This window comes from Peromyscus californicus, unplaced genomic scaffold (genome assembly GCF_007827085.1).
Source record: "Peromyscus californicus insignis strain IS unplaced genomic scaffold, ASM782708v3 Scaffold_15__1_contigs__length_86483966, whole genome shotgun sequence".
In the NCBI taxonomy this organism is placed as follows: Eukaryota; Metazoa; Chordata; class Mammalia; order Rodentia; family Cricetidae; genus Peromyscus; species Peromyscus californicus.
This window is the reverse complement of record NW_026294447.1, coordinates 53326465-53398553: the sequence shown is the minus strand read 5'-3', so window position 1 is coordinate 53398553 and position 72089 is coordinate 53326465. Positions and strand designations below refer to the sequence as shown.

At 48.1% G+C, this 72089-nt stretch overlaps 1 pseudogene; it reads right to left on the bottom strand.

The window, feature by feature from the left end:
• Positions 1-46718: 46718 nt before the first annotated feature.
• Positions 46719-46841, bottom strand: LOC128111388 (uncharacterized; annotated as a pseudogene).
• Between the last annotated feature and the right edge of the window lie 25248 nt (positions 46842-72089).

Sequence of the window (72089 nt, the reverse complement as noted above, 5' to 3'; positions counted from 1 at the left end):
CAGGGTCTGAATACAGAGGCAGGGACCATGACCCAAGAGGTGTGGGCAGCTGCTGAAAGCTGGAGAAAGCAAGGACACACACTCTGCTCTTGAGCTTCTGGAAGGAACCAACCTTGTGGACACAGGTTTTAGTCCTGTAACCCCATTTCGGACCTCGACTTCCAGAGCTTTGCACAGTGCTGAGCTTGAGTGCAGACCCAAGCTCCAGCAGCTGCAAGAAACATTTGCAGTTCAGGCAGAGGTAAGAGCACAGGCAAAAGACAGTGGCTGTGCTAGGCTGGGCACTTTGGAGGGAGTGGAAAATGGTGGGATTCTGGGCAGATGGGAATGGAGCCAACGAGAAGGGGCATGCTAATGAACTGGGTGTGGGTAGGGCAGGGGAGACACGGAGGTCTCCAAGGTTTGTGGCTAAGAGAATGGATTCTGTCTCTCCTGAGACGGTGACACCCACTGTAAAGGGAGGCTTGCAGGAAAGGGAGTGGTCTGGGGGCTAGGTTGGGGTGCCCCTGGGTTGGTGGAGCCAACAATGTTTGTTCTGAGGTGCAAGGGATTGGACTGGGTCAGAGTGAACCATTTCCTGGATGTCACTGGAGGGAACAAGGACAGAGGTATCAACTTTGAGGGCAAATGAAAGGACATCACCTGTGGTCTCCTTGGCTGATCAGGACAGGAAGAGCATTGTCCCCAGGGATGCTAAAGCTAATGGCAACATTCTCCCTGCCATGCAAATACAGCCATGGGAAGAATGCCCATGCCACAGGCCAACTGTGATGCTGAGAAGTCCACACAGTTCTGAAACTTCCTGTGCCCAGAGTGCTAGGCTGCCACAGTGAAGGACCACAGGTTGGGTGGCATTCTAATAGACTAGATGTCCAGGATCAAGGCACAGCAAGGTTGATTTCTTCTCTTATTGGCCACCTTCTCGCTGTGTTGTCATGTGATCTTCTCTGGTGCCTCTGTGTCTAGCCTCCTCACTTCCTTGTGTGTTTGGTTTGTGTGTATGGTGGTGGTTGTGGGGTATATGTACATGTTTGCCTGGTTGTGTGTGTACCAGAGGTCAGCGCCGAGTATCTTCCTGGATTGTTTCCCACTTTATTCTTTGAGACAGGGTCTCTCACTGAATCTGGAGCTAAGCTAACCTGGCCAGCAAGCCCTAAGGATCTGCCTGTCTCTGTACCCCTAGTGTTGGGGTTACAGACATGCGGCCACCATGCTCACCTTTAGTATAGGGTTGTGGGGACCTGAACTCAAGTCCTCAGGCTTAAGTAGCATGTACATCACCGAGTGAACAATCTTCCCGGGCCCTTATTTATTTTTCTCTATGAAACAAGGCTATACAGCCTTGAACTCATGATCCCCCCTCCTCAGCTTCCTGCATGTCGAGATTGCGTGCTGCAGGTGAGTACCTCCAGGTTCGATAGTCTCTTCATACAAAGGACACCCATCTTATTCTATTAAGACTACCCTAACCACTTTACTTTGACAACCTCTTTGAATGCAGTTGTGGTATGACCTCAACATTACAAACAGCAGGGGGGACGCAATCATGCCCAGTAAGACATAAGGCGTGTTCTCCATACCCTAATTGGGAACTGACTTTCAGTTGGAGAGTGAATGTTCAGTCATCACCCCGTGGATGGCTGGGTCACATCCCATTCATTTGAGGCCACAGTTCTTCTTGCTATCACCCCACCAGCTTGGAAACCAGAACACCTCCTGGTGCCCATTTCAACCCCTACAGGCACACTTCAATGGCCACAGGGGCCTGCTCCCAACCTTGCACCAGCCATGTCATATGTCACCCTGTTGGTGGTGGCCTCCTGTAATCAAACACCTCTCTGAGTCAGACATCGCAGAATTAACAACCCTCCCCACGGCATAAACAGAGTCTAACTCGAGTGCCAGCAAAAGGATATTGCCTTTTAAATAGCTCTTGACAGCTGTGGAAAATATTATGCCCAAATAGAACCCTTACATATGACAGACATTAATTCTTAAAGAACCCCTAAACGGGTCCTCGGGATCGTTTGTAAGATTTTATTTTATTACGGGTTGAATGTATTGAAGTAAGACTATAATCGTATTGTGTTCTGACCTCTGTTTTTACAGCCCTGTGTGAGCAGCAGTTAGCGTATTAGATGGAGAGATGTTTACCGATGGAGAAATAAAAACACGCCGATTTACTGTGCTGGAGAAACCCGAAACCAGCCCTAGGCAGGGCCTGGGTTTTGTACGTCAGAAGCCCTGTCCTGATGGGAGCAGACAGCTTGGAAGGTGGGGGACAGGGGGAGGGCAGGGCCTTGGGCTTCTGTTGGCAGGGTTAAACCTTGCCTGTAGCCCTGGAGCGTCAGGCCCTGCTGCCTAGGTCCTTCCAGTGCTCCTAATATTCTGACTTTAGGGATCCCCGAGTGGGCTTGGGAGAGGTGTCACAACCCCCAGATTGTTTGGGTCTCTGACTGTACTTTTGTTGTCTCTAGATATGAGCTTTGGGACAGGTCAGACCCTGTTGACCCTGGTTATACATCTAAACCGTTCTGGGACTTGAACTTGGGCTTTTGCAAACCTTCTGTGGTGGAGGACGAAATCCTATGAAGCAGTCTCTTCTGAGGAGTAGAGGAAATATCCGAGAGGTGTGTCAGCCTTCCCCAAGTGTTTCTCCACCCCCTCTCTTTTTAAACTTTGTATTGTGTTTTCCCATGGTAGGCTACAGAGTTCTTGCCCTCCTGTGGTAGCATGGGCCCATCTAGGGAGCCCCTTTAGGGATATCCTGGCTTTTGTTTCTAGATAACTAACCCAGTGCCGTGCCGAAGAGCAACAGTTGGAGCAGAGGGATGGGTGTTAGTGTCTTGGTGGCCACGGAGCGCTCAGTGAGCAAGTGAACAGTTGAACAAAAAGTCAAAGCAATTGGGGGAACAACCATGTCCACATGGAAAGGGGGGGTCTAGGCACAGGGGACAGGAGAGGCAAAGGCTGGGAGGAAGCACAGGCAGAGGTCTTTGGAGGTAAGAGTTGGCGGGGGTGGGGGGGGGGGTGGGGGAGCCGCAGCTCAAAGGGATGAGGTCAGGGACGTGATGGGGTCAGAACAAGCTCATGCAGCCAAGGGCCAGACACCAGGGGCCTAATGACTCCAAGGAACTTAGTGCTGGAAGAGCCTGGGGACCCCGATGTCAAACTGTGGACCAAAGAGGGGTCCCATTTAGTTTGGGACCACTATGGCAGAGGATCACCCAACCACTGTGAGATGGGCTTGCTGAGAAAAAAAAAACAACACTGTTAATGAAATCATCTAGTTTATGACATGCACATATATTGGAATATATTCAATAGACTTCAAGTTGGCATTCATGTATTGGTTAATATATTCAGTTACATCTCCATAAGAGTTGATAAACACGCTTGTGGATCAGGCCGGGGATGGTTCCGTGAGTAAAGCATTTGCCACGTAAGCCTGGTGACCTGAGTTCATTTCTCTGGAACCCACGAAAAGCCGCATGCAGTGGCTCAGATGTTTGTGATCTCAGTGTCCCCGTGGGAAATGAGAGGTGGAGACAGGAGAGCCTCCAGAAGCATGAGGGCCAGGAAGCCTGGCAAACACAGTCAGTGGTGAAGAGACCCTGCCTTAAACGAGGTGGAAAGGTGAGAGCCAACACATGAGGTTCTTCTCTGACCTCCACATGCCTTAACTCTCACACGAATTCACACAGTCCCCACTCCCCTCTCTCTGTCTCTGTCTCTCTCTTTCTGAAAACCATGGAAGAAAGGAAAAAGGGAAGGAGGGCGGAGAGAGGAAGGAGGATGGAGAGATGAAGGCAGGAAGCATACCGAACATTGAAGATTGCACCAGAGTAAGAGCCACTGGTACAACCTCCCAGTTCATCACCGACTAGCATTCACCAAGGTTCTCTTGTGCCATAGGTCTGAAGCCCTAGCACCAAGGGGTGACATCTCTGCTGTCATCTTCTGCCCAAGTTGTCGTCCTACCAGCTCACAGGGATCTTTAAGACTTAGAGAGTGGCCTCTTGTAACCCCTGTCTCCCTTCAATCACTTCCACGAGAGGCCTTCTGCCATGCCTGTGTTCACCCCACAAACATGCACCCCTGTGTGGGAGCATCCTGGTGAGTGGGAGGGTTCACATCTGTGAACAAGGCAAAGCCCTCACATGAGACTAAAGGGGACAGAGAAGTGTGGTGGTGGGCATCATTTGGAACAATGAGTAGCACCGAGAAAAACATAAAGGGGGAGGGAGGCTGGGCCTATGTGGTCGACTCAGAGGAGGCCCTTTCCGTAGTATGGGCTCATTCTTATTTCTGGGGGATGTTCTAGACTATTGTCTTGGGGTTCCTATTGCTGTGAAGAGACACCATGGCCAGAGCAACTCTTATAAAGGAAAACATTGAATTGGGGTGACTCACAGTTCAAAGGTTCAGTCCATTATCATCATGGCGGGGAGCATGGCGGCGTGTAGGCAGACATGGTGCTGGAGAAGTAACTGGAAGCCCTACATCTTGCAGGCAACAGTGAATGGTCTGAGGGTCACACGGAGCAAAGCCTGAGCAATGGAGACCTCAAAGCCCGCCCCCACAGTGACGCACTTCCTCCAACAAGGCCACACCTACTCCAACAAGGCCACACCTCCTAAGGGTGCCACTCCCTATGAGCTTCTGGGGACCAATCACATTCAAACTACCGCAGCTGTCATCTTAAGTAGATGAGGGGATCTTATGGGGATACAGGAGCTCTGGTGGAATCAAACCACCTGTAAAGCTTTTCAGTGACATTCCATCAGGGGCCTAAGTTTACCAATTGAAGGGCCAGATGGCATAAGGGTGCGGAGCCCAAAGCCAGGTACACTCAGCAGGGAGGCTGCTGGTCTCCATCTCTCCATCCAGGACTCTGTTCTTTGCAGTTGTCAGGATGGGGCTCTGGGCAGGTATGGGGGGGGCAGGGGTGGTGCAGCACCTTCTCAGGGTTGAGTTGCCCTCCTCCTGCCTTCCCGTCCTCCTATCAGCCTTCTGTGCGATAGAAGAGGAGGAGGGTTTCAGATAATTTCAAATGAAGCAGGCTCTGGATGAATAGCTACCCTGGAGGGAAGGGCCCTACTGCGGGTGCCCACACAGAAGGCTGTCTGAACGGGGAGGGGCAGGGGCCCCCCACCCCAGGCCTGGGGCTGGCCTCTTGTTCCCCCTTGGTCGGTGTGCAGCTGAGTCCTGGATCTGGAAAACACGTGTCTAGGGATATTTTTGCTCAAGGCATTTAATAATGAGAAACCAGGTCTGCTGCTTGAAGTCCTGGGCTACACACCACAGCTGCGTCAAGATGGAGAACTCCTTGAGTGTAGCGAGCAGTGAGTGCCGTGCCTGAGAGACTCTGGGGTAGGAAAATGTTGAGGCCAGCTGAGGCATTCAGAGGTCAGGGCACTGGAAGCTGAGAACTCTGAGGCCTGAGGGGTGGGGAAGAAAAGGCCTGTAGGACAGCCCCACCGACTCCTCGCCCACTTGGGTGTTCTATATCAGACCAAGCTATTGGAATCACTGCGGTGACCGTCTGGATATGAAGTGTCCCCTCTAAAGGGCTCCTGTGTTGAAAGCTTGGTTATCAGCTTGTGGTGGTGTTTTGGGACTTATAGGAGCTTTAGGATGTGGGGCCTAGCTTGAGGGATAGGTGGCTGTGTGTGGGACCTCGAGGGTGTATTTTCTCAGCTCTTCTTGCACCCTGTTCTCTCTGCTTTTTATCTGCCATGAGGTGAGACCCTCCTCTGAACATGGTCCTCCAGCCATGACATTCTGTCCAAGTGCTGGGGGCCAAGCAACCTTGAAATGAACCCCCCAAAACCATGACTTGAAACAAATCCTTACCCTCCTCCTCCCAAATTGTTTATTCCAGAAACTCAGTCCCAGTGACGCAAGGGTTACTAACACAGCATCGGTCACATCTGCCAGCATTTGCTTGCCTAGAGAAGTGAGCCTTAGGATCTTACGAAGGGTTCAGACAGCACTGTGCCCACATGGCTGTGCCCAGTTGCTGCTTGCTGCGTGGCTGCAAGCTGAGAGTTATTTTCTTCTTTTGATTCCTCCATCTGAATCTGGACCCAACCCAAACCAGACTTGCCATCTCATCCCTGAGCCGCAAAGCCAAGCAGGCTTCCCTGAGCATCCATCCTCTGCCGGCCTACGGTGATTGCTGGCAATGCTTCTTCCCATAACTAAAACCAGGACCTTCTCTGTCAGTGGCATAGCTGATGACGGAAGTCCCAGCCACGGAGGACGAACCAGTTCAATCAAATGCCATTTTCCCCCTGGATCTTTGGGAGTGGCTCTACAGTCAAGGTAGGACTCCCAGCTGACCATTTTCTTCACTGACTCTGAGACCCAGAATTGGGGGTTCAGGTTTGGCTATGACTAATAGCCGACCAATGGGGGTTTTCTCAAAATTTCCCTCTGATTACATTGGAAATAGACCAGATCCTTCCTTGAAATTCTCTGCAAATGAAGGAGTGTGGGTGCCTAATGCCCATGTACCCGTCCAACTGTGCAGAGAGGCGTGGCTGTATGCACCAGATCCTTCTGACTATGGGAATGTGTGACACTGGCCCACGGCCCTGGTCACCTGCAAGTGTCCTGAATGAGAAGCAGGGACCTAAGGGGGCATGACAGATGGAGGTGTAGAAATCACCTAGTGGTCCAAGGACAGAGGCTGAGAAGGTTAGGGGTGGTTTCTGAGTCTGGGTGGTATGTGGATTCCCTTTTCCCTTTTTTTTCCCTTTGAAATGATTATAGACTCGTAAGAACTTGCAAAAATAGTACAAAGTGGTGCCATGGATCCATTGCTCAGCCTCCCCCCGGGGGTGACAGCTCTGTGACTGTGGCGCATCACTCAAACCAAAGCATTGTCCCTCACAATACACTATAATTAACTGGAGTGCATCCTGTCTTGGATTTCACACGTTCTCACATGTCTCCATGTGGTTTCGTTTTGGGTGTATCTTTGTGTACAGTTCTGTGACATTTTATCCCATGTATAGATTCCCATAACCACTGCCAGTGCGCAGACCCTCCCGCCATGATGAAGGGGCTCCCTTGCGCTTCCTTTCCACAGCCACGCCTGCCCGCCATGTCTAATCCCTGAGACCGCTGGTCTTTTCTCCATCCCTGTAATTTGACTGGTTTGAGAATGCTGAATCAATGGACTCACACAACATGTTAGTCCCGGGCATGGGCATTTTCCGCTTTGTAAAATTCCTTTGTGATCATCCAAGTTCTTGTACAGATCAATGGTTGGTTCTTATTTATTCATGAGTAGTAGTAGCCCATGGTATGAATCTGATAGTTTATTTAATCCAAATTCCATCAAAGTGGTCCACTTGAATCCATGGGGAGCAGTTAAGACACAGTGATAAGAAAGGACACCAGCCTTGTCCTGCTAGCAAGGGAAACCTCAGGTTGAGGACTTGGGGCTGTTTCTATTCATCAATCCACACATTTACAGTGTGGCACAGACTGTGTGAAACCTCAGCAACATGACAGTGAATAGAATATTACCTCAACCAGTTCCAGGTATCTGTGAGCTAATGACTCAGGGGAGCACTTATATATTTGACAGAGAGAAAGACATAGTTCTAATTTTTGGTGAAGGTTTTAAGAATGAAGATCTGGGGTCACTCTGGAAACTGCTGTAGCATTGAGTTTGGACAATTGTGGTGATCTTGCCTGGGGAAGTGAACAAGATGAGGAGCTGGCTGGTGGAAGAGAAGGGCATCTCTGGTGGTTTGAGTGAAAATGGCCTCCATAGGCTTATAGGGAGTGGCACCATTAGGAAGTGTAGCTTTGTTGGGGTAGGTGTAGTGTTGTTGGAGGAAGTGTGTCACTGGGAGGGTGGGGGTGGGCTTTGAGGTCTCAGATGCTCAAGCCAGGCCCAGCATGGCACTCTCTTGCTGCTATCTGCCAATGTGGATGTAGAACTCACAGCTACCTCTCCAGCACCATGTCTGCCTGCATGCCGCCATGCTTCCTGCCACACTGACAATGGACTAAACTGCTGAACTGTAAGCCAGTCCCAATTAAAAGCTTTCCTTTATAAGAGTTGCTGTGGTCACGGTGTCTCTTTACAGTAATAGAAACCCTAACTAAGACAGCATCTGAGGCCTAGGAACACTCTTATGAGTGTTCTGAGTCTGGAAAGAGGCATGGGATGGACAGAAGGCAGGAGCATTGACTTCTTGATTAACGGTCTAAGTGAGATTAGGCAGGGTGGGTGTGGATGGGTTGGTTCCTATTGGAGGAACATTTTTATTTTAAAGCCAATGGGAAGCCACTGGGGGATTTTAAACAGGGGAGGACATTTTCTGGTTTGTACTTTACAATAGCCAAACTGGCTGTAAATCATCATAACCTCCTGGGACCATGGCCATGATGGTGTGGTTTAAGATCGCTACAGGAGAAATGAAGCAATGTTGGCTGAGTGGTCAGGTGGGAGGTGGAGCAGACATGAGCAGAGGTTGTGAAGTGCCAGGCTGGACTATTTCTGGGGAGAAACTGGTGTTTCTGCTGGTGTCTGTGTGATCCATGGGTTGTAGAGAAAAGGGGGACCTGAGACAGAGAGCAAGGACAGGCTCCGTGGGGGAGGGGCTTAATTCAGACTGTCCCTGACACTTAGTGTCACCCGGCCCCTGCGTCTTTGTTGGTGGAACGAGTAGGATACAGTCACAGTCTACCAGAGCTCTGGCAAGGGCCTGCAGGACATCACACACGTAGTTTGCTCACAGAGGCTGATGTGGGGGCAGCAGGGTGTCGCAGTTATCTTCAGTTACCTTCTTCGTGTAGCTTTCTCAACACAGTAGGTAGCAGACCATGGGGCACAGAGTGGGTGCTCCACGTAGGGGTATTCCTTGAACTTCCTTTAGTGTCTCCTCCCCCAGGAACATGTGGGTAGGACCTGGTGGTGGTGGGGATGCTCTGCAAGGACATGAGACGTGGTGCCAGGGATGAGTGGTCTGCAATGGCCGAGAGGTGGGTGGCTCCTAGGACTTGTGCATCCTTACACTTTCAGAGCTTACAGTCACACTACACGTCCATCTTTGGGGCTTCAAAAAGCACATCTCCAGGTAAGGGCATAGAAACCACAGGTCTGCAGGTTGGCAGGGCAGAGACCTCCATGTTTTCTTTCTTCTAGATGGCTGGTTTTTCTCTTTTCTTCCTGTCTTTTTCTGTTTCTGAAGTCAAGACACATCCTCCATCCGTGTGTACTTGGCATCATGGCTTCCTTGTGCCCCTCCCCGTTCCAGAAACTGCCATTAAATCTTTCAGATGACATTCTTTATGCAGGGGATCCAACTCTGCTGGCTTCCTACAGACAAAACTCTTGGCTGTGATGTATTGAGTCACTATGAATGAGGCTGAGCGTGCCAGACAGAACCCATCTGAAGGTTTTTGGGTCCTCAGTGGCCTCTTTTGGCTGCCCAAGGCCTTTGCTCTGAACTAGATGGAGGCTCTTTATTATTTGTTAGCACATGACTCCTCAGCAAGGTCTTGGGGGTAATGGTGCTAAGTTCAGAGGCATCCCCATGCATCCGATCCGGCCCCTGTGACAAAGCTAGTTCTGACATGCAAAGACATGTCACTCTGCGTGCACATAGAAGACCACTCCCTCTCATTATCTCCATGTCCTGCATTGAGAGGTCAGCATTGCTGAATGTTCATGAGTAGTACTGGGTGTGAGTGGTCTAGGGGTTGTCAAAAGGCAGGTGGGTGGTGCACAGCACAGGGTGGGGGACTTGCTAGAGGGACAGCCCCTTGGGGTCCTCAGTGCTGGGGCTCAGGGCGGGATGGAGCCTCCTTCTCAGGTCTTTGTTGTCTGAATTCTTCTTGAGTCAGCTGTGCTATGTATCTCAAGTGACTGCGGCCTAACCACCTTGCAGACATTCTAAAGTGTGGACAGCTGTTTACTAGGGGGGCCCTCCTGGTCTCAGGTCTCTGGGTGGGAACACACTGAACAGGTCTCTACTTTTCCCAAGGACAGGCCTTCAGGGAGGTGGAGGATGGGTGATAGGGTAACAGTGTCTAATGGGGCCTGAATCATGTGATGTCACTCTTTGTAGTCTGTGACACATGGTGACCCCAGGGTCCATGCCATAGACTGGAGGAAACTAGATGAGATTAGATGATACCAGTCCTGAGTCTCCAGTACTATGGGGACTTCACAGGTCGGGAAATTAACTCTGGAAACAGGGGTGTGGGGTGAGGGTATCATGGGACAGCATCTGGTGCATTGCAGTGTGTCCTAGAAGCACAGGGACTCCTGTCGCCATCCAAGCAAACGGAGGACTCCTTTAGTTCTGGCTGGGTTTGCTTACTGGCCTGTGGAAGATGGAACTGCAGCCCAGGGGATTCCAGACTAGTACGTGGGGCCTGGAGAGAGGCTCAGAGTTCCAAAATGCAGAACATGGCACCTTACAGCGGCTGCAGGAATAAAAGTATTGAGTGTGTGTGTGTGTGTGTGTGTGTGTGTGTGTGTGTGTGTGTGTGTGTATTCACTGATGTTTTGTCAACATAAACCAGAGTCATTTGGGAAGGGAAAACCTCAACTGAGAAAAATGTCCTCACCAGACTGGCCTATGGGCAAGCTTGTGGGACTTTTTTTTTTTTTAATTGAGATTGATGTAGGAGAACCCAGCTCATTGTGGATAGTGCCAGCCCCAGACTGGTGGTCCTGGGTGCTAAAAGAAAGCAGGCTGAGCAAGCCATAGGGGGCAAGCCAGTAAGTGGTGTTCCTTAATGGCCTTTGTCTGCATCAGTTCCTGCCTCCAGGGTCCCGCCTGAGTCCCTGCCCTGACTTCCTCGGATGATGGACTACACTCTGTAAGATGAAACAAATCCTTTCTCCCCTAAGTTGGTTTTGATCATGGTGTTTTATCACAGCAGTAGAAACCCTAACTAACACAGCATGTCACAGGGCAGCCCTGGGTGCCCCCTCCTTCACCCAGAGAAGCCCATTCCATCTGCTTTCCATTTTATGGCTCTGGTGGACTGGAAATACTGCTTAGATCACCTGGCCTGCTCTTTTGTCCCTAAGAGCAGAGTGTCCTGTTTAGCTTGACCGCTGCCTGCCAGCCTGTCTGTATCTCTTCCCACTACATTCTGTATCATTAATTTTTTGCGTCAAGGTCTCAGGTGGGCCAGACTAACAAACTCACTGAGTAGCCAAGGATGACCTTGAACTTCTTGTCTCCCTGCCTCCACTTCTAAATGCTGCAACTGCAGACATCTGTCGCCACACCTGTGTATACCGTGCTAGAGACTGAACCCCACCCGGGCTTCCTGTGTGCTAGACAAATACTCTGTCAAATAAGCGACACCCCAAGTCCCTTAGGTGTTCTTCCCCTCTGCCCATCCTTCCCTCCCCTCCCCTCCCCTCCCCTCCCCTCCTGTCCCTTCTTCCTTCCTTCCTTCTTTCCTTCCTTCCTTCCTTCCTTCCTTCCTTTCTTTTTCTTTCTTTCTTTCTTTGACAGGGTCTTAGGTAACCCAAGTTTGCAATGTAGCTGAGGATGACCTTGAAGTAAAAAAAAAAATTGTTTCTACGTTTTCAATTATGTATATGGGTGTGTGTGTGCACATAAGTATAGACGCTCATAGAGGCCAGAGTTGGATCCCCCTGGAGCTGAAGTAACAGGCAGGAGTAAGCCATCCTGTGTGAGCAAGTACCGAGGACAGAACTTGGGTCCTCTATAGGAGCAGCATCCACTCTTAACCACTCGTAACCAGCCCTGACCTTGGACATCTTGCCTCCATCTCTCAAGTGTTAGGATTACAGGTGTGCATCACCACATCCAGTTTACGGGGTGCTGGAGAGCAGACCCAGGCTACTGTATGCTAGGCAGGCATTCTACCAACTGTATGATGCCCCCAGCCCTGTATGTGACTTTTTATGTTCCAGAGTCCTTGATGGCTCTGAGCCAGACAGGGTAAATGGATTGTCTAAGAGCTGACTGACTGTTCTCATCTGTGTCACAGTCATAGGGAAGGAACAGTCCTCGGGCTATTGGAAGCAGGTCAAAGTGGAAGTAGAATGGGGTGGTCCCTCGGTGGCCCCAGGGTCTCCCACCTCTCGGTTCTGTGCCCTTCCAATGTCCTTACCCATGCCCTCCCATGAGACATGGCCACAGATGCATACTCTTTGCTTTAAAATCACCCTGGGAGCAAGGGCTCTGGACCCCTGCCTTGTCCTGAGCCAAATTCTTTCCCAGGAATGTTTGATTTTTTTTCCCCTCTGCCTAGTAAACACTTGAGGGGCTGGAGGACACAGGCCCTCGCTGACTAGAGGGAAGTAAATGATAAATCCAGTGCTCGAGCTGGTTTGGACCAGGCTGTCTTCTGAATGAAGGTGTACCACTCCGTCTGGGCTCTTGAGAGTGGAAGCTGTTAGCCTACAGCCTGATAAGCCTGACTGCTCCCAGCCTTCCTCATTCAGAAGAGAGATGATCCATTTTCCCTCCTGAGTAACTGTCTCTGGAGGTGCAGGCATGGGAGGGGAGGTGTTTCTCTGAACAGGCCACAGCTCCATCCTTGAGCCCTTGACTCTGGGACAGTCACTCAGGCTACAGTGTGAGCTGCCTTGCCTGTTTAATGAGGGGACATCTGGATGGCATGATAGTTCATACGCTAGCTCTGCTTGCTGCCCTCTCCCCCTTTCCCTCCCCCTCCCCCTCCCCCCATGGTTTGAATGAGAGTGACCCTCATGGGCTTACACATTTTGAATGCTTTGTCACTGGTTGGTGGAACTGTTTGGGGAGGATTAGGAGGTGTGACCTTGTTAGAGGAGATATGTTATTGGAGGAGGGCTTTAAAGTTTCAAAAGCCCATGCTAGACCCGGTCTCTTCTCTCTCTCTCTCTCTCTCTCTCTCTCTCTCTCTCTCTCTCTCTCTCTCTCTCTCTCTCTTTCCTGCCTGCAGATCAGATCAGGATGTAAAGCTCTTAGCTACTGTTCCAGTGCCATGCCTATCTGATTCTCACCATGACAATTATTGATGGACTAGCCCTTTAAAATTGTGAAAAAGATCCCAATTAAATGCTTTTTTATAAGAGTTTCTTTGGTCATGTCTCTTCACAGCTAAGATACTTTCAACCTTTTAAAGGCTTTGGGGGAATGTGGGAGCCAAGCAAAGTGGGAGCTGCTATTTGAGCCTTCATCTGGCTGGCTGGATTAGAGTATGTAAAAGCCATGTTCCCTCAGTCCCAGCCTCTTTCTTTTCCTCCATAACCATATGCACATACTAGCCTCACGCCTACCATGCAGCACACCCATACATGTATAAGCACCTAAGCCCACATTCAGTGCCCTGTATTACTATGGTATTATGAATGTAATTGGCCCCCATAAGCTGGTAGGAAGTGGCATTATTAGGAAGTGTGGTTTGTTGGAGTAGGTGTGGCCTTGTTGGAGGAAGTGTATCACTGTGGGGGTGGGCTTTGAGGTCTCCTATGCTCAAGTTATGCCTAGTTCAGACCACATCCTGTTGCCTGCAGGTTAAAATGTGTGACTCTGACCTCCTTCTCCAGCACCATGTCTGCTTGTACACCACCATGTCGGAATAAACATTTGAAAATGTAAGCCAGCCCAATTAAATGTTTTCTTTTATAAGAGTTGCCCTAGTCATGGTGCCTCTTCACAGCCATAGAAACACTAACTAAGGCAATTGCCATGTTCTCATCTGCACTCCCACGAGTATACTCGCACACACCACCTCCACCCACTCTCTACTGCATTCTTTTCCTTACTCAGAAGAGGGTGAGCATCTGTGATGGCTAATGTCACGTATTTATTTGGCTGGGCTAAGGGCTACCTAGGTAGCTGGTACAACATTCCTTTTGGGTGAGTCTTTCTTTGGGAGGACGTCTTTGGAAGCTTGTCGTGTGCATGGGTAGAGAAGGAAAATCTGCCCTCATCAGTGTGGGCAGCTGCTATACAGTCCACTGAAGGTCCAGACAGAAGACCAGAGGAAAGAAGAAAGGCTATCTTTCTTGCTTTCTCCCACTTCCCCTCTCTCCTCTCTTCATCCTTCCTCCCTCCCTTCCCACTCATTGAGATGAGATGTTTACCTTCTTGTGACCTTAAGCAGTGGAGTCCCACATTCTCAGGCCTTCATCTTCTAGACCACATATTACCCACCTGGCTCTAGCTCCTAGGCCATTGGCCAGGGACCCAATGACACCACAGCTCTTCTCAGCTCACAGACCTCACATAGTGGGAGCTCTTGACGCCCACAGTTCCGTGGCTAAGTCTCCTGATAAATTCCATGCACACCTCCATGTAAGCTGCCTCCCTTTGTTGTGCTTGGATGACACTGTGCTGGTCAGATGAAGTTTTGTGGCAACTCCATGTTGAGTAAGCCTCCTGCCCCGCTTGTCTCCAAACCCTAGGCTTCTTGTTCCAAACAGCCAAACTGGCAAAGCGAGAGTTCCTGAGGTAGGTTGGGGGTGCTACTTGGGAGAGCACACACATGTTGGGAAACAAAACACTCTGAGTGCATGTGCAGGGTTTCTTAGTGACCTGCATACAAGATCAAACCATTGATAGAAAAACAGCATTCATAGAGCCAGTGATAGCACTCCCTTAGCCAACATCCAGGCCAGAGCTGAACCCCCACTCCCTTCTCTTCTGTGAATGCCCAGAGAAGGTAGTTCCAGAAGAATCTTTGAAGCCCACAGAGGTCAGCTCATGAGGAAAGCTATCTCTGTAACATGCAAGTACAGGTGACTCTGAGGTTGCTGGTCTGGAAGCTTCCAGAAGGTATCTGGAGGATGTGCCGAGACCACTGCCAAGTGGCGCGGCCAGCCAATGGATTTTCAGTGTAGATCAAACAGGCTTCTATTGGAAGGAGGTGCCAGCAAGGACTGTCATAACTGAGGGCTTGGCTTCAAAGCAAACATCAGGTCGACTTCCTCGGTAGGTGTGAATGCAGGAACTCTTCCTCTCCACACTCATACGCTTACACTAGCCTCACACCTGGCTGTGCAACACCCGCACACACTCACAGTTGGAGCCAATGCTCATTTGCCATTCTAAAATCCCAGGCCCCTTAAGAATTCTACAAAATACCTTTGGCCTGTGCTAAGAATAACAAAGCCCAGACGACAGCCCATCTGTTTACAACATGGTTTATTAAATATCTAAAGTTTGCTATTGAGACCAATTCCTTAGGGAAAATGTGGCTTGCAGAGCATTGTTGGTAACACACCTGGTGTCCTGGCAGTGATGGAGCCGCACAGCCTGATGGGTGTTTGCACGTCTGTGGGCATACCTTCCTCCCTGTAGCTCCAGGATTGAGGAGTGATTTTGACACTCACATCTTTAAGAAATCTAGTTAATAAGGGCATAGTTGCTGTGTGTAGCAATGTCTTTGGGTAAAGTCAACCAAAAGGGTTTTGGAAAGGATTCATTGCAGAGGCCGTTAAGATTTGTGGGCGGTGGGTGGGCAGGTCAGTGGTGGAGTTGCATCCTCCTTTCCATCAAGATAGAAGCATGTATGAGTCGTCATGGAGAATCCAAACATCAACTCGAGGGGGTAAGGGAATGGCTCAGTGGCTCAGGGCTTGCTGAGGAACTGTGAGGACCAACACTCACCTGTTCTGTTGGTCAAAGGAGAGGCCTGTGCACAGCCATGGCAGCCTTTTGGGGGAACCCTGGTGCCTTTGCGGTCAGGAGAGCAGGAAGCTCTTAGGACTTAGGACCTGGTAGGTCAATGAAGCCCATGGTGTTCCTTTATGCTCAGAGACATGTCCACCTCAGGCCTGGGAGGTGGCTCAATCAGTAAAGTGCCTGCTGTGCACGTGTAAAGACCTGAGTGGGGATCCCCACCACCCATGGAAAAATCCAGGATCGCCAGCATGCACCTGTAATTCTAGAATCATAAAGGTGGAGACAAGAAGATCCAAAAGACTTGCTGACCCACTACCCAAATCGGTGAACTCCAGGTTCAGGGAGAGATTCTGCCTCAAAAACTGAGGTGGGGAGTGATTGAGGAAGCTATCTGATGTCAACTTGTGGTTTCAAATGCACACACAGTGACTGACATACATAAGCACATGCATCCCCACGCCCATCCCCCCCCAAAAGGAAAGAAATGCATCCATTTGGGTGGCTTGGCTCTTCAAACCATGGCCTATGGGTTTGCCATGGCCTGAGGCTAGGGAGATACTGAGGGGCCTGGAGGGATCCAGGCAGTCCTTCTGCTGACACTTACTAATTTTTCCTTAACAAGCGATAGTGACTTTTATATAAACAAATTCATGTGCAGCAAATGACACCCCAAACAGATGTTCCCCTTCTGAGGAAGCTTCTCTAGCTGTCTTCGCTGGGCCAGGAGATCCTATCCCTCTCCCTGCTCTGCTTGCTTCTTGGCAGCAGCTACCACTCAGGGCCAGGGGTGTGGCAGCGTATGGCTGGCACAACTCTCTTGGGAATAGAGACTGTGTAGTTATTTATATCTGCCCCCTCCCCGAGTGGCACCATGGTGGACACATGGTTCACGGTAAGCAGATATTGCTGAGTGAGGGTCATGTATGTTCCCCACCTGACACCTCCTAGTCTTTTCCCTGACCCTACAGAAAATGGGGTTAATAAAAGTATTTATAATCAGGCATGGGGAGTCATGCCTGTAATCTCATTCAGGGGGCTGAGGCAAAAGAATTGCTTCGAGTTTGTGGACAGCCTGGGCTACACGGAGTTCCAGGCAAGGCTGGGCTACAGAGAAAGACTCTGTCTTTTAACAGTGTGAGTGTGTGTGTGTGTGTGTGTGTGTGTGTGTGTGTGTGTGTGTGTGTCTCAGTCAGTACAGTGCTTGCCACATAAGCATGAGGACCTGATTTTGGATCCCCAACACCCAGGTAAAAAGTCAGGGTCTAGTCTGTAACCCCAGCACTGGAGTGGCAGACCCAGAAGGATGCCTGGAACTCACTGGCTTGTCAGTCTAGCTCTAAAGATCCTTTCTCAAAAAACAAAGTAGATAACAACCAAGGAAGACACTCAATATTGACCTCTGCTCTTCACATGCACACACACACACACACACACACACACACACACACACACACACACACACACACCAAGCTGTAGCAGATCTTACCGGCATCTAGCCAGGTGTCTCTACCGCCCATGTCAGGGTCACTTGCTATTGAAGCGGATGGGGTCCAACCCAGGCATATGTCCCTGGGTGATGGCAGCTCTGCCTGTACTCATCATGGATTTGCCCCTAATGGGAGTTGCTAGGGAGTTATTGCCCCCTCTCCTCATGTGGCTGAGGCTTGTGGGGCCACTAGCAGCAAGCGAAGCAGCAGCCTCTGCAGCAAGCGAAGCAGCAGCCTCTGCAGCAAGCGAAGCAGCAGCCTCTGCAGCGAGCGAAGCAGCAGCCTCTGCAGCGAGTGAAGCAGCAGCCTCTGCAGGCCGCTGACGTCCTCCCACCTCCTCACTGCTGCTGTGAACTATTGACTAGACTGAAACAGAGCTTTGGGTCCAGAATGTTCACTGGCAGAGGGAGAGCTCCACTGGTAATCTCAGCCATCACCCTCATCTGGCACCCTGGGTGTGAGCTGCCCTGGGTGTGGCCTGCTTTCAGCAAAGTCACCAAATCAATCATGGAAGATGTGCCTGAGTCAAAATCCCAAGGGTCCTGCCCAAGGCCAGCCAGCTGCCTGCAAAAGTCAGCCGCCCCTTGGCATCGCCCTGCACCGTCCCTAGCTCTGCCTGTGACTCTCCTCAGTGCCTGTCTGTCTCTCCTGGGCCAGTCCCACTGGAAGTGCCAAGTCCAGAGCTCAGTCGCCCACTTTGGAGAAATGCAAGAGTGAAATTGTGAGAGTAAAACAAGACAGTCCCTTTAAGGGGAGCAGCACCATGCCAGACATACAGTAAGTGGCTCATTGATGTGGACCTTTGCAGCTGTCATCATCACACTTGTGACGTCCTTGTCACCGTGGTCATGGAGGCCGGACTTCTATGGAGGCCTGGGACTGCCTAGCCAGTGACACATTCCCTTCAGGTGTCTCTCTGTTTGTTCAGCTTTGAGTCTGGCAGCTGGCATGCTGCACATTCCAGATCAACTGCTCATCAGATGTCCTAGGAACTTGTCCCCAGCCCTGGCACCTGCAGGCACTCTTCTGTTATATCTTTAAATTTAAGGTAGAGGTTCAAGTGACTGCTTTGGAGCCAGGCCAGGGGGTCTGCCTCTCCCTGGGGGCCTGCGGGTGCCTCGGACGGGTCCCAGCAGGAAGATGTAGAAGGCAGTCGTTTTCTGGGCCCAGATGGCTATACCCAACCCCTCCTCCGGCAAGACGTACGTACATGGTCGGGTGATTAAAGCAGACCTACTCAAAGCAGTGAGTTGAGCAGAATCAAAGGAAAGACAAAGAATGCATAAAACCCCAGCAGTTTAAATTTCATATTGGAATATCAAAGGAATATTGAAATATAGGAATATCAAATACCGATTCGTCGTGTTTTCTTAATGTTTTGCATTTACAGACTCAATTTCAATGGGATAAACTCCACTGTCTTTAAGAGGCTCCCATAGAGTGCAAACTTGGCTGGTTTTAAAGGAAACAGATTGGAAGCCTGGAACCCAGATAGGTGGTTCGTTCCCCTTCCCTCACTGTGGGAAAGTGTTTAGCATTCTGGGAGACCCTGAGGTGCTCACTGACTTATGGCTGAGGCTCCTCTCAGGGAACATCCTGTCTCTGCAGCATTACAGGGATGTTTGAAGAGGCACAGGGAAGTAAACCAGGGCAATTTAGGGTGGTGCCTGCCTATGAGGAAGCCCCAACTCCTTCTAAAAACTGACTGGTAATCTTATTTTGAACTGACAGATTTCTCAGAACCCAAAAATCTCTGTCTAGGCTTCTAGATCTGTATCTGCAATCGGATCTCCTTATATGTGGGTTCTTCACTCAGACTAGATCATCTGTAGGCGAGAAGAATTCAGAAGCTTGCATCTGTACTGAACATGGACAGACTTTCTTCCTTGGCTTTAAACTAAAAAATATTGTGTAACAGCAATTCACATGGAGGGGGGTTGTTGGTATTGTTGTTTGAAACAGGGTCTCACTACGTAGCCCTGGCTGTCCTGGAATTCATTGTGTAGATCAGGTTGGCCCCAAACTCACAGAATGCTTCTGCCTCTGGTCTCCCTAATACTGGGATAAAGGGGCTAAAGGCATGTGCTACCAAGCCGGACACTGCATTTGCTGTCTAGAGGTGGTCTAAAGTGTGCACTCGTAAGGATAACCTGGCTCCAGGGAGACTCCCAGGAATCCACAAGGAAGACCCCAGCTAAGAATCCTAGCAATAGCAGAGATGGGGCCTGAACTGGCCATCTCCTGTAATCAGACTGGTGACTACCATAATTGTCATCAGAGAGCCTTCATCCAGTAACTGATGGAACCAGATGCAGAGATCCCCAGCCAAGCACTGGGCCAAGCTCCAGGAGTCCTGTTGATGGGAGAGAGGAGGAATTACATGAGCAAGGCGGGGCAAGTTCATGACAGGAAATCCACAGAGACAGCTGACCTAGACTGACAGCTAGGGAGCTTGTGTGGGACCGACCCAGGCCCTCTGCATGGGGGTGACAATTTTGTAGCTTGGTCTGTTTGTGGGGTCCCTAGCAGTGGGACCAGGATCTGTCCCTGGAGCATGAGCTGGCTTTTTGGAACCTATTCCCTATGGTGGGATGCCTCGCTCAGCCTTGATGCGGGGGGGAGGAGCTCGGTCCTGCCTCAACTCGATATGCCATGCTTTGTTGACTCCCAGGGGAGGGCTGCCCCTTTCTGAGGAGTGGATGGGGGATAGGTAGAAAGGAGGTGGGGGGAGGGAGCAGGAAGAGAGGAGGGAGGGGAAACTGTGGTTGGTATGTAAAATAAATTTAAAATTTAATAAAAATAGTTAAAAAAAAGAATAAACTCAACGACAAAAGACAAAAAGGAAAGGGTGTGGGTCTGGGGAAAGAGCTCACTCTTGGTGAAGTGTTTGCCTTGCAAGCATGAAGATATGAATTTACTATGATTTCCAGAACTCGTAGATAACAGCAGGGAGTGGAGGGCACAGCTTGCAGCTCCAGCCCTAGGGACAGGGAGACAAGCCGATCCCTGGGGCTCCTTCATCAGCCGTTCTAGCATACTTGACTGAGTTCCAAGTCAGTGAGAGACTCTGTCTCAAAACGTAAGAGACTGAGGTGGGCAGAGCCTCAGATTAGCCTCTGCCCCCCCCCCCCCACAGATTTAAATAAGAGAGAAATAAGAATGGTGTCGAGCATGCGGAACATTCACCTCTTATTCTCTAAGCAAATCAAAAAAGATGTCATACCTAGTAGACTAGAACCGGAAAGTGGATATTTTCAACAGCACTATTTCTAATAGCCAGAAAGTAGAAATGACCCAAGGGAGATGAACTGATGGGTAGATGAACAAAATGTTCACATGATTAAATATTACTAGGCAGCACAAAGGGATGAAGGACTGCTACCACATGGGTGACCTTAGGAAGAGTGTGATTCCATTCAGAAGACATGCCCAGGGGCTGGAGATACGGCTTCATAGTTAAAAGCACTTGCTGCTCTGGCAGAGGGCCCGTGTTAGCTACCGCTCTGTTGTTGTGATACAACACTTTGACCAGAAGCAACTTCTAGAAGGAATCGTTTATTTGGGCTTATAGTTCCAGAGGGATAAGAGCCATTATAATGGAAAGGCACAGCAGCAAGAGACAGGCATGGTGACAGGAGCAGGAAGCCGAGAGCTCATCTTCAACAGCAAGAAGCAGAGAGAGCGAGCTGCAAGTGGGGCGAGCCTATATGATCTTAAAGCCCACCCCAGTGATGTACTTCCCCCAGCAAGGCTGCACTTCCGACCCCCACCCCCAAACAGCAGCACCAACTGGGGACCTCATGTTCAAATGCCCCAGCCTATGGGGGACATTCCTTACTCAAACTACCACAAGGCCAGAGTTCAGATCCCAGCACCCACGTCACGTGGTCACACCCACCTGTAACTCTAGCTCTGACTTCTTTTCCTGGCCTCCCTGGGGAACCTGCATACAGGTGGCAGACACACATAAGAAATGCCCAGAACAGGAAAATTGTCAGAGACAGAAAACGTGTGAGTGTCTGCCCGAGTCTGGTGGGGGAGGGGGATGGGAAGTGCCTGCTCTGGTGGAGTGGGGTTCTTTCTCTGCATTGATCACATGGCGGAAATGTTGGAGACCATGGAACTGCACACTCAGAGAAAAGGAATCCGAGACAAATGAAATCGTAGGACAGTGGGGACAGGCAGAGAGAGTGACGGAGTGCGCTATTGGCCAGGAGGAATAAGTTGGGGACACAAACAACTCCAGGGCTTTGCTCTTGGATCAGATGCAGGAGGAATGGACAAAGGGCAATCAAGGTTAGTCCCAAATTAGGTTCTGGAAAAATTGTCAAGTACCAATGGGAGGGGGGATTCTTGGTGGACATATATGGGCAGTTTGGGGGACACCCAGTGGAGACACTGGTCCTGTGCACCATGGGAGCATCCCTGCAGTGTGCATCACTCTCAGCCTTCTCTAACTACACTGGAACAAGACTGTGTCCTAAAGGTCCCCTGAGCCCATTTTCTCCTCTACGCAATGGGCTAACTTTGTTAGTCCTGTAGCAGTCCCCATCTCTGCCGGGCCCAGAAGGTTCCACCTGCCTGGGCTAGATAGAACCAGGACTTCCCTGCTCCACCTGAGGGCCTTGGGTTGGGACCCATGCCCTGCCTGGGGAGCTGCCCTGGGTCTCCATCTGCCTTACCCAGAGTCTGCACCAATGCTTGCTGCCTCTTCCCCAGGGCCCTTGCCATCTCATGTAGGAGCCTGAAGGACCCCATGGCTTCTGCTTGCCTGTGTTCTTTGGATGGCCAGATGGTCCCTGGAAACTAGGAGCCTCTAAATCGTAGATTTTCACTCAGGCCTTGGTGTTCATCTCTCTCATTCTTGGTGGGGCGACCCATGTTTTGTTTATGGCCATAGTGTCTTATACAGGACAGAGCTTGGCATGAAAACCTGTTTGCCAGGTGTGTGAATGGCGGACAGCACCCTTGTCCAATCGGGTGACCTCATTAGTGCCAGAGCAGACACTTCTGCCTGCCAGCAGCAGTCAGTCTCTGTTCTGGAATCTACTGAGCGTCTGCAGGGAGGGCTGGGTAGGTCCTGGGAACCCGATTTCCTCATTGTCACTGGCTTTGGGATATTTGTGTGGACAGACTCTTAATGGAAAGCTAGGCGGGCTCTGCACAGGGCACGCCGGAAACCGGACACAAGAAGGGACCAGTTGTTTCCTCTTCTTCCCCTCTTCCTTTTCCTTCTCTTCTTTTTCTCCCCTTTCCTTCCTTTTCTTCCTTGTTTTCCTGCTACTACATTTTCATGGATGCCTGGGGTGGTGGCAGCCAATGGGGACATTCAGTAACCCACTGAGATGCCAGGTGGGAACCAGCAGGAGTCAGATCCTTTGTGTGCCACTAAACACCGGCAGGGGCACCTGTTCAGATGAGGAAACCCATGCTCTTTGCTGCTGGGGCTGTTTTGAATGGGGGTTTCTGTTCTAGAAGCTGGAAGCCCCTTGACCACACATTTCTTACCTGAAATGGGCTCCCTGGACCACTGTCCCCAGGATATTCTTTATAACTGACTTTATAGTCTTGATAATTTTTCTGTTTCTAGTACTAAAACCTAACCCTGAGTCTGGGGGGAGATGACTTTAGGGGAGGTTGGATCCAGACCCTCTTGGGTTCCATGTCTGGGCCAACTCAGGAACGGCAGCAGAAAGTGGACTTTCTCACAAATAGAGGAGGCAGAGAAGTGCCCAGGGGACTCTTCTGGGCAGGGCTTAAGCAACTCAGCCACCTTTATGAAGGGGGTGATGGGAAAAGGGGTAGACCAGTTGTTCCCCTGAAAGCAGAGTGCAGGGGTGCTGGGCAGGCAGAGCCCAACAGGTACCTAGTCCAGAAGGGCTTTGGAGTTTTCAGTTTGGAAAATACCAGTTGGTCTCTGTCCCAGAAACTTAAAAGGCACTTGTACATAATAGAAAGTTTGAGAAGTATTCCAGAAAAAAACCAAAACAACAGCAACAACAAAAACAGAACATAAAGTTTTTTCCCCCTTTGGTTTGGTTTGAAGAGCCTTGGGGGCTGGATAGGGCAGCGCTGGGTTCTGTACTGAGACTCCACAGTCATAGGCTCTCACACTGTGGGTTCTGCAAAGTTGTGAAGCAGGAAGGAAAAACCCCAGGGTCCAGGGATGTGGGGGGACGGGGGCGACACTGCTGATCTGTCCTAGATCCTCAGTTAGAACACGGTGAAGTGACTGTCTCTAGTGACACTTACCATCAGCCGTGGCCAGAAAGTAGGAGCTAAGCACCAACTCAAAGGCCTTCCTGGAAGGTGACAGGTGCCAGGAAACAGCCCCCCCCTCCATCCAGACTGTCCCCCGGGCAGGCACAACTGGGTAGATAAACTGGAAGTTGAGGCCAGCATGCTGGTTGTTGCTGAGAGTCACACACGCTCGATCCCCAGCTGGAGTCAAACTATATGAATGTGTATGGTTTAGATTTATATTAGGCAAACGGAAAAAAAAAAAAAAAAGCACATCGTGTTGGTTGTAACTTCATAAGGCTGGGAGCTCAAGCTCTGATCTGCATCTTGAGATAAAAATGGTGCAATTTCCAAGGCAGGCCATCTCCTGGAATGGCTTCAGACAAGCCGGCTGCTGTAATTGTGGACTCATGGAGCAGAGATGATCCAAGAATGTTCCAGACAGATCAGACCAACCGCCTTGATTGCATCAGCCCGCTCAGAATCTCAGGCGGGGGCTTCTTACTTCGGGGCAATGCTCCCCAAAGCACAGCTGGAATATTGGTGTTTTGCTGGGGGCCCTACCTGTGGGTGTCTGTGCTTGCTCTCGCTCTTGCTCACCCACGTCCTGGAGGAATGACCTGGAGGAGAGAAGATGCTAGAATGGCGCCATTGAGCCGAGAGGACTTGGTGCCCTTGAGATCTGAGGCCCCTTTGTCCCTCCAAGGAAGGAAGAGCTTTCCAAGGACATCCGTGGTCTGGAACCCTTCTCCGTGACAGGGTCTTAGGACAGGTTGAACAACAGACCCTTTGGCTCTTGACTTGAGAACACTGAATAAGGTGTAGTTTGAGCCATGAGGAAAGCACTTTCTTCAAACATGGAAGCATCGGGATGCTCCCAAGGTGTCAGCTGGTACTTCATGACCCTAAAGAGCCACAGAGATGGGGCCTCCCCTCCCCTCCACGCTTCATGGAAACCCCCCAAGGTTTCCCCACTGCCCTCAAGCTGGAATCTGACTCCTTATGGATCTCAACCCTTTCCCTCAGTTTACACACACACACACACACACACACACACACACACACACACACACACACACACACACACGACTTCCTCGGCTTTTTGGAGTAAGACCCTTGTTTAAGTGTTCACTTATGCAACCCTATACCCCATGATCCAGCCTGCTGGGCTTCAAGCTCTGGGGCAGACCCCTCCCTGAGTGGAGATTGGATTAGATGACTCACTTCTAACAAGTGGGATATAATAGGATGGTGGGATGTCATCTCACAAATTAATTTTTTTAATGGCTGAGATTAATTTTTTTAATACTTCTACTTATGGTAAATACTGAAATTATAAGATAATACAAGTTTATTGTTTTAAGCTATATTAGAAATATTAGAAAACTGGGGCTGGAGAGATAGCCCAGCAGTTAAGAGCACTGGCTGCTCTTTCAGGGAACCCAGGTTCAATTCCCAGCACCCACATGGCAGATCACAGCTGTCTGTAACTCCAGTTCCAGGGAATCTAACTTCCTATTCTAACCTCCTCAGGTACCAAACACATATGTGCTATACAGACATACATGCAGACAAGACATCCACACACATAAAATTAAATTAAAGTAATATACCAAAGAAAACTGTGGTTCAATACCACTTATGAACTGTAATGCCAAAATCCTAAATGTTAGTGAATTGGATTAAAAAACATGCAAAAAAGAAAACAAACCACGATTAAATGAGGTGCGTGCCAGACGTGCAAGGCAGAATCAATATTAGAAAACATTTACGGAAAACTCAAGTTATTGGCAGCTTAAGGAAGACAAGCCGCAAGGCCGTCTCAGTGAAGTAGCTCCACAGTTTCAGCTACCTGCAGTCAGATGTGGTTCAAAATAGCAAATAGAAAGTTCTAGAAAGAAAACAATTCATACATTTTAAATTGCATCTGCTTAGCTAGGGTCTCACTCTATAGTTTAGGCTGGCCCTCATCTTGCTGCGGGCCGCAGGAATATACCATAAGAACTCAGCTGGTTATGGCAAAGTCACTACCTGGAGGAATCAGGGGATTCCTCCAGAGGAAGCCAAATCCCAAGGAGTTTTTGGTGTTACTTGGCTTGTTATATATCAGCTGTCTTCTGTTATGAAAATCATGTGTGCCTTCATAGTTTTCCCAATTGACTTTTCCCTAAGAACGGCTAACAATGTGGACTGATCACTCTCTAGACATACACATTCCAGGCATTTGGAGAACAGCCTCAGGAAAGGCTTTCTCTGGAATCAGATATCTCCCCTAGCCACTTTCAAGGACTAAAGGAGACACCACCCAGGTGGTTGCCCAACTTCCGAGGACTAACAGTGATAACCACCCACAGGCAAGTCTCCTGACTTAAGGTAAATTCCACAAGGAGACACCGCCCAGGTGGTCGCCCAATTTCCGAGGACTAACAGTGATAACAGCCCACATACAAGTCTCCTGACTTAAGGTAAATTCAACAAGGAGACACCGCCTAGGTCAGGTGGACGTTAAGTAATAGCTTTACACAATTTAGTTCGGACCCTCCTTTTATATACCGGGACTTCCAGGGCAGAGGGTCAGAGAAGAGAAAAGAGAATGGAAGAACTAGACGGGTAAGAACTTGAGAGGAACAAACTGAAATGGGGAAGAACTAGATTGAAGGTTAGAAGAGAGTACTAGAGGAACGAGATGGAAGATGAGGATGAGCCAGATGGGGAACAACACGATGAGGAAGAATGAGATGAGGAGAGAGAAAGAGATGGGAGAGAAGATGATATGGGAAGGAACAAGATGGATGAGAACCTAGAAGGGGCAGAACAAGATGAAGGAATTAAGATAGAACCCAGAGGGGACCACGGACAAGTGTAGAGAGAAATCAGGCTAAAAATGACCTAAATATGAAACCAGAATATAAGCTTGTAACTGACACAGAATAATAAAGTATATGGACTAAGGAGTTTTGTGTACATAGATTCATTTCTTCTCATCAAAGATTAATTACCAGCTGGTTGTAGATTCTTCCCGGACCCTGGGAGGGGACTACCAAGGGGCTGGACCCCCTTAGTCCCCGATATCATCTCATAATCCTGCCTCAGTCTCCCAATTGCTGGCATTACAGAGATGAGTCACCAGGCCTGAAGAACATGATGGACTCTCACCTGGCCCCATTTTGCCCCACTTAGAAAGTGCAGCATCCTCTCCCCTAGCAAATCTGCACAGTGCCTATGCCTCTCCCATCACTTATCAGCTGCTGTGATGGAGGGTGTCAGACCACAGTGTGGCAATGCTTTCAGTCACGCCACCCTTGTGGTACCTAATCATGGCCCCAAAGCACGACTGTAGTGATCCAGAGTGCCTTCAGGTATACCATCCATGAACTAGGACACCTCCAATCAGATGGCCTGTGATTCAGGATACCTCCAGGCAGAGATGACTTGTGATCCAGAATCCCACCAGGCAGGTGTCCTGCTGTCAAACTGTTAGAATGCAAGAGCAGCTGTGCTGCCTCACATTGCTTCTGTCACTTAGCTCACCTTAATCATCAGAGGCACTGTATCATCTCACGAGAGTGAGTGATGGGGAAGATATTTTGAGGGGAGGAGGAGAGAGGGAGGGAGGAGGAGAAAGGAGAGCATCCATGTAACTTTTACTGCAGTACTTATTAAGAATGCTATTTCCTGCTAGTTACTGCAAACCTCTTACTGATGTGTTTGTAAATTAAACTTCCTCATGGGGGTGGGTGCAGAGGGAAAAGCAACATTTATGTGGTTTGGTACAATTCAGTTTCATACATCCACCACGGTCTCAAAATGTCTCCTCCATGGATTAGAGGGGACCACTGTCTTTGTAGGGAAGACATGGGATTAAATTCAAGCCTCAAGTCCTTAGTAACTATGAAAGTATTCCTTCGGTGATAAAGGGTGCCTGTCAGTCCCACCCCACATGCCCCACTCCATGGTGAAATTTTAAATACGTTAGAAAGGTTCTCCATGGAATCAAGAAGGCAAACATGCTTCCTGCTGTGGCTTCTGTGGACCATGTAGCTGGAGGTCCTAATCAATGCAGAAAGCTAAGGAGCAAGGAGAGAAGAAAATTAGGGGCTACATTCTGCATATGTGATATCCTCGGAAAGTGGAAAACAAAAGAATCATGGGCTCATTTACTAGAAATCACAAGGTAGTTCGGCAATTCAGTATGATGTTTGAATCAAATTGGTTCCCTTTCAAGTTCATGTGTCGAGCCCCCAACTTCCAAATGAGCATGTTCAGAGACAAGAGTTTAAAGGAGGCTATGACAGTTCAATGAGGCTATAGAGTCAGAGCCTTAACCCTTAAGCATAGGAATCATTGTAGGTAGAAGAAAGACACTGGGCTCTCTGCCTCTTTCTGTGTGGGCAACAGAGGGAAGTCCATAGGAGGATACAGCAAGAAGCAGCCGCTTGCGATGCAAGGGAGGAGGCCTTACCAGAAACCAGCTCGTAGGCAACTCCAACTTCGACTTCTGGCCTCCAGAAACATGAAAGAATAATGCCTGTTGTGTAAGCCACCCAACCTGTGGCTGTACTTGCAAATGCCACCAGAGTCTCTATACACCAACAATGGAGAACAAGAAGCCACCGGCAGCAGTGGCCAGGGTTGAGAAGCCTCAAAGTGGAGTAAATACTAGAGCTCAAGACTGACCAAGGAGAACACACTGGAAGGCGTTTGAAATCCCAAGCACATGCCAAACACACATCTGTGTGGACAGCAAGATGAAGCAGTTCACAGATGCCAGCTCCTTCCAAACTGATTGGTGGATCCAAGCCATGTCCATCAAACTCCTAGATGTTTTCTTTTTCTTTTTATCTCTAGGAGGAAATTCAACAGCTGCTTATAACGTGGGCACCAAATACTCAATGCTGTAAATATCCTCCTGAAAAAGCAGCAATAATAGGTTAAAGCTCCCTGGCCAGTGTCGAGACTATGAGATCACCATCGGGTGATGGAGATGAAGTGGAAGACAGTCAAAGACAGACACAGCCCAAAGGAACAGAAAACATATCCAGGGACGTAGGAAGACACTGTGCAGACCTCACCTGCCACAAGCTGAGTAGCACCTTGATGCGAAGGCTGAACGAACCAATGGAGGGAGTTAGAGCAACTGATGACGTAATGGGATAAAAGAACTCGATCTCTACCTCACACCAGAGAAACTGAGTCCCAGTCCCAGAAGTAAGTCGCTATGTCACCCCAGGAAAACAAATTTGACAAAACACTTGAAGGTAAAACTTTGACAGTTTCTTTTGCTCCGTTGGTTGATTGGTTGGTTAATTGAGTGCGGAGTCCTACCCTGGCATCCAGGCTGGCCTTGGATTCGTGATCTTCCTGCCTTAGTGTCCAAGTGGTGGTTCATAGCTTGTACCACTAGGTCCAGCCAAATTCTCCACAGCCAGCTCTTGATCGTATGCCATAAGCATCCACTATTTTGTCAAAACACATTTCCGTTTCCAGCGTAGTCTTCAGATGAGGCTGTTAGCACCCCAGGAGTGCTGCACATGCTTCCAAGCTCATGACGGACCTTATAGGAATGACTTACCGCACAGACTAGCTCAATGCACACAGCCTTGCCTTCCGCTGCAGCCTGTCCTCAGCATCCTGTCTCCAGGGTTGCAGCATCAGCCCCAAGTCTGGGATTATAGTCACAGCCCTTGATATGCTGCCAAGTTGTCTTCCCCCAAAGTCTCATCAATTCTTCCCTTCTTAACTGGCCCTGGGCTACAACGTAACATTACCAGGAGTTTATCTGCCATTCAAACAGTTCCTTTTCGTAAGTAAAGTGGATCTGTTAAGGATTGCATCTGGCTGTGAGTTTATATTTGGTTTCATCCAAACTATATTTCTTCTCTTCTGAAATGCTTTTTGGCTTCAAAGCTGAGAAAGCAATCACTCCTTCACAGGACTCTGACAAATGTTTGCTCCTAATTTTTGCTGGGGCTATAAGGGTGATTTAATTTTTTTTTAATGTATAGCTTTTCGTGTGTGTGTGTGTGTGTGTGTGTGTGTGTGTGTGTGTGTGTGTGTGTGTGTGTGTAATCATGTGTGAGGATGGGGGTGAGTGCCCATGAGTGCATGTGTAGAGGACATTGGTTGTCCTGCTCAATTGTTCTCTGCTCTATGCCCTAGAGAAAGGGCATAAACTCTTTCACTTAACCTGGAGCTTGCTACCTTTCTTCTCGGCCAGCTGTCCAGCAAGCCCCAGAATTTTCCTGTCTCCACCCACCTCCATTATTGGGATTACAGACACATGCAGCCATACCTGACTTTTTTACAAGATGAGTGTGCTGAGGATCTGAACTCAAGTCTCTATGTCTGCACAGCAAGCATTCTTACCCACTGAACCATTTCCCCAAACCCCAAGGCTAATATTTTTAACCTCTTTTTTCGGTATTTTTACATTTGCTTACACCCTTCACAATATGTTATTCATAAGCAGAAATAACTACACATTCTGCTTTTCCACTTACCACAAGAGCATAAGCATTTTCCATGTTGCCTCCCTGCCTTCTTAAGAGAAATTTTAATGGCTGCATAATATTTCATGGAGTGAATGAATGTACCATGTGCCTTATAACTTGATTAAGTGCCCATCTCTATTTTTGGATCCTAATGTTGCTCCCAAGTTTTTCCTTAGAACTAATTCAGCAATAAAAACATTTATGATTATAATCTTTTTTGAATATTTCTCCATAAAAGAATCCCGGAACTCCATCCCAGTTGATGACTTCCAACTTTCCCTGACAGACTCAGTTTCTCATTCAACACAATTTTCTTCTCCTTCCTTGTGAACCCAGAGTCTGTTCAGGGTTGTAGTGTCTTCAGTATAAAATTACTCTCCCTTGTGTTGGCATTGCTCTGTGGCCCAGTGAGGAGCAAATGGCAGCCTGTAACTCTAAGTCTGGGAAAATATTGCATTCTGCTCTACAAAGGAATGATTTTGAAGCCAGGAAGCTGGAAGTCATCCCGAGCTGGAAAAGTAGACAGAGAGGACCATGGCCATCGATGACATCATGGGATGGGATGGCTGCCCTAGACCTCTGGACTCCTGGAATATTTCTGATTAAGTATTCTCTTTTGTGAGACAGGGTTTCCCTATGTAGCCTGGTATGATGGCTGTTCTTGGTTGTCAACTTGACGACATCTGGAATTAACTAAAACCCAAGTGGCTGGGAATACCTGTGAGGAATATTTTTTTTCTTAAATAAATCATTTCAAGTGGGAAAGCACATTTTTAATATGGATCTTTTGAGGTAGGAAGATCTACCTTTAATCTGGGCCACACCTTCTGCTGGCAGCCTATATTAAAGACATGGAAGAAGGCAGCTTCCTCTCTTGGCTGCTTGCTCTACTTCTCACTGGCAAGTCCATTCCTTCACTGACATTGGAGCCTACTTCATTGGGATTCCAGCACATACTGAAGACCAGTTGAGAATCCAGCCTTGTAGAACAAACAACTACTGAATTCTTAGGCCTTCTGTTGGTAGACAGCCATTGTTGGACTATATATATTGGAATTTGTTGTCATATATATATATGTACATATATACATATATATGTACACACACACACACACACACACACACATTCTATCATTTCTGCTCCTGTAGAGAATCCTGATGAATACTTCTAGGTTGCTCTCAAACTTAAAATCCTTCTTTCTCAGTCACTTGAGTGCTAGAATAATGGGTGTATACCATCACACCTAGTTTAGTTAATCACTCTCAAAGCTATTTTAGAATACCATATGGTACCCCTTATATCCCAGATGGAGTGGAGGATGAGGGATGCTTAAGGTGGGGAAACATCATAACACTAAACAGCTGTCAGATGTATTCCAGGTCCCAAATGTACAATATATTCCTAAGCTGTTGCTATGGTTGAATGTGTGTGCTCTCCAAATTTGTATGTTGAAACTTAATCCTCCATGAGGTAGTATGCCACCATGCCTGGTTTTCAAGGCAGTCTCTTAACTGTCAGCACCTGTAAAATCAAAAGGCAACTTACATATTTTCAAAGCATAATGGCACAGACTAAACATTCCTACCCCAAAAGAGAAGAATGGAGTCATAGCAAGGAAACATTGAACCAAAGTAAGAGCAAAATCCAGTAGGGCAAACACCAAATCTTGAAGATCCATGTCTAGCATCTAGGACTCATGAGAAAATCACCTGGGCTCCTAAAGGATTGGGCATCCCCAATCTCCAACGCTGCTGTCTGAAACACATGCAAAGCTCTGTCTTGAATTGGTTCTCACTCTAAGTCTTCACTGTCCTTGGCAAATGTCCCACAGTGCTGGCATATCCACCATCTTGGAGTCTTTCCTGCAAGTTAAATTTCACCCTTGCAGCTTCATACTGTGGCCTATCAGGGCCTCCTTGCAAGGACTCTAGCCCTGCTACACATGGCCTGACTTCAGGTTCAGGGCACGCTTTCTGCAGCAATCTCAACTGAGGCTCTTTTCTTTCGAATTAACTTGCCTAGTTACAAGCAGGAGCCTTCCACAGGTAGGGCCTTTTCTTCAGAGGACCTTGCTGATTGTTGCAGTACAGAGAACAAGACTCATCTCTAATAGAGCTGCTCTTTCGAAATGTTACAGCTGCTGCTTCCCCATTGGGCTTTGTCTCTCGCAAGCTGTTTTCCTTGCCAAACTACAATATCCCCCGTACTTTTCTGCTCTCTTTCACTATAAATCTGAACAAGAACAGTGAACAGTAACCATGCCCCAGCCTAGGTGGAGCTTACCATGTCTTCCACTGAGTCTTTTGTTTTTGAACTTGGCCTCACTTAGGTTCTCAAGGCACGGGCAGAATGCAGCCAGATTCTCTCCCAGAATTTAACAGGAATGCTCTCCCATCCCTCTTCTCTGAAACTTCATGACCTAGGCCTCCACTCTCCACATTTCTGACTCCCACAGAATGGCCCAGTAAGCCCTGCTTAGAATAAATCTAGAGGTTCTCTAGCCCACAGCTCCAAACGAGTCAAATATCTTCCACAAACCAGGTCCAAAGACCATGAACCACATGGTCAAGTTTACTACAGTGACAATGCCACTCCTTGGTACTGATTTTCTGTATTAGTTGTTTTTGCTTGTTGCTATGAAAAAAGGGTTTATTCTGGCCCAGCGTTTGAGGATACAGCCCATCAGCCTGGGGGAGTCATTGGGACCAGAGCATGGAGCAGTTGGTCAACTACAGTTGAGATGCTGGGGTTCAGATGCTGGCCTGCCTTTGCCCCCAATTCTCTTTAGTTAAACCTCTCTGGAGATATATTCACATGCTGTGGGTGTGTTTTGTAGGTGACTCTGAATCCAGCCAAATTGATAATGAAGAAAAACCATCCCAGTCCCATTAGTCTAAAGCAGTGGTTCTCAACCTGTGGGTAGTGATCCCTACAGGGTTCACATAGCCTATATCCTGCATATCAGATATGTACATTACAGTTTGTAACAGTAGCAAAATTAGAGTTATGAAGTAGTAACAAAATAATTTTGTAGTTGGAGGTCACCACAGCATGAGGAACTGTGTTAGAGGGTCGCAGCATAGTTAGGAAGGGTGAGAACCACTGCCACAGAGGATCTGCCTGGGCTGTGCCTCTCTGAGGCTGCCCTTCAGCTTGTCTTCACAGCTCTTCCCAAGAACCCCAGGGACCTAGATTTTCTTTACTTGATTCTCTTTGTAGAACATTCCCCCCATATGGTATGCTAAAAAAATGGGATTGAAGGCTAATTATCTGAAATCTTAAAACTTGTCTTTCTTCAGTTTTTATCGAACTTGTCATAGTTTTTGTGTGTGTGTGTGTGTGTGTGTGTGTGTACTCTCACTCTTTATGTGCGTATCACTTTGTTATGAGAGCTTTCCTCCTGTCTCTGCAGGTAGCAGCAGAGCCCAGTTTATTCTTCTCTGGTAGGGGTTATCAAATGTCATTTCTCATCTCCCCTCCCATTCTTCGCCCCTCTACTTGGACAGCAAAGTGCTACCTATGCTGTTCCCCACCCCTAGCCTTCCCTCTTCACGCCTCTAAAGTCCAGTTGGTCTTAATTGTTCATGGTTCTGTGTTTATGAATTGGCCTCCTTCACAAAAATTTAAATGCAGCCACAGTGCCATGCTTATCATCACTGGGGAGTGCAGGAACATGTTAGGATCACAAAAATGAGTCACTGCCAGTCCTCCAGTTGTGGGTGGACAAGACAACACTCAACAGCACGCACATGTCCTTGCGGCAATCTGTGTAGTGTCTTTTTTGTTACTCATTTTGAGGTGATCTCAGCATCTTAGTGTGCCTCTGAGCACAGACGGCATACAGGCTAGTGTGTGGAGAGAATCTACCTTGCTCAGGCGTGAGGAGCAGTGCTGTGGCTGTGAGTTCTGTGTGCATAACCCAACAGCATCTATTCAACAAGGGCTTCGAAACAGGTCACACGGGAAAACACAACTCGGTACTGACCGGGTCATGAGCCCGTGACTGGAGGAATTCGGGAACCTAGGACCTCTGTTTCCCCTAGAAATGTTGAGGTGGTGTTTGCTGATTTGATGTTTGTGGCCACTTGATGGGATGGAACTCTCGGAGACAAGGTGAAGCCATTGAACTTATTTATCCTTCTCATTGTGTGTATATGGAAACAGAGCTTGGGTCAGTCCCAAGTTCACACTCAGGGTAGCTGGGTCTGAGCGTCCTGCTTTCGTCAGGCAACTGGGCTGCCTCTGTCTTTGCTTGAACCTTTGAAATGTGAGGTTTGTTTTCTGTCTCCCAAGGGATCCGGGAGAAATCACCCTCCCTTCTCCTTCCTTGTACTTTCATTGTCTCAGAAGGGTCCCCAGCTGGGGAACGCTAACCTCCCCCACCCCTAACCTGGGCAGGGGACAAGGGTCCTCATTTCAAGTTTTCCCACTCCCCCCAACTTTGAAGCTTAATAGCTTTAAAATCTTACAAGTTGTAAAAACAATTAAGGCAATAACGTTAAAGAGAAGCAGAATACTGGCCTTCAAAGGCGTGTGAGCCGTTCACACTTCGTGGTTAAATGCGGCCTGGAGCTGGCCGGGGCCTGAGAAAACGCAGAGGCGCCCTGCGAATTTGTTGATGCCAGTTTGGACAGACTGTTTATTTTCATGATTTCATGGAAGAATTTTAATTTAATGAGTGTTTTATACTCTAATGTAAAGCATCGTTCAAGCCCTGTAATTACTGTGTCAAAGTGGGCTCCCTTACACGGCGGCGGCTTGAACTCCAAGGCTATGCCTTGCATCTGAAATCAGCCTGGGGACAGGGAGGAGGGGCTGCAGAGGACCTCGGCTGCTTAATGGAATCGGAAATTAACTCTAGGAAGGGGGTGAAGGGGCTGAAGGGGTGTCAGGCTGAGCTAATTCCCACCCCCCAACCTGTGCCTCGCATACTGGAGCCGATGGGCCAGGAGACAAGTGTCTAGAGTCTTCTAGCCAAGAACTTGACCTTCATAAAGCTGCTTGTCTGGAGGGCGCGCCGGTAGGTAATTTCAGACACGTACTTCATCATTTCGGCTTTTTTTTTTTTTTTTTGGCTTTATGCATGACCCACAAAAAATTATTTTTTCCTTTCTTGCATTTATTTGAAAGTGTAGACGAGATTTTGTGCAGACCAGAAGGGTGGCCATTCCCTGTACTCCAGGTCTCAGGAAACTCTCCTGCCTGTTCCACCTCTTTCTGCCCCCTGCCCCTTCTCCCTGCTTGAACGATCTCCCAGAGTACACATGACTGTAGTAGGGCTCAAAATGGCCTTTCCAGATGTGGCCTCATCATACCCCCTTGGCCTTGGATGGGGATCCCCCCAAACAAGCCACTGGAACATCTTCTCTGGGGTGTCTCCCCACCCCTCTTTATAGAGCCACTTGGATTTGTGCTCAGTGGTCCAAGTTGAGGATCCAACGGCTGCAATTTGATCACCTGCTATTTCTGTCCTCTGTGCATTTGTGCCGTGGAGAGAGTGTATACTTTTCCTAGCGAGGACGGAGGAGGGGCTTTTCACTCAAGTAAGGAAGTCATCTTCTGCTCTTGGTGTTCTTGTGACATTTGAAGGTTCTGGAATAAAAGCCCCAGTGACCATCCATAGGGCATCTGACAGCACCTGGAAATAGGGTGTGGGTCCCTCATTGACTGCAGCAGCACCCGCACCCAGGGCCGGGGGGGGGGTGCACCTCTGAGGAATGCCAGATTAATTAAGGGGCAGGAGGAAGATGCTTAGCTAGATTGAAATTCAGATCTACAATGAGTGACTTCAAGTCTCTTCAAGATATTTTTGGGAGCATATACATATACTAAAAAATGATTTGTCTGAACGTCAAACTTAACTGGATGTACTGTATTTTACCAGACAGCCCAACTTCCAACCTCCCCCCGCCCCCAGCTGCCTTCTCTTAAAATGCACCAAGGTGTAAATCCTATAGGTGCAGATGGTGGCCCTGGCAGGATCCAGCGGCAGCAAAGTTAGCTTTGGATGATGTATTTGAAATTTGAATTTGGGATTTTTTTTTTTAAAGATGGAACAGGCGCTCTGTAGCCGCCGTGATCCCCCCCTCCCCACCAACCCCCGCCCCCAGCATGCCTGTGTGACTGTGACTGCTTCCCAGGTGGATAATATGCACCCCTGTCTTCCCTCAGTTGGGTACATTATTCCAGCCTGCATGCGGCTTGCTCCTCTATGGACTTCTGGGGCAAAATTCATAGGGCGGTTTCTCGAAGCCCCGTCCTGGGCAAGCTCTCCAAGGAAGAAAGGAAGCATACACAGGACGGGAATGCGCTGGGTTGGCTTTAACAGGGACACCCTGGAAAAGGGGCGGGGCTATCCACAAGTGTGCAAATGAGACTCCAGAAAATTAAGCAACTAGTCCTATCAGGCCACACGGTCTGGCTGCAAGAGGAGAATTCAACCAAGGTCGTTTGGCTCCAGCCTTTCATCTGCCTGCCTTAAAATTCCCTTGCTCGCGTCTGTGACTGCAATTTGCTAAGTGACCGTCATGTACAGGCACTGTGCTGGGTCAGTGGTCTAGCCAGTTATTTTTATTTCTTTTGCTCGGAAAGGATGGAATCTCAAACCGAATGCCACGTGAAAGGGGCTTAGGCTATTCTGATCCTGAACCACAGGGTCTGGTCCTGGATTTATTTTGTTTTGATTTTCTTGCGAACCTCATGGTGGAAATGCTCTTCTCATTCTGTGCCTCCGATGCTGCTAAATTGTTCGCTGGATTTATTTCAAAGCAAAAAAAGGAGCAGTAAAGATTGCGATGCTTAGGCTGTAGTTGCTCGTTTTAACTCAATTACATTTTGACAATTCGGAATGAAACTTGGGGGCATGTCTTTGTTTAAGCCGTCGGTCTTGCATCGGAACAGTCAGCTCAAGGTATATGGCTAGTGTCAGGACTAACAATCTTTGACAAGGGCATTTAGCGGCTGTAATTCAAATCTAATTCAGAACATCTTAGCACCGGACCTGTCAGGCCCTTGAAGCCCACTGTAACTACAAAACCAAGGGCAACAGTCCCAAAGCCAGCTCTGGGCGGCCTCAAGTTGATATGTCAACAAGAGCAGTTACAATTAGGCCTTCTTTCAAGCATACTAAACTAATTTACAGCACTCTGGAAAAGTGGGAAAAGGACCTGAGGCTTAAAATCCCAGGACTTCTAGATTTCAGATCACGGCACATAAAAATACAATTAGGATTCCACACAAAACAGCACAGGCCTGCGCCTGCCCTTTGGGTTGTGTGTGGACTGTCTGCCCTTAAAAATAGACATGCTTAAAAATGCATGCATGTATGTAGTTAGAACATAATAATAACAGTTGACTCCCAACCACTAAAAAAAAAAAAAAGAAAGAAAGAAAGAAAAAAGAAAACCCTTGTCGGGTCTTGTTAGGATCATTTTGTGGCTTTGTTGAACCCTAAATCGCCACCACACCTATTTATTACTTGGGGACGCTGCTTGTAATCGAATCTGGCTTAATTGGGGAGTGTCTTTTCTTGATGGGCCTCCACATTGGCCACTGGGCATACAGATTCTATGTGGCCTGGATGCTTTGAGCTGGGATGAAAAGTGAGGATGGGAGAAAAAGGATGTGGACTGTGGCTGGCCCATTGGACACAGACAGGGTTACAGCAACCAGTATGTAATTTCACCATCAAGATAAAACAGGGCTTGATTTTAGAGCACTGCTCTGATCGCGCACAGCTGTGCACTCTTAAGAGGCTCCACCTTTGTGCCAGGGACCCCAGCTAATGGGAATGTTTGCAGATTTTGCTTTTATGATTTATCTACTTTTTATGCACGATAATATAAACTCTCTCCTCTGGGGACTCATAAATGTGATTTTACTTCCCAAATTACAAAGCTAGTCAATTATTTAGCAATGAGTCACACATACAAAAGTGTTGGTAATGTGATGTGCAAACCATCAGGAAATTTTACACCAATTGGAATTATAAACACCAGATTTAAAATTTAAAAAAAAAAGGAACTATGAAAAGCAAAACCTTCCCCAATTGGTTCTGTTTATTTATGATGCTTCCTGTTGGGAGCTGCATTGAAGGAAGGTAGAATCGTAGGGCATGTGGTAAATTGTTTTCTTTTCTACATTGCTACTCCCAACCCATCTTAGAGTTCATTGAATGTATTTGTCTGCAGGGTGGAGATGGAGGGTTAGCCACCTGACTGGGTGAAGGAAGAGATGCTGATGGAGAAGATGTATAGGCCCACACTTGCTAAACCCTGTTAGCCCTTGGAATGGGCTATGGAGCCAGAGTTCAGGGAACAGCATTGGACCCACCGAATCTCTGGACCCCTTCTCTCTGCTCACCCAGCCCCTTAGATTCCCTTTTGTAGCATGGTCCCCTCAGGTGCTTGTCGATCCCCACCCTTGGTGTGATCCAGCATACACTCACTTTTGTCCCTGCGGGCCAGCTTCTTACAGTCTGCGGTGTCTGCCACTGGCAAGGGAGTGCCACTGGAAAACTTGAGTGCCAATGACTGATCACAGTGGAAAGGAAACAGGAAACCTCGGTGGCCTTGCCCCAGAGCTGTGTTTCCAGAACACCACAGTGAATTAGGACCGAGGAACCACAGCATCAGAGCTGGGTAGGGCCCCCAAGACCATCTCACCCTCCCAGCATAGAAGCCTTTGGGTTCCATGGCCCAACTACTGGCCTCCTCAGAGGCCTGGCACAGAACTCGTTTTCAGCTATTTCTGGATTCAGAATTTTCAGCTCTCGACTGGGATGGCCTTCAGCGTTCCCTCCGGGATTATAAGTTCTTAGCTAGCCGCTCTCCTGCTACCCCAGGTCCTTCCAAAGCTCTGAAGTATCTGTACTGCCATTGTCAATGCTGAATCTGTCATGGGTCATCAGGACACAGTCAGGAGGCAGAAGTCTAGGACAGGGCTCATGTCGGTGCCAGAGGACAGAACAACCTTTTTACTTACCCATGTTGTGTAAAAATGATCAAATTGGCAACCAGAAAGACGGCTCAGTGGTGAAGAGCACTGGCTGCTGTTCCAGAGGACCTGGGTTCAATTCCCAGCACCCATGTGGCAGCTAACAGTGGGCTCTGATACCCTATTCTGGCCTCCAGAGACACTGCATGCACACACGGAACAGATAAAATACAGGCAAAACATCTGTACACGGAAACACTAAAAAGTGTGTTATTTATTTATTTACTTACTTACTTAATTGTGTGTGTGTGTGTGTGTGTGTGTGTGTGTGTACCTGCAAGGCACACCATGAAGATAATTTCTTGGAGTTGGTTTTCTCCATCTACCAAGCAGGTTCTGGGGACAGAACTTGGGTCATCAGGCTTGGTGGCAATCACCTTTACTCGCTGAGCCATCTCACCAGCCCACTTCCTGTGTTATTCTTTTTAATCTTAAAAAAAAAAAAAAAAACAAACCAAAGTCTTATTATGTAGCCTGTGTGTTGGCCTGGAACTTGTTGTAAAGACCAGGCTGGCCTCAAGTTTAGAGACCTGCCTACCTCTGCCTCCTGAATGCTGGGGTTAAGGCTGTATGTTCTTTTCTTAATTTTAAATAATTCTATTTATTTGTTTATATTTATTTATTTATATGTGTACAGGTATGTGTGCATGTGTGTGCACATATATACATGTATGTGCACACACCCAAGCACAGGTACCATGGTATGGGTGTGGAGATCAGAGGACAATTTGGGGGAGTCAGTCCTTTCCTCTCACCTTGTAGGACCCATGAATTGAACTCAAGTCACCTTTACCTGCTAAACCATCTAACAGGCCCACTGTCCACCTTCTTCCACTGAGGGAGCTCAGAGCGATGGATACGGTGAGTGCATCGTCTCAGCGGCCCGTGCGTACTTTACTACTGGTGAGCTTCTACAGAGACAACACTTTCATCTCCAGTAGTAAAGGACCAGGGTAGGTCGTGGGGTGCTAGACACAGGCAGGAGTGATTCCAACAGACAAGGGGCAGGTCCCCAAGACATTCTAGGGCCCAAGGCAGCTAACCTTTTCCAGAACACGGCATGCCTGTGAGAAGTGGGTATCTGAGATCCCATTCCCATGGATGCTCTGTACTTTAGACTTTAAAGGCTCTAAACTTTAGTGGCTTGTCTTCACAAGCAAGTCCAGCTGTGTTTTCCACTGCTCCACATCTGTAGAATTTGGAAGCAGCTGTGCGGCTGCGGGAACTGTGCTGAGGGGCATTGTTAGCGGAGGGTCAGTGAGACGGTGCAGTGGGTGAGAGCCCTTGCCACGCAAGCCTGAGAACTTGAGCTGCAGTCCCAGAACCTATGTAAAATGTAGGAGAACTGACTTTTCCAAGTTGCTTTCTGACTTCCGCATGCATGACTGTGCACGCACGCACGCACGCATGCACGCACGCACGCACTCACACGCATGCGCACTAAATAAAATCAAGTCGTTTTAAAAGAAATTATTAATAGAGTTAGAATAACTAGGGTCTTCTCCCCATCAAACCCTCAGCCCCAACGCTGGAGACGCGTTGCCTTGTTCATCTCTGCCTCCTGGGGCCTGGCACTGGGCCTGGCACATAGCCTGTGTCCACGAAGTATGTGCTGCATAAGTAGCAGAAGATGCACAGGTGAGTAGCGAGAGGTGACAGGAAGGGACAACTTCCAAAGCAGTGGGCCAACTGGTAGGTGTCGGGCCCAGCGGGAAGTTTGACAATGGTGCTTCCACCTTCCGAGTCACAAAGGGGGGAAAAAATCAGATCAGAAGAACTGAGGATGCATCGCTTAGAAAGAACTTACAAAGAAGTGCTCGAGGCAAGAAAGTAAAGACCAGTCATGATGACAAGTGTAAGTGGAAAAGCCCAGTTCATCCCCTAACTAGACCACAAAGAGAGGAAACCCCAAGGCAAGCCGCGTGTGATTCTCCACGAGATGTATGTAAAACACAGTGACTCAAAAAATTGAAAGGAAAAGTGTCTTTTCAAACCATTTTAAGAAAGGGAACAGAGATTTTTTTTAAACACACACACATACACACACATGAAGTACAGAGGGTAAATTTTAGTTGACAAAGGCTTACAAACCACAAAGAAAACAAAACCACCCCAAAGCATTCTGGGATGAACTTGCCTAGTTAACATTTAGAAATTGGAAGCTGTAAAACAAAACAGAGAAGCTGGGCAGGGTGGGGCACCCCTATGATTCCAGCTCTTGAGAGTCTGGGCTGTATGGTCATGAGTTCAAGGCCAGCCTGCACTACATAGTGAGATCTGGTCTCAATAAATAAATAGATAGATAGATAGATAGATAGATAGATAGATAGATAGATAGACAGATAAATGCAAAGCTGACAACTACCACCAACAAAACAGAGAGAAATGACCACAAACATAATAGCAGAATAAATTAATAGTCATCCTAGGCATTCAAGGTAGCCAGGGAGCTTGAGAGCTGCCTAGCTCTTAAGAGCACTTTTTGCTCTTACACATGACCTAGGTTTGATTCCTAGCACCCATGTGGTGGCTTACAACCATCTGTTAACTCCAATCCTGGGGATCTGATGCCCTCATCTGAGTTCAGTGGGGACCAGGCACACACGTGGTACACAGATATACACGCTGGCAAAACTCAGATACATACAAAATCAGCAAATAAATAAATCTTTAAAGAATTCTTTTTAAGCCAGGCAAACAAAATTAAGAACATGACTGGATGTGTCCACTATTAAATGCTTTCCTTTATAAGGGTTCCTGTGGTCATGGTGTCTCTTCACAGCAACAGAAACCCTAACTAAGGCAAGTGATAAGTCCATCATGATGGGGGAATTGCGGTGGTAGGAGTATGAGGCAACTTGCCATATTGTATCCGCAGTCAATAAACATCCACAGGAAGAGAAGAGATGGGAAGTGGGGCCGGGCTATAAAAGCTCTAGTCCCATTCCTAGTGACGCACTTTTGCCAACAATACTCAACTTCCTTGAGTTCTATAGCTTTTCAAACAGTGCTGCCGGCTAACAAGTGTGCATACACATAGATCCATTGTGACATTTCACATTCAAATCACCCCAAGGGTGGATGCCGCGTCCGTATGGGTGTGTATGTATGTATGTATGTATGTATATACGCATGCATGTATGTTTTTCCTCTTTTGAGTTGTGCCACAACCTTTTCCATCTCATGGAACATTAGAAAAATAGGTAAGTTTTACAAAGCTCAATTCTCACTGGGACAGCCACCCACCAATACTGTGAGCATCACCAGCATCCCTTAATGAGAACTACTTACAACAAATGGTAAGAATTTCCCTCCATGGAGCTCTTAAGTCAGACAGCCCTTAAGAGTCACAACAGGAGACCACTGCCAAGGCATTGGCTGTGACCTCCAAGGAGGTCATGCAGGTGATATGGCCAAGTTTGTTTTAGAGTAGTGAGTGGGTCTCAACCTTCCTAATGCTTTGACCTTTTTATACAGTTCTTCATGTTGTGGTGACCCCAAACCACAAAATTATTTTCATTGCTATTTCATAACTGCAATTTTGCTACTTCTATGAGTCAAAATGTAAATATCTGATATGCAGGATATCTGATATGTATGATCCTTGTGAAAAGGCCGTTCGACCTTCAAAGGGATTGTGACCCAAATGTTGAAAAACACTGTCTTAGAGATGTTGAAAAACACTGTCTTAGAGATAAATTCATTCTAGTGGCTGATGTCACAAACTGCCACAGGATTATTAAAGGTAAATGTGTTGTCTCACGGTTTTAAAGGTCACAAGTTTGAAATCAAAGCATCTTTTGAGCTTTAGGGGACCATTTCTTCCAGGGGTCCAGGAAGTCATGGTCTTGAGGCCACACCACCTCACAGTGTATGTCTGTCTTCATGACATCTGTTCTTCCTTGCTTCTGTATCAGATCCCACTCTGTGGTCAGAAAGATAAAAGAACAACAAGCAGGACCATCCAGACCATCCGTGGCCACGTTGTTAAGGTTGGTTCTCTATATATTTCTGTGCATGGGTTCTGGGTTTTGGGAAGTTTGATAGCCAATGTCGGTTGTCACTTGGCTGGATCAACCAAATCAAAAGCTGCTGGGCACTCCAGTGAGGGATTTTCTTGATCGGACTATTTAAAGTGGAAAAATCCACTGTGAATGTGGGCAACACCTTCTGTGGCAGCCAGATAAAAAGGGTGTGGAAGAAAAAGACTTCGCCAGCTTGTCCACACTCACTGGCGAATCTATCTATGCTGTTGCTGTTCCATCCCATTACTAATATTACGACCAGCTTCTTGGGCTTTCCAGTGTGGACTGAAGACTAACGTCTTTCCAGGAATCCTCCAGACCCCTCATCAACAGGTGGTAAAACACCATGGACTGAACTACTGGATTCTCTGCCTCTCCAGTGTGAGACAGCCATTGTTGGTGTACCTACCTGGACCACATCCTGTAAGCCAATCTAACAAACTCCCTTTAAATATATATTCACTCTGTCACTTCTGTTCCTCTAGAGAGACCTGACTAATAGAAGAACTGAATGCATATCTTCACAGGGGACACTTTTCTCCCTGCCACAGATATACATAATGTTAATTGTTATGTAAGAAAACTACAGATGAGTGAACTAAATGTTTCAAGAATAAGAATGTGCATTCAACAAATGAGACTAAGACGAAATTAATAGGACAGATGTCTAATATTCTCTTCAGATTTTTACAACTGTGTAAGTAGGAGTGTTAAAGATAATCTAAAAAAAAGTTTTAAAAGTGCACTTAAAATATGAAATGACATGGTGGAGACTTTATTGAACTCATCAGCTAATGAAGCAACCACTCAAATGTTACAGCTTGCTCAGGAAAACTCAAGAGCTGAGATGTGCATGCCATCGTTATGAGTTGAATTAGGAAGTATCCCTGATTCATGTGTTAGGACACTTTGTTCCCAGCTGATGACACTGCTTTGAGAGGCTGTGGGACCTTTAGGAATAGGGTCTAACTGGAGGAACAGGGTGACTGGGGTGGGAGTGGGGGGCGCCAAGGGTTATATAGTCCAGTTTCACTTCTGGCCTGAGCTCTCTGCTTCTACATCCACTGAAGTGATAATACAAGCTTCACAACAAGCAGGAAGCCTGAGGGAACCCAGGTGATATTACTGTGATCCCCAGATGCTCAACATGGAGCTGCAGGGTTTGGTGTTTGCCCTCTGGGTTTCTATTTTGCATTGACCTAAGCCTAGTGCCTTAGCTGCCATCCTCTGCCCTGATAGACTGTATCCCTTAAACTGTAAGGCAAATAAATCCATTTTTCACTTAAATTCTGTCAGGTATTTATACTTTCACAGTAAAGGTAAAAGTAGCTGATACAGAAAATTGTTATCAGAAGTTGAGATGCTGCTGTGATGTTACCAGAAGTGAAGATGTTGCTGTGATGACCCTGACCACAGGTGTTTAGACCTGGTTTGTAGGAGGAATGTGGGTGGGTTTAGAGCTAAGAGCTGCAGCTCTAGAATGCTGGACTCAGAACTTAATGGGCCATTCTGCTGAGAGCTTGGCAGACTAGAATGCTGATGGAAATGTAGATGAGAGAGGATGCTCATGAGGCTTCAGAGGGGAAGAACTCCACAGGGAATTTGACATTTTGTTACAGTCTGACAAAGAATTTGGCCATATTCCACTAAAATCTTTGAAAATCTGAGTGAGGTTGAATAAAAATGAAGAAGAAGAAGAAGAAGAAGAAGGAGAAGGAGAAGGAGAAGAAGAGACTAACTTTTTAGCAGAGGGAATTGCATGAAAACAGTTTCAGACAGTGGCACTGTCACTGCTTTCCTGGGTTAAGCAAACTATAGTCCTACAAAACTGCTTAGGGAAATGTTCCCCTGGTTTGGGATTAACCACTCAGGCACTTGGAGTCTACTGTAGCTGGGCTGGCTAGCTTTATGTCAATTTGACACAAGCAATAGTCACCCGAGAGGAGGGAACCTCAATTGAGAAAATACCTCCATAAGATTGGGTTGTAGGCATTATTTGTAATAACCAGAACCTGGAAACAACCTAGATGCCCCTCAACCGAAAATGGATAAAGAAAACGTAGTACATAAACATGGTGGAGTATTACTCAGTGGTTAAAAAAAAAAAAAAAAAAAAGACATCATGAAATTTGTAGCCAAATGGATGGAATTAGAAAAAACCATCCTGAGCGAGGTAACCCAGACCCAGAAAGACAAACATGGTATGTACTCACTCATAAGTGGATATTAGATGTAAAGCAAAGGATAGCCAGTCTACAATTCACAGCCTCGGAGAAGCTAGATAACAAGGAGGACCCTAAGAGAGATCCATGGATCGCCCTGGGAAGGGGAAATAGATGAGATCTCCTGGGTAAACTGGGGGTTGGGGGAGGGGGTAAGGGGGAGGAGATGAGGAATGGGAACATGAGGCATCAGGATGGTTGAGTTGGGGGAGGGACAGAGAGTGAGAGCAATGAAAGAGATATCTTGATAGAGGGGGCCATTATGGGGAGATTACCAATTGGAGACTACCCTATCATCATAGAACCTTCATCCAGTAACTGATGGGAGCAGATGCAGAGATCCACGGCCAAGCATTGAGCCGAGCTCCAGGAGTCCTGTTGAAGAGAGAGAGGAGGAATTACATGAGCGGGAGGAGGGGGGGGGTCAAGATCATGACAGGAAATCCACAGAGACAGCTGACCTGAGCTCGTGGGAGCTCACCAACTCTAGACTGACAGCTAGGGAGCTTGTGTGGGACCAACCTAGGTGCTCGGCATGTGAGTAACAGTTGTGTAGCTTGGTCTGTTTGTGGAGTCCCTAGCAGTGGGACCAGGATCCGTCCCTGATGCATGAGCTGGCTTTTGAGAACTTACTCCCTATGGTGGGATGCCTCGCTCAGCCTTGATGCAGGGGGAGGAGGAGCTTAGTCCTGCCTCAACCTAATATGCCATGCTTTGTTGACTCCCATGGGAGGCCTTACCCTTTCTGAGGAGTGGATGGGGGGGGGGAGAAAGGAGGTGAGGGGAGGGAATGGAAAGAGAGGAGGGAGGGGAAACTGTGGTTTGTATGTAAAATAAATTTTAAAAAATTAAAAAAAAAAAAGATTGGGTTGCAGCAGTTCTCAACCCATGGGTCATGACCCCTTTGGGAGTCTTTTCACAGGGATCACCTAAGACCATCAGAAAACACAGATATTTGCATTACAATTCACAACAGTAGCAAAATCACAGTTACAAAGTAGCAATGAAAATAATTGTATGGTTGGGGGTCACCATGCCATGATAAACTGTATTAAAGGGTCACAGCCTTAGGAAGGTTGAGAAGCACTGCTGTGGGCATTTTCTTAATAAGCGGTTGATGTGTGTTGAGGTGGGTGCAACCTATTGTAGCCTGGTAGTCCTAGGTGAGCAATCCATGGAAAGCAAAGCAGTAAGCAGCACCCCTCCATGGCCTCTCCGTCAGCTCCTGCCTCCAGGTTCCTGCCCAGCTTGAGTTCCTGTCCTGATTTCCTTCAATAATGAACAGTGATGTGGAAGCATAAGCCAAATAACACCTCTCCTCCTCAAGTTGCTTTGGTCACGGTGCTTCATCACAGCAATAGAAACTCCAACTAGGACAGTAGCTGTGATCCAAGAGGGCCCAGCTACATCTTAAACTCGCAGGCCTTGGCATTATCAGTGTGATTATGGTAGACAGCCATTGTTGGACTAGCTGGATCACAGCCTGTAAGCCATTCTAATAAATCTTATAATATATATGTTATATTAATATGATATATTACATATAATATATCACATTATATATGCATATATTATATATTATCAGTTTTGTTCCTTCAGAGAACCTGAATACAGATTTTGATACAGAAATGGTTCTATGGCAACAGAAGTATAAGGAAGAACTTTAAGTATTCAGAATAGGATTTTCAGATATTAAACTGATAAGAACAGATACTACACTTGATCTTAGCCAAAAGGCCGAGAAGCGATAGAATAGGATTTTCAATTTGCCAGCACCTACAGTTACTGAAGCCTCTCCTGGAAGCTCAGAGATTATAGAAAGCCCATGGTGTGAGCTATTTTACAAACTTAAGGAGATACATGCATTTGGCTATCTTGATTCACCAACTGTGGGAGGTAACACATTTGGTGACTCTGTACATAAAACTTTTGACAATTTGTGGGAAAATGATGCTGATGGTTAGTTACTCCTAGCATGTCTGGATAAATTGACAAAGGAAAAAAGTAAAATTAACCAACTTCTAGCATCTCAGAATCGGTGAAGGACAATGAACTCAGTGATAAATCTGACCAGCTCCAGATGTGCACAAACAGTCTAAAGGTTTCTAAGTGTGTCCTGGAAGAGAATCTTCTCTCTAGCAGTCACGGAGCTCAAGGTGTGGAAAATCACACCAGAGCCCTCGTTATAAGATTGGCTGAATTACAAAGACAATTCAAGACCCAGCCTTGGAGGGTGTCAGTGGCTAAAGTGAGAGCATTAATTGGTCAAGAATGGGACCCTGCAACTTAGAGTGGAGATGTGTGGGAGGACCCTACTGAGGCTGGGAACTTTGACCCCTCAGATTCTCAAGGGTTTATCTCACCTGAGGAAGTAGCCTCTCCACCCTCCATACCCCAACATTGGGAAATACTGTCTTTTCTGCCTTTGACTGAGGAAATTCATACTTCATTGTCTGTTAAACCAACATCACTAGGCAAGACAAGAGTTTTATGGTTGGGGGTCATCAGGGCCCATCAATAGTTGCTTCTAGATCTATAGCCAGACTTCAGGTTAAGCAGGCTCCTAGAGGGGAGATAGAATGTGTAGTCCATGAGGAGGTACGCTACAACTAAAGAGCTTAATGAGTTTGCTAATGCATTCAAGCAGAAGTCTGGAGAATGTTCGTGGAAGTGGATTTTAAGGATATGGGATAATGATGGAAGTGACATTAAACTCTATAAGGTTGAGTTTGCTGATATGGGCTGTATTAGTCAGGGTTCTCTAGAATAACAGAATTTATAGAATTAATCTATCTATCTCTATATAAAGGGGATTTATTAGAATGACTTACAAACTGCAGTTCAGATCATCTAACAATGGCTGCCTGTGAAGAGAAAGTCCAAGAATCCAGTAGTTGCACTAGGCTGGATGTCTCAGCTGGCCTTCAGTAGACACTGGAATCCTGAAGAAGTAGGTTCTAATGCCAGTGAAGGAGTGGACTTGCTAGCAAGATGAGAGCAAGCAGGCAAAGGGCAAAAGCTTCCTTCTTCCATGTCCTTCCTTATGTAGGCTTCCAGCAGAAGGTGTGGTCCAGATTAAAGGTGTATCTTCCCACCTCAAGATCAGGATTCAAGGCTTGTGTCTTCCCACCTCAAAGGTTCATACTAGAAGTGAATTAACCCTTCAAACCAAGCAAAAAAAAAATCTCACAGGTGCATCCTCCATTTCTGGATTGTAGTTCATTCTAGAAGTAATAAAGTTGACAACCAAGAATAGTCATGTCTACCCCTTGTCAACTTGACATACAATCACATCTCCTTATGTCATGATTAATTTCCAAATGAAATACAATTGCAAATGCATTATATGTTTAACCAGGTCGTAATTACACACAACATGCTGTAACTATTTCTTTTTTATTTTATTTTATAATTTAATTTTACATATCAGCCACGGATTCCCCTGTCCTCCCTCCTCCTGCCCCCCCTCCCTCAACCCACCCCCCATTCCCATCTCCTCCAGGGCAAGGACTCCCCTGGGGATTCAGCTCAGCCTGGTAGATTCAGTCGAGGCAGGTCCAGTCCCCTCCTCTCTTCACCCAGGCTGAGCAAAGTGTCCCAGTATAGGCCCCAGGCTCCAAAAAGCCAGCTCATGCACTAAGGACAAGTCCTGATCCCACTACCTGGGGGCTTCCCAAACAGTTCAAGCTAATTGACTGTCTCACTTATCCAGAGGGCCTGATCCAGTTGGGGACTTTTCAGCTATTGCTTCATAGTTCATGTGTTTCCACTAGTTTGGCTATTTGTCCCTGTGCTTTTTACAATCATGGTCTCAACATCTCTCACTCATACAATCCCTCCTCTTTCTCGCTGATTGGACTCCTGGAGCTCCACCTGGGGCCTAGCCATGGATGTTGTACAACCACAAACTCATTAGAAATTTAGAATAGGTGGCAATGCCCCTTAGGGGACTTTTTTTAGTATCTGAAACTTAAATATGATAACCATTGATATTCTCTTAATTGACATTACAGCGCATGATAAATTGAAAGAAAAGACAAATATCTGTACAAATATATTATTAACAAAATACAACAGAAACACTCATGTCAACTACAATATTCATTTCTGCAACTGGTCACATTGCCTCTGCTGGCATTTATAACTACCTTCCTCTATCACCCATTCTGTATTTCCTCCACCCTTGGCAAGAACCTCATCAAGTCTCGGCTCTTTTCCTGGAGGAGTGACCCACACCTTCATTCCCGATGTGTCTGTGCCCTTTGTCATCCTGCCTGGATTAGGTTGTTGTAGTTTCCCATTGACTTTAATCACAGAACGTGGTTGCCTTTCCTCCCTTTTGGAATGGTAATGTATATTTTATGTCAGTGTATGCTGGAAGTAGGAGATCTGCTTTTTCATTTTGATTTTACAGGGAGTTATAACTAAGAGATTGCCATGAATCTCAGAAGAGACTTTGAACTTTGGACTTTTTAAACATTGTTGAAACGGTGATAGACTATGGGGACTTTTGAAGTTGAACTAAATGCGTTTTGCATTATGATGGCTATAAGTCTTTGGCGGCCAGGGAGTGAAATGTGGGTGTGAATGAAAATGGTCCCCACAGGCTCATAGAGAGTGGCACTACTAAGAGATGTGTCCCTGTTAGAGTAGGTGTGGCCTCATTGGAGGAAGTGTGTCGCTGGGGGTGGGCTTTGAGGTTTCAGAGACTCAAGCCAAGCGCTCTCTCTCTCTCTCTCTCTCTCTCTCTCTCTCTCTCTCTCTCTCTCTCTCTCTCCCTTTCTTTCTCCTGCTTGCTGATTCAGATATAGAACTCTCAGCTCCTTCTCCAGCACCATGTCTGCCTACACACTGAAATGCTTCCCAATATAAGGATAACGGACTAAACCTCTGAACCTGTAAGCCAGCCCCAATTAAATGTTTTCCTTTATAAGAGTTGCCATGGTCATGGTGTCTTGGCACAGCAGCAGAAATCCTAGGACATGGGCCTACTGAGTAGAGAGCCTAGGTTTAATATGGAAGTTCTCACAGTTAAAAAAAAAAAGCTATCAAAAGTTTGAATGGTTGGCTGAAGCATTTGTCATAAGGTGGTCAACTGAAAAGGAGTTGGAGATACCTGATGTCCCTCGGCTTAGTGTTGAGGAAGGGATTTTAAGGCTCAGGGAAATCACAATGCTAGAATAAGCATACATCATAGCTTTGGTTCACCTACTTATTCATTTTATTTTTATTTATTTTAGAGGCAGGGTCCTGGACTGGGGTTGCTGGGTTAGGAGTGTGTACATTGAACTTCGGTTTCCCGAGGATGAGTGTTGTCATCCTCTACCTCAACCAATATGTATAAAAACATGGGTTTTGATCTTTGTAAATTGAGAAATTAAAGAGAGAATCTCATACTTTATTCATATTTCTGTTACCAAGAGTGAATTTAGGGTGCGTTCGAACACATTTAAGTCAGGTCTTTATTTCTTTTACTGTGATCTGTTTATTCAGTTCCTTTGTTGATTTCCTGTTGAGCTGTGGTCCTTTACTTATGATGTACAGACTTATTAGTTGTAAGAGATGCGCCTTTCTTCTGTGGTGAACTGCAAATATTTAATTTTGTTTGCAGAATATCTTTGGAAGTTACTCATGTGTGTTCTAAATTTCTATCACATATTCCTTTTTGTATAATAAAATTTTTCAATTTTACCCCTTGCCCACGAGTGACATGAGTTCTTAGGAGAACATCTGTGTTTCACACAGGCCTGTGGGCAGGTGGCTCCTCGCTACCTTTGTCTTTGGAGTAAAACCCACTCACCCTGACTTAACCTTGACCCCACAGCCATGGACCCTCATGACCTATGGCTCATGCCTTCTTTTTTTCCTATTGTGGTCTCAATCTCCACACCCCCTTCCCAAGCCCCTGCTTAATGACAAGGGAGAAAGGAGGTGATGTGGTGTAACTCTCCTTCAGCTGAGAACAACTGTAAGAGATCAGACAGAGGCAGCCTATGGTCTATCCTCTGAGTGTGGGGGCCTGCTGCCCCTCTAGACCAGGACATACTCAGCTGCAGCCTGAGGCCTGGCCACTTCTGCCCAACACAGTGTGGCCTCAACCACTGAAGGCTGATAGTTGAACCATTCTGCATGTGGCATTGTTATCACTTACGACAAAGCCACAAGTCAGCCTTTGTCAGGACACCCCTTGCTTTCCTAGAAACCATTAAAAAGAAAAAACAAATATCTCCGTGGACTGTACTTTTTTTCATAGTGACATCCGCCATACTGATAGAACTCTTGTAGTAGAGTGCAGAAGCTAGCCTGTCTCCGGAACTTCCAGAACCTTACAGTCTCCTCCCGGAACGCTTCTGTAGAACGACTGGATGAGCATTGCCTCTGGCCTCTCAGCAGAACCCATTGCCTCTGCCTTGTTGCAGTATATCCTTCCCTCCTGACCCCAGACCTAGAACTCTGGGACATTTGAGAGAACAGTTAATAGTTCTCTTGGGCAGGCTCCAGAGTTGTGCTGGAACTCCGTTTGAAGGATGGAGCAGACATGACCACTTGAAGCATAAAAGCCAGGGAGGGTCATCAAGGACGATGTGGCCCTCGCTTTGCTGGAGTCTGCTTAGTGTTGGATGGCTGCCAGGCTTGTAGGGAACTTGGTTCTGGGAAGGATGCTGTGTTCCTCTTAATCTATTCCCTCCCCAATTTCCTCTTTCCTCCTCTTTCTTTCCTCCCGCTCCTGAGATCCTGACTCTGGAATCTGGACCTCAGGAGATGCGGCTTCTTCCTTATGCAGCACAGAGAAAGAGTGTGGATAGCATGCATCAGTCCCCCTCTCTACAAAGACTGGGTAGACAGAGGTGGGTGTCCATGTCCTAACCGCAGACCCCATGAATTGACCTTTTTTTGGAAAAGGGTCTTTGTGACGTCAGTAACACCGAGATAGTATCATTTTACATTGTCTGGGGCGGGGCCCCTGAACCCAATGATCAGTGTCCTTATGAGATACCCGAGGGAGATATATACAGAGGAGGCCATGTGGTCATGGAGGCAGAGCTCAGAGCCATGCTACCACCAGCCAAGGACCACCTGGAGTCGCCAGAAGCTGGACAGGGTCAGGTAGAGCACCTTGACCCCCCCTCAGGGGAACATGGTCTGCCAACACTCTGATCTCCAGCTTCGCTCCCTGCTATTTTAAGATGCCAAGATGATGTTCATGTATGGCAATCATGAGAAATGAACTTGAAGGTTACAGATCCCAGCTTGGCATCCGCTGCCCCCAAATCTCCTGCCAAGGCCACCCTGCAATGGTTTCACCATCAAATGAGGCCTTCTCTAGTCCTTCCCTTGGGCGAGGCTGTGGTAGTGCCCCCAGCCCGGCCCAGCTGCACTGTGTAGGGATCCTCCGGCTCCATGCCTCCTGCCCTCCCTCTCTTTCCCCACATGCAGTCAATGCCTGCTTTCACCCTGGGCAACCCTATCATCAGAGAATTACGGAGGCACTGGTATAATTTCAAAGAAACCAGAACTTCCTTAGACACTAGGGATTGTGGGGAGAACCTGCCACCCACACAAATGCTGCCCAGGACAGGCTAGCACGGACACTGGGGTCGACAGCAGTTGTGAGGCCACTGTCGTTGGACTGGGAACTCCAAGAGGCATCTGTGGGATCCTTTCGCAGGAGGTTCCCAGCCCCCAGGCATACACTGCAGTCTCCTGGGGAGACATTTTTCTATGGTGGTGGGTAGATTTTTTTTCTTTTTGAAGAACCCCAACACTTTGAATGTACATTGGCTTAATATGAGTCTCAAAGCATGGTCACTGGATGTCACCAGGGAGTATGGCAGCCATGTCATATTCTCCAATCCCATGCAGGTCAGATACTCTGGGTAGGGCCCAGAGGCTGGTTGAATGAGCTATTGGTGGGTGGGGGGTTGTTGTCTCTCTGATCTGAGGACTCATGTCTCAGGGAACAACCCCTTCACGGCTTCTCTTTTTAACATTGCCCCATAGTTTTATTGTTTTAAATGTCTTCTAACCCAGGGTACTGTAAGTGATAACACAAGTAGCTAATGTTCTAATGGACTCCCCACTCTCGGAAGCCCCTGCCCCAACCCATGTCTGTCCACCTTGGTTGGGGTGTGATTCTCCCTTCCAGGGCTGATCATCAGTGGGTGAGGGGAGCATCCTGTGAGCCCCTCTATTTTGTGCCTTGGTCCTTGGCAGCAGAAGGTGCCTGGTATCCCCCAAGCTGTCTCCCAGGGCCCAGTGACGTCTAGTGTAAGAGTAGAAAGGGCTTCAGGCCTAAAGAGTCATTGTTCAGCCCCAGGCCAGAGGACCTGGAAGCTCTCGGCTTGGCTTTGAAAGACCAGAGACAGCTGTTCCAGAAGAGCCTTGCGGAGTCACCATGGAGACCAGACGGGGAGAGATGCTTCGCAGGGGAGCATCCTAAGGCCAGCCACAGGGTGACAGAGACATGAGGGTGGCATGTGGACACTGTGTTCCCCGAGGTACCTGGGAGTTAGTTGTAATCACTGTGTAATATGGTCCTAAGCTTCTTTCACTGGGCAGTTGTTGAGGGGAGCTAGCTCTGCTCTCCAGAGCAGGAGCCTTCTATGCTGACTGAAACCTCATTCTCTTTCATTCATCATCTTTTGAAGTGTTAAGAATGAGTTCGTGTGAAGTGGCCCTTTGAGTGCCTTGGTTACCTGGAACTTTAGTGATAACTGAGATTTTGATGTCTTTCATGTATATTCCCCATTTATTGGGTAGGACTGTACTTCAATGCCAATCTCATTAATACACATGAACATGGTTTAATTTGCATAGAGGCAGGAATGCATGGTGCACATGGCTGTCCCTCTTTTTAAGGCTATGTATGTATTTATTTTGGAAAATCCATGAAGAATTTCTGATTTTGTAAACAGATTTAAAAGCTATATCAAGGAAAGATAATGACAACTATGTCACGATACAGAACAAAGGACATGGGGTCACTGTCAGAGGCAGGGTCTGGGTTCAAGCATGTGTGTGTGACTTCATTTATCCTCATGACAGACTTTAGAATCTGTTTTCTACCCATTTCTTAGACGAGTAAATGGAGGCCTCTAGAGGGGGGAAATGGCTCACCCAGGACCACTGTTAGGAAGCAGGAGTGGCAGTAGTAGAAGCCAAGATTGGCTTCAAAGTTCACACTTAATCCTCCAGGATGCTCTCACAGCTGTTACGCTACTGTGCCGGGAGCCCACGGTGATTTTGATTATTTAATCAGCTGCAAACTGCTCCACCAAGTCTGAAACAAGCTTTCCAGTGCTAGCGGGCTCTGACTCTGCTACTCAACATTACTGTCTGCCATTCCAGGTCCTCTCTACCTTGACCTAGGATCCTCACTTCCCTTTCTCTCCGCCTAGATCATCGGGATAAAACAGACAGGTGCTTGGCCTCCGTGGTGACTCAACCCTGTGTGTGCTCCAGGTCCTGCTTGTTGGTGGGGAAACACTTGAGTCTTTTCTGTCGCAATCCTCCAAATCTGGAGCCAATTGAAATCACAGATCTCTCTGAGCAGACCTCAAGGCGCACCGGACAAGCCTGTGGGTCAGGGGGCTGCTGTCGGGCCTGGAGCCCCTGAGCCAGTCAGAGGAGGGCATTCCCTGTCACCCAGCTGCCCCTGTAATTGCCACGGGCTCTTTTGTTATTAAGCAGACCCGGCCTAAACAAAAGGGACACTGTTTCTTTTATGAGTAATGTGTTAAGTCGCCCTGGCAAAAAGGAAGGAAAAAAAAAAAGAAAAGGGAAAAAGTTTAGGTCCGGTGTAGAGACCGAGACAGCCTAAGATTTATTACGAAGGCTGCAGAATTATTCCTCTTTCACAGCACTTAAATTGTCTAATTATTTACAGCTGTTTCCAATTTGGCCCATGCTGTTAATGAAGGGGTGTGACTGGGTCTTCCCACTCTTCAGGCACCTGAAGCCTCCCTAGGCACCGAACAGAGGGCCCTGGCTGCGGGAACCTCCACAGCTGCCTTCTGCTTTGGTCCAAGAGGGAGAAGAGCTGGGGAGACCACAGTTTCTTCCCAGCTAGTGAGGGGTGCTGATTAGAGACCCCCAGAGGGGCAGCTGATCTCTCCATCTCCTCTGTGAATCTAGGGAACCCCTCATCCCTTGGGTACCCTTGGAAGCCATGTCAGGGATGTCCTTGGAGAGAAATGGAACCAGGCAGTAGGTCTCTCCAGTCCTGTTGGGGTCTCAAGGAGAAGCAAGGGAGCCAGACTTTCCTCCTCCATCCCCCAGGAGGCTTCACACCCCTCCCTGCAGTAGCCTTCTGAACACTCCCCCTGTACTCTAACACAACTCTGGAATTTTCTTGTCTCTCTTATCTACACCAATCTGGTTTTGATTAGTGATCACAACCGATGTTTGATTAACAAGCAATAAGTAGACGCTTGCTGTGTTTGTGGTATAGATCTGGGCAGCAGGGTTTTAAAATGAGTTAAGCGTGTTCTAGTCCCCTTCAGACTGTAAGCTGTGAGGTGCAGTATCTTAGTCAACTTTTACATCTCCCCTGGGCCTAGCAGATGGGCTAGTATCCAGGAGGCACTCAATACATATATGCTGAGTAAAGGCATGAATCACAGGCTGCTCTGGCTAGGATGCATTGATGAGACTTAATACTATATCCCTTAGATGAAAACATTTAACCTTTGCTTCCTGTTGTGGCCGCCCCTGGTGAGCAGCAGCCGTGGGCCTGCACTACCCCATGGCCTCAACTAGGGCTACAAGGTGGTGAAGCCCACCTGCAAGCTGGCACAGCCAGTACCACGAGTGCCTCACCTATCAGACCCAGGTCTTGCAGGACCTAGCCTGGGAGGTGTTTGGTTTTGCACCCGTTGAGCGCTATGCCATGCTCTCCACTGGCAGCCTTGATCCCACCTGCGTGTAGTGGCTACCCACTCCACCTGCTTGCTGGCTGGCTACCCACTACACCTGCTTGCTGGCTGGCTACCCACTACACCTGCTTGCTGGCTGGCTACCCACTACACCTGCTTGCTGGCTGGCTACCCACTACACCTGCTCGCTGGCCCTGAGCCCTGAGTGGGCCTGGCCGGGCCACCCATCTCTCTTGGACAGCCATTTCACTCTTCTCCGCCCTTCTCTCCTTCCCTCTCACTTTTTTTGTCTTCCTCTGCACAGCTGACCTCCAGAGGGGAGGCCAACTCTCCATTCAACTAGACCACGCACCCAGCACAGCCAAAGCATTTGAACAAGGTAGCTCTTGGACCTAACTTGGAGGTAGGTCCCACGGGTTACCTTGTGATTAGGTCTCGGGAGCTCCAGGAGACTTTCCCATCTTCACTTGACACTTAATGGGCTGGGGGCTCTGGCATGGGTTCTGTGCTTGCTTGGGGGGGGGGGGGCGATCCTGTGTCTTTTAATGGGAAAGGAAATCTTTGGCTCAGTTACCTAACAGCACAACGTGGGCCACATGAGTAGCTGTGGCATGGCTGTCTGAAGACATTGTCATCAACAGCGATAATAAAAATATGTTGAGCAAAGCACTTGATGGACTTTCTGTGCAGGGGCATTGGACCATGTCTCTCAGTTTGGGATGCTTTAAGCTTTTACTCCCTGTCAAGGAGATGCTGTCAGAGTCACATCTTAGAGTATCATGCTTTGCTCACATACCACATCCATCATCTGCACAGTCCCGTGGGGAACGGCTTCTGGGAATGAGACTCTGGGAATGACATCCTAGCATGGCTTCTCAGCTTCAAGCCCTCTGTGAGTCCCTCAGCATCCACAGAGGGTCCACTGTGCACAAGCAGTGTGTGCAGGTGCCAAATGCAGAATCAGTGCCAGCAAGCTGGGGACACAGAAGAGAGCAAAGCCAACAGCCTGGCCCTGTGGACCACCTGCTGGCGACACAGGGCTATGAGATACTGAAAACAACCTTGTGGTAAAGACAGGTATTAATTAGAGTGTGGGGTAAAGGATGGGGGCGGGGACAAGCAGGTGGATTGTCAGATTGGAGGAGGTGTCTGTGGAACAGAGACTCAGACAGGGACAGAGTGGGCTGTGGGACCCAGCCATTGCTCTCAGATAAAGTGGCGTTCCAGTCTCCCCAGTCTCCTCTCCGTCACATTTCTTGAAAAGCCCCAATACTTTACTGAGCACCAGCCATGTTGGCTGGGAGACATTTCCAAACAGCAGAGTGTTCAACCCCTCCGGCAACATTCACTCTACTCCCTGCTGCGGAGCTACGTTTGAACCCACCCGAGCCCTGTGCCCAGAGGGAGGACAAGGGGACTGGGAAGGGGTGACTGGAGGATGTGGTCTAGGGCAGCTCCGTGTGATAAAAAAAACAGTCAAGCAGACACTGAGAGGGGGCGAAGATGAACAAGCAGCTGGGAGTGTCACAGCCTGAGGATTTACCACACTGAGCGATCCTCCCATTGGCTTCGGCTGCACCCTGCCGCCTTCATGCCAGCTCAAGGTGTACCCAGAGGCATCTGCAGTCAACTTTGATAAGAGCTGCATCCACTTTGGCTCCCATGGAGGTGTGTCCTCACCTTTGGTGTATTCGATGCTCTGAGAAGTCCTGTGATAAAGCCACCATTTAAAGCTGTGATAAAGGCAGCATTTAAACTAGTGTTTTCTAAACTTATCTGGTAATAAAAGTCACCCCTCTGTGGATGATCCTTGCAACTGCCACAGGAACACTTCTAGGCAGTGCACACAGGAGACACGTGCAGTGTACATGTGAGCATACACATGGAGTGTGAGAACAATCCCCGCTGTCATTCCCAGATGCTGACCACCATGCTGGGTTTTGTTTTTGTTTTTTTCTTCTGAGATAGGGTTTCTCCCTGGCCTGGAGTTTACCAAACAGGCTAAGCTTGGCTAGCCAGCGAGCCCCAGGGTTCTACCTGTCCTCATCTCTCTAATGCTGGGTTACAAGCTCATATCACCATGCCCAGCTATTTTTTTTTTTTTTTTGAATGTGAGTTTTGGGGATTGAACTCCAGTCCTTGTTCATGAGCTTTACCGACAGCCATCTCTCCCTAGTTCCTCTGGCTTCTTTTTCATTTCCTTGCTTCCTTGGCCTTTCATTGTTCGCTTAAGGAATACTTACAGCACCCCTACTATGTGCCATCTTGGTGCTGGGGGTGAAAAAAGCTCCTTCCCAGTGAGCGCACAGTTCCGTCATCTGCCATACTTCATCGAGGGGTCCCCTCTAGCTCCGCATTCTGTAACCCTAAGAGCCTGTCATTCTGTCATCCTCAGGTTCCCTGTTACTTCAAGATGCCCCCATATTGCCACCCCACTCCCCAGCCCCAGCCATCTGCCTTTGTTTTGGAGCCTCGATTGGACCTGTTATCTAAATGGGAATCTTCTCAGTTCATTGATTTGTGAATGTGTATCAAGCGTCGATGAAGAGGTCACCTCGAAGAAATTTGTAGATTCGGTTCAAGGTCAATTGAAGCTAACTCTATTAAACCAAGATCTTATCTTTCTCCATGAAATATTAGCCATTCTTTTTGAGGAGAAAAAAAAAAGCTAAAAGAATTAGGCCAAAATAGTTCACATAAAGAAAAAAAGGGGAGGGGGGACTTGCTTGATCGCAGCATGCATTTACCCATGTGCGCATGTCGGGGCTTTCCTAATTATGAACAGGAGGGAAGCTAGGGGGTCATCTAGAGGCTATACTGTTTACAGACTTAGCTGAAGGCAAAGTTCAGAGCACATACCCACAGAGCACGGAGCCCACTCTCCCAAGGCCCACAGGACACCAAGGACAGAGAGCAGTCCTGTGTGTGTCTTGTTCAGCTGCAGGCTCTCTTTGTCTCCTGAGGCTGACATGACCAGGAAGACTCAATGTGAATACTGTGGCACAAGCTTCTTGGCTGAGAAAATAGCTCAGTGATCTGGGCTGGAGGGAGCTGTGTGCTGTGGTAGAAACACTGGCTTAGTCTCTTTTGAGATGTCATCACAGAATAGCACAGATTGGCCATTGATACAGTAAGCAGACTCTTGCATGGCTCATAGTGCTGGGAGGTGGGACATCCAGGATGCAGAAGCCATGCCTGGTGGGGGCCTCATGCTGCCTCATGACATGCATAACATGCATGCCTTGGCAGCATGGTGGAAGGAGGGGGGAAAGAAGAAAAAGGGGGAGGGAGGTACCCATTCTTTTATCACCAGCCCACTCCGATGGGAACTAACCCACTCTGGTGATAATGGCTTTAATCCCTGTTGTTGCTTGGTTTTGCTCTTGGACTCTGTTGGGGGTCCCGCCACCCAGCTCCCAAATAAATCACACATGGAGGCTTGTTATTACTTATGAATGCCTGGTCTTAGCTTGGCTTGTTTCTAGCCAGCTTTCCTTAACTTATCCCATCTACCTTTTGTCTCTGGTCTTTTCCCATTCTCTTACTTCTGCAAATCTTACTCTTACTCCATGGCTTGCTGTGTAGCTGGATGGCTGGCCCCTGAAGTCTTCCTCCTTCTCTGTCTACTTCTTCTTTCTCCCAGATTTCTCCTTCTATATATTCTCTTTGCCTGCCAGCCCCACCTATCCTTTCTCCTGCCTTGCTATTGACCATTCAGCCCTTTATTAGACCATCAGGTGTTTTAGACAGGCACAGTAACACAGCTTCATAGAGTTAAACAAATGCAACATAAACAAAAGTAACACACCTTAAAATTATTACAATATTAATATAAAACTATTAAAATAATATTCTACAACAAATCCCTTCTTAAGGGCAAAGCCCCCATGGCCCTATAGGATCCCACCTCCTAACCTGTTAAATTGGAGAGAAAGACCTCAGCAAGAAGGCTTTAGGGAGTCATCGAAACCACAGGCAAACTGCTGGTGACGCTCCACCCAGTTGAGCATAAACCTCCTACCCTGGGTAAGTGTGGGCTGGCTTCATCTCTTCCAGAGGCTTCGGTTTCTGTAACTGTGAATGGAGGGTGTCGTGGTTCAGGGTCTCAGAATGAAATTGCGTGGATCCCCAGTTACGTTCACAGTGGTTCATTTTAAATTTTATTAATTATGCAAATAGTACACAACGGCATTCTCTACTAGGTGCTGCTGCTACTGCTGTAAATGTGACTGCTGGGTCACTGTCGAGCCTGGAGTCAATCTGACCCTTCAATCCAGTCCTGCCCTCAACTCCCCCACTTCCCCATGGAGACCACAGTTTGTGGCCTGCATCAGGGTCTATATACTCATGCATGTGCATGTGTTCTCATCTGTGAGCGCCTGCAGCTTTGGGCTCTTGGGTCTCTGTCTGACGTTAGTATTCTCTGACCTGATTATTCACCCGACAATATTCCTGGGAGAGCTTCCTGTGCAGTGATTTGTTATTGTTGTCAGTATTTGAAATTACTACTTTGTAGTCAACTGCTTACCTTATCTTAGCCTTCGTGGCCATTCTCCTGTGGCCACTGTGTTGTTTTTCTCTTCAGTTCTTTGTACTGGAGTTTTGTCTTTTTTTTTTTTTTTTAATAGTGCTGGGATTAGAACCTGACCTTGCTTCTGCTTGGCAAGCACTCCATCACTGTGTGGTGTAGCTTCAGCTGGGTCTTGCTACATAGCCCAGGCTGCCCTTGAATTTGTGATCCTCCTGCCTCAGCCTCCTGAGCACTAGGATGACAGGCCTGCCTGCACCACCATGTCTGTCTTAATTTGTTTAACTCACACATAGTAGTAATTAGGCACACTTTGGAAGTATGTCATGTGAGTGATGGTTCATTTTTTAATATAATATTTTAATTAACTCTGAGAATTTCATAGAGGCATACAACAAATTTTGATCATATCTGCCCTCCTACTCCTCCACCTAACTCCTCCCGGATCCGACCTTCTCAACCCCCTCAACTTCATATCATTCATTCATTCATTCATTCATTCATTCATACATACATACATACATACCAGTCCAAGTTGGGCTGGCCATGTGTGTGTGGGTGTGGGACCATCTACCAGAGCACGGCTGCCCCACTAGGGCCACATCCTTAAAGAAAACTCTCTCTCCCTCCTTTGCCTGTTACAGCTCTAGCTGCCCTCGTGAGAAACAGAACAGGATGACTAAGTTTTCCTGCCTGACAGCTAAGCACTGGTAGTTCCTAGCGGCCACTGGCAGAAGAGGGACCCACCAGAGCATCAGTCAGCCTGGCCTGAGCCCTGGAAGTAAGAGGACAAAGTCCCTTCTGTCCAAAGCCTGGGACCACTGCCATCTGCCTGCAACCCGAACACAAGAGCTCCCAAAACAGTCATGATGGTCTTCATCACCGTTCCAGCTTCAAAGTGACCACCTATGACTCAGAAGTCTTGCTGGGAATTGTGTGCTCTTCAGAAGCAAAGTTAGGCCGGGCAGTGACAGCACACGCCTTTAATCCCAGCACTCAGGAGGCAGAGGCAGGCAGATCTCTAAGTTCAAGGCCAGCCTGGTCTACAAAGCGAGTTTCAGGATAGCCAGGGCTACATGGTCTCTAAAAAACACAAAAATAGGAGTCTAGGGACATGGCTTAGTTGGTAGACTGCTTGCCCATAAGCATGAGGACCTGAGTTCACATTCCCAGAACTCACGTATAAGTCTGGGTGTGGCAGCATACACCTCAATGAACACTGGAGAGGATCCCTGTGGGCTTGCTGGACGGCTGGTGTAGCCAATCAGTGAGGTCCAAGTTGAGTGAGCGACACTGTTGAAAAAATGAGATGGAGAGAGGTGGAAGACACTCGATGTTAACTGCTGTCCTGCACGCACATGCGCACACACACATATACACACATACACACAAACACACACACACACACACATACACAAAGCAGAGATGTACACATGACATAAAGCACAGGGTGATGGTGTCTCTGAGAAACCATTTCCTGAGAGGTTTAACAGAGAGGAAGGCTGCCCTTAAGGTGCAGCACAGATGAAAGGAAGTCATGGTAGACTCGGCGAGCTCTACCTAGCTCCTTCCTAGCCAGGGGGTGCCCACCCACTGCTGCCATCAGACTCCAGCTCCTTCCGCTGTCCAACACGGACCTGGTGTCAGTGACTTTCCCGGGAGCTCCCAGGTCCTCAACACCCGAGTGGGGCTGCTGAAGCATCCAGCTTCACAAACTGAGCAGTTACTGGCTCCTCTTCAGAATGCAGAAGCCGTCATTGGTCACCCAGCCTCGATCACACAAGTCAATAGATCTCTTCCATAATGTAGAGTCATCCTGTCGATCCGCCCCTCTAGAGAACCCTACCTAACACACATAGGTGCACTGAAAGATTCTTGGTTTTCTTTCATCCTCTTGTGACTCACCATTCAGGCACCCCTGGCAGCATCAGGGTGGGGCTGCACCTGCCCAGCTCCCCCACTTGCTTTTGGAAACCACTTCTTAGCTCCAAGTTGGGAACAGGATGCCTGCATGCTCACAGTACCCCCATTAACTTTGCTCCCGTGGGACACGCAAGTACCCTTTAAACTGGCCAAGAACAAAGAGAAAATCAGATCAAAGCAAGAGATTGGAGGGTTGCAGGCACCAGTCTGAGGCCTGCTTCTTTAAGCTAGGTAACTTTGCAGCGATTAAAAGGGCGTAATTACCAGTTGGAGGCTTGATGAAAGAGCTTGGGACCACCAGTGTTCATGCACCTCCAGAGCACCGCCTGGAAGACCCTGGAATTTGCACTGACCGGGCTGTTTGCGCTGGCCCGTTTACTTCCCACTTCCCCTGATAATTCCATAATGAGCCACCGTGGTCTTGTCTCCGAAGGCACACAAGCGCATGTCCGGGTGAGGACAAGAAGAGGCGAAGCTGGGTGTGTGCTCTGACACTGATGCCCAGTACCAGTGACCCAGGGACAATGGGTTCTGGCTGCATTTCTCTTTCCTCCCTCCTTCTGCCTCTTGGTCTGTCCTCATCCTTCTCAATCTGTCTCCAGGTTGGTACTAGGCAGGACTCTCCCTGGCATCTGCAGGATTCCCAGGCCACACTGGTTTGAGCAGAAATGGGCTCAAGGCTGCTGTGGCTGGGGACATTATTGGAGTGGGTTCCAGGACTGAAGTAGGGACCTTGCCTCCTCCCAACCACCCCCACACTTCCGTTCTCCCATCCTCCCTCCGTTTCTCTTCCTCACTCTCCCTTTCTCCCTCCTGCCCACTCTTACTGTCTCTCAGCAGCAAAGATTGCCTCACCTCTGCTCTACTTCTTAGACTCAAGAAGAAAGGCTACTTCTCCCCAGCAATAGACTCAGAAATCCCAGGGTAGGACTCTGATTGGCTACTCTTCAGTCACGTGGCCTGCCTTGAGCCAGTCATTGCATCCAGAGCAAGGAGGTTCTATGATTGGCTGGTCTGAGTCACATGGCCACCCTGTCGCCATAAAGAGGATGGAGAACCATGAGCTGTGCTTTCCACGATGTCTGCTCTGGGATCTCCTGGTTGCAGCAGGTTCTTGGAGGCATGACACATTTATCCCATACCTTCTCTGGCCCAACACCCCGACAGGCATCTTGCTTCATTCTCACAAGTAACACAAAAAGCAGACACAACTGAGCCTGTTCTATGGGTGAGAAACAGAATTGGAGAAGCTCAGTGAGGCTGGCATGGGGGATGAGGAGACAATGTGACTGTTACCCAGGAGGTGAAGTGTGGTGCTATATTGTGTACCCTAATAAACTTTGCCCGAAGATCAGAGGACAGAACAAGCCATTAGATTAAACATAGAGGCCAGGCAGTGGTGGCACACACCTTTAATCCTATCACTTGGGAGGCAGAGGTCCTTCTGGATCTCTGTGAGTTCAAAGCCACCCTGGACTACGTGAGATTGACTCAGTCTAGGAGAGAAACAGAGCCAAGCAGTGGTGGCACACACCTTTAATCCCAGTACTTGGGAATCACATGTCTTTAATCCCAGGGAGAAGGTATATAAGGTGTGAGGAGACAGGAACTAAGGCCTTTTTAGGCTAGGGGGTCCTAGAGGTAAGATGTGGCAGTGGTTTGTTCCTTTGTCTCTCTGATCTTTCAGCATTTGCCCCAATATCTGGTTCTGGGTTTTTATTAAAAGACCTATTAGAACTTTGTGTTGCAGTGAAGCCTTCCTGGAAGAAGTCTGTCATGGGAGCTTGCTTTGAGACAGATGTCTGTCAAAGTATGGCTCCTGGTGTGGCTTGGGTCTCCTCTCTTCTGGACTTCAGGGTGTGAAGCATGCTGGGAGTGGGAGATAGGTGTTTTCCCACCACAAGCAGATGGCAGCGCTGAGCATGTTTGTCTCTAGGCTGTGGTCATCTGCAGTCCCTCCCTCCAATCCATGTGGTACTGTTCTGCCCTCAGAAACGTGTCCGGCTCCCTTTTTCTGAGTACTCACCTGGCCTGCTTTGATCTGTAGAAGATGGTAGAGGTGACACTGGGCAGGACCTGGGGGGAGCCTTAGGATGCCTCGAGGCTCCTGCACCCTGTGAAGAACAGCCTTTGGTTGAGGCAAAGAAATGCAAATTACACAGAGAGGAGGGAGGAGAACACCATGCCGAAGAGTGCTCGGTGCTGCACACACGGACGCATCTCAGAAACTGGTAATCCCAGTGGAGGCCATTGGAGCAGCATGGCCACCCAGCTGAGCCCTGCCAAGATCCCTGTGTGCAGAACTGTGAACACTAAGCTGTGTTGCTTGGAGCCACTGTGTTTTGTAGTGCTTTGCTTTATAACCACACACAGCAGATCCTGGTGTTTCGGGAAGCTTTGCTGTCCATATTCCATATGCGTCCTGTGCTCTGTCCTCGGTCCTTGTGAAACTCACCTCCTTCATCGTCTCTGAAGGGGCATGCTTCCTGTTACCTGTCTCTGTTACCCGCCTTTGACATTAATAACATATGGAAGGGAAGAGCCTCAGGCCTCGGGGCTGAGGTGCTCATCTCAGAGGGAGAGACAGGAAAGGAACTGAAGCCCTTTCCTGGGTTGTGGTTTGGGGGAGTGTGGAAGGACAGTGTGAAAGATTGCTCATTGCCATGCTGTTGGCGATTAGACATTATTGAACATACATGTTCGGGGTGCAAAGTCATATATTCTCACTCTCTAGGTGAGTCCATCTTCTCTGTCTGCTTGGCTGGATTTAGAAACACCTGGGAGACATGGTCCTGGTGTGTACATGAGGGTGCTGAGGTGGGAAGACTCAGCCTGAGTGTGGAAAGCACCGTCCCGTGAGCTGGGGTCCTGGACTGGACAAAAAGGAGAAGGTGAGCTGGTACGTCCATCTATCTTTGCTCTGACGGAAGATGCCATGTGACCCACTGGTTCACACTCCTACCACCATGACTTCCCCGCCATGGTGAACTGGACACTCAAACTGTGCCAAAACAAACCCTCCCTTCCTATTTTTGCTTTAGTCACAAGAAGGACAGTACCAATGCCCTAGGGAGCACTGGCAAAATACAGAAACGTCTGCTGGACAATCCTACTGTCCTGCAATAGCAGTTGTTGAGATTTGAATATGAGGTGTCCCCCATAGGCTCATATGTTTGGACACTTGGTCCCCAGCTGGTGGCACTGTTTGAGTAAGTTATGGAACCTTTAGGGGGGTGGAGTCTTGCTGGGAGAAGTACCTCATGGTGGGTAGGCTTTGAGAATTTATATAATAGCCTGCCCCTGCTTCCCTGCTTCCCACTATCCTCTCTACTTCCCATGTGTGGATGAGTTGTGATCAGATAGCGTCTTGCTCTCGCTGGCCTGTCTTCCCTGCCATGGTGGACTCTGTCCCTCTGGAGCTGTAAGGCAAAGGAAACTCCTTCTCCCCTAAGTGGCATTTTGTCAGGGGATTTTTATCACAGCAACAGAAAAGCAACTCATACAGTGATGTTACCAGTTTGACATGTTGCCTCTTAGCCTTTCACATGCACACACACACACACACACACACACACACACACACACACACACACACCTGTTGGACACTAAAGGAATCTTTTAAAAACCACGGCCATCTGTCCTGTGTGACAGTGACCTCCTTCAGGTAGAGCATGGTGCATGCCTGCAACTCTTGCTAGAGAGACACCTGTACATCATGACAGCACCGGACATTTTAGAAGAGACCCCGCTTGGAAAAAAAAAAATCATACCTTGGGGGAGATGGATGGGGGTGTCATCTTGGAGGACCCTCTTCTGTCAATTGCGCTGGCCAAGCTGCTCACTTGAAGTCCTGAGCCTCTCCAGCCTGCGAGCCAGATTTCCTGCTCCCGCTGGCAGGTGGATCACTGCTGCGTCAGCTTCCTGGAAGACCTAGGCTTGCCTCCCGGGTTTTGTTCTTTGCCTATGGGTTAACTGTGATACCCACTTTCACCTCGTGTTCTGCATCTGGCCAGGTATAGACTTTGCTACACAATGGTGAGAGGTGTGGACGCATCTGTCTTTAAGACACACCATTATGAGCCCTCCTTACAGCTGAGGAAACAGTCCGTGAGTGTCCAGCTGTCCCTTCAGCCTCCCAGAGGTTTACCTGTTCACTAACCAGTCAGGCTCTGTCTCTGTGTCTGGAAACCGGACTCAGAAACATGCCCCCTGCTCATGCACACAACAGCCCCAAATGCTTCTTACATTGACTTGACAAACCTCAGTCCAGTTCCAGGAAAACACATTCTCCCTCCTCCACTGAGGGCTGGGCTCTTTCTGAGGCTCTGGGCTCCTGGATGTAATCTGGAATTGTAATTAAGTTGGCACACATGATCAGAGAGGCAAAAATGACCGTCTGAGGTCACATGGCAGGGAAAGCTGAGGACAGAATTACTCATTTAGTATGTACGTAGGCATGCGTGTATGTCTGGGTGCACAGGCACACATTTTTGTGTGCATGTGTGGAGGCCAGAGATGCCCTCCTCTATGACTCTGCTTCTTATTTCTCGAGTCACGGTCTCTCACTTAACCCGGAGTTCAGTGACTGGCTAGCATGGCTGGCCAGTGAGCCTCGGGACTCTGTCTTGCCAGCACTGGGATTCGGGGTGGGTGCTACAGTAGACGGACTTTGTGAGAGTTGAACAGGGGTCCTCATGCTTGCAGCGCAGCCCGCTCTACCTGCGGAACGATCTCTCGGGCACGTACAGAACTGAACGTGAATTTGTTGCTTTCACACAGAAGAGACCACCCCCACCCCTTCCCCTCACATCCGTGAGGATCGCTGGGCAGGGCAGTTTGTGACGTCATGTACCTGTACCTGCCGCCTCTCAGTTCCCACCTGGTTGTCAGCTTCCTTCCAGGGTGGCAGTGGCTGGGGGTTCCTCCTGTGGCTATAAGCCCACGTTTGTCCATCTGCGTGTGTGTCTGTGTCTCTGTCTCCCTCTCACACAGCTATTGCCTTTTTCTTCCTCTTACAAAATGGAAAAGCAGGGCCGCGCTGACCCAGGAGTCTGTAAATGCGCCGGCTGGGTTCCTTCCGAGCCCCGGGCTTCTGGACACAATCTTGAATCATAATTAAGCCGTTAGAGGAAAGCTCGCTGCTGGCAACAGTCGGGAGAAATAGTTTCCATCGCGCAGTATCTGGAATTGGAATTGGCTAGAAGGCGCTTGCTCGCTGCCTCGCTGCCTAATGGGCAGGATCGCAAATGTTATTAATCTAAGCGAGCCGTGTGAGACCCGGGCCTGAGCGCAGAGGAGAGTTATTTGATTTTAAGAAAGAAAACCAGGCGGAGAACACACTGCATTTGGAACGTTCTGGATCCCCTGAACAGGCTGTTAGGAGAGAAATATGTCTGTGGTATGTGATACAGGATTTAATGAAATTACAAGATGAATCAGGACACTCAGGCCAAGGTGAAAGGCAACGCCCCTCGTACACTCTGCTTGGAAGTCCCTGTGGCCTCAGGGACCTGAGACAGTTTAAAAGGACAGCTGCTGTAATTGCCAGTCAGTACCGAGGCTGGAGTTAATTCTGTCACATCATAGCCAGCACCCCTACTGGGCCCTGGGGAAGCCAGCCATCTTGTTTTTTAAAAAAGAAAAGGAAAGAACGGGCTTCTCTCCTTTTCTACTTCATGTAGGGTTAAGATGTGATGTCTGGAGCTGTGGCAGTCATCTTGTGACTGTGCATCAACATGTTATTTTATATGGCTTTGCAAAGTGCTTCAGAAATATTAACCCATTTATAATAACTCATTTTGTTAGCATCTGAGATCTAGCTGAACAAAGGATAAAATAAAACTTTGGTACTGATGTCACTGCTGAGTCAGCAAACTGGGTTGGAACAGGTTGCTATGGACGGGTGTAGCAGAAGAATTAAAGTCTAGTTATGAAGTATTGGCTTTCTTTGGGAAATGCCTGCCCTGCTGTTTATTCCTGCCTTCTTCAGGTAGAGTTCTGATATGCACTAGGGTAAATTATTACTTAGAACCAAAATTGCATTTTCTGTCCTCTCCCTTCCCTTTATAGCTATGTGGTTAAAAGACTGCATTCTGGCCATGAGTATAAGTAAACCTGTGTGTGGGATTTGTAAGAAGGCTCTTTTGTTCTGCTTCTAGGAAGTGAGGTGCAAAGGCTGGAGGCCCAGCAGCTGTTTGACCGTGGAGGTGAAGGAGCAACGTGCAGAGGTCTGTGGACAGAGGAGACCAGAGAAGACCCTGGGTGGGGGGGTCTTCTCACCCACCACAGCAGCCTGCCTGGCTCCCTCTGAACCTCCTTTCTGGCAAAAAATTAAATTCTTGTATGTTTAATCCACTTCTGTTTGGGATGTGGCATTGCTCTGGGGGGGGGGGGGGACCCAGCCCCAGCCCCAGTGGTCAGAGCTGGGAAGGATCTGAGCTGCATGTGGAGTGGGACGGGAGTGCAGATTTGAATCTACCATCCCACACAGGCTCATGAGTTGGGAGCTTGGTCCCCAGCTGGGGAGGATGGGGGACTTTGGGAAGATAATTGGATCCTGAGGGCTGTTAATCAATGGATTGATCCTTTGTTGGATTCATAATATGATGGCCTCCTTGAGGGGGGGGGAGTGGAGTTGGGAGGTGGAGGGTGGAGGGAGTGAGTCACTGGGAGGGGGTGCCCTTGGGAGTTGTATCTTGCATGGCCCCTTCCTAGGTTCTCTGTTTCTCTGCTTCCTGTCCACCATGATTGGAGTAGCAGCCCTGGAGTATTGGTGAAATTATTAAGGCCACTCCACATAGTTAAAAGGAGATTTATTTAATGGCGTAACTTACAAATTAAGGGATAGGTAGGTTGCGGGGTCTGGGGAAGGTGTATCTCAGTCCAGCGGTGTTCTCTGGAGCTCTGCTTGGCCCACCTCCACCGTCCAGGGTCCCGGAACCGAGTGAGAGCACAGCCCAGCCCAATCTCAGGTCTCCAAGTGCCTCCCTTGGCCCCGCCTTGTTGGCGTGACAGTTGCCGAAGCCTCAATGGGGGTTGGAACTTCCAGATCAAAGCTGGAATGGCTACCCACTACATCTCCCCCTTTTTGTCTAAATAAGAAGGTTCTAACCTAATACAAGACTATATACAAAGGAATGGTTATCAAATATTGTCCAGGAATAATGAGGGATAATGACCTAGATAAGATGGAAGTACAACCAATGCAAACAATATCAAGCAAGAAACACATACTAAAATCCAGAGAAGTCTAGAGCGTAGGTAAATGGCATGTTACAAAGATCATTCCAAAAGGTGTCCTATCCTAAAGAACCTGAATCTAATACTTAATATGTTCTATCTACTAAGTTGTAACTATAACTGCTAGTCTTCAATCCCATCAAAGACCTGAGAAGGAATATAATGGTACCTGAGAAATGGTAGATGGATGCAAGCAACTTTCAGGAATCTTGCAAGAGTAGACCAAGACAGCTGGCAGCCTGGACAGTCACCTAATGTTTCTCAGCATTGTTGATGCAAGATACTTAGGCTAGAAAATGTTAGCACATGCCTTTAATCCTAGCATTCCAGAGACAGAAATCATTTCTGTGAGTTCAAGGCCGCATTGGAAACATCCAGGCATGGTGACTCATGCCTTTAATCCCAGAAAGCAGCCTTTAATCCCAGGGAGTGGTGGTAGAAAGCAGAAAGGTTTATAAGGCATGAGGACCAGAAACTAGAAGCATTTGGCTGGTTAAGCATTTGGCTGGTTAAGCATTTGGCTGGTTAAGCATTTGGCTGGTTAAGCTTTCAGGCTTCTAGCAGCACAGTTCAGCTGAGAGCCATTCAGATATGAGGACACAGAAGCTTCCAGTCTGAGGAAACAAGACAAGCTGAGAAGTTGACCAGGTGAGGTTAGCTGTGACTTGTTCTGTCTCTCTGATCTTCCAGTGTTCAACCCAATACCTGGCTCAGGTTTGTTTTATTAATAAGACTTTCTAAGATTCCTGCTACACTGGAGACCCGAGTACTATCAACTAAGCTGAGGGAGTCTGCAGTGACTGGAGAGGCAGGGCCTGTGGCAGGTGTGTGAGGTGCAGGGCTCCACACTCAGCCCAGGGTTCCCTCTGAGCACACAGGGCTTCTCATCTCTCCTGTAGGCAAAGCCATGGAGCGAGGGTGGGTGGCACACCACTTCCGGCCTGCCTCCCTCTCATCCGCTTCTGCTGAGGGCTAGGGAGCTGTGGGCTCTGTGAGGATGAGTTATGATAGCACCAGAGGGTGGAAACAGCCAAGTGCCTGAGTCCTTGTGACCCTTGCCAGGACATAGGAATGCTAAGGAAATGGCTCTGGAGGGCACCACTTCAGTCTGGCTGACAATCGCTACTGGGTGCCTCCTGTCCCTGTCACTCCAGCAAGTCCCTGTGTGTCAGCCTCACTGACACCTTCACCAGCAGTGGGTCACCAGTTGGTGTGGTAAAAATCCTCCTATAAAATGGGCCCAGCGGCCCCGGCTCCTGGCAAGGTGAAGAGGCAAGCAGAGTGCTAGGCTGGCACACAGTGGGTCTTCACTGAGGAGAGGAGCCCTCTACCTCTTCCCTGTGGTGCTCATTTGTCCCTCGCCTACCCAGCAGCTTTCACAAGCAGCAGACATAAAGCCCCTACTGTGTGCAGGCTTCAATTGCAGGTCCTGGGGACTCCGTAGGGCCCAAGGTGGACAGAATCTGCCTTTCAGAGACAGACTTGGTTGTAAAGAGCCTGACTGCAGTACAGATGGGTTCCTGCATCTAGATGTGGACTCAGGGGACAGTCCCTAGAGGGTAGGTGGGGTGCTCGGTTAAGTGACAGGAGCTATGCTCCATGACACCTGGATGATGAAGCATCCTCACCTGCCCCCTGGAGCCTCAGGGACTCCTAGAGACCTCTATCTCTTAAGGAGGAGGAAGCTACATAGGCCCTGCCTTCTTTCCTGAAGCATTGGCTGGACCAAATGCCTTGAATATGAGCCACACGAGCGACTCTTCATAGGTGACGCTGGCTCACCAGTGTTCAACCCAATACCTGGCTCAGGTTTGTTTTATTAATAAGACTTTCTAAGATTGCTGCTACACTGGAGACCCGAGTACTATCAACTAAGCTGAGGGAGTGGTTTGTTGGGCAAAGAGCCCAGACTTTGCTCAAACTCCGACGACAGGCCAGTCTATCTTCCTGTCCCTGTTCTTTCTGAAGCCCACACCAAGAGGTGTACATCCCCCTCAGAACACACATTAGCTCTATTAAGAGACACAGGAAGCCCTAGTTACCCCCACCTCGAAGGCTGCAGGAGAGCGCTGACCCCGGAATCTGAGTATTCCAGCTTCAGTGTCCCTCAAGTGGCCTGGGAAAGGCTCTCAGGAGGTTCTGAAGCCTGCTGCTGGAGCAGATGGGGTCAGGAGTACAGCAGAGACCAGCTTGCTGGTGGAAGTGGTGGTGCCGGAATTATGGTGTGAACAGCAGCCTCAGGGACATCCCTTCTCTCCACTTGCTGTTTGTTTAGCTCAGAACGTCCTCTCTCTCTTAAGTTCATCTTAAGCCTCTCTGAGTTGGGAACTCGTGAAAGAGACACCTATGGGTGACTCAGCTGTGGGTGTCAGTCTCCTGCAAGACACATGGATGCATGTAACACGGCTTGTTTGTCGTAACCGGAAGCTTTTC